The sequence below is a fragment of the Paroedura picta genome, chromosome 10 (assembly GCF_049243985.1).
Source record: "Paroedura picta isolate Pp20150507F chromosome 10, Ppicta_v3.0, whole genome shotgun sequence".
Lineage (NCBI taxonomy): Eukaryota > Metazoa > Chordata > Lepidosauria > Squamata > Gekkonidae > Paroedura > Paroedura picta.
Genome location: NC_135378.1, coordinates 62,683,867 through 62,755,955, shown reverse-complemented (window position 1 = coordinate 62,755,955; position 72,089 = coordinate 62,683,867). Strand labels below are relative to the sequence as shown.

Genomic DNA, 72,089 nt, shown 5'->3' with positions numbered 1-72,089 from the left:
TGCTGAGATAAATGACTCATTTGAGCTGATTCAAAATTAGAGAAAGTATTTTGTAGAATATTTCTGTATAAAGTGCATGTTTATACGCAGATATACATTCCACAGTGAATATGGCAAATAGGCAGTTATTTATAGATGCATTTGAGAAGGGGAAGCTTATGAACTGAAACTGGTATTCTCCCATGAAGAAGCAGCACTACAGAATACTTTATTGCTGGCATCTCACTCTTTACAGCCTAGACCAAATTACAGAACTGAGTAGGTAAAATGTTGGCTGTATATTCAACCAAAATTCAAGTTTAGAAGTCTATGGTGGACGTGAACCTAACCCCTCTAGCTGCAAGGTTTTTGGGGGAAGGAGCACTTTACTTAATCAAATCAATATAAGTGTAATAAAATGATAGGTGGATATAACAATTGTTAGAAATTTCCACAGTTTGCACACAATGGCTCAAGAATTTTATCTTTAACAAGTTTCTAATGGGCACTCTTCTGTGTTCCATATATCAACAAGAGTTGTAGAACAGTAAAGTTATCGGAACTATTGGAACTGGGCAGGCAGAAGTCAATAGCAAAATGTTGTATTAAATCAGATGCCAGGTCCTGATTTTTGTCAACAGCATTGCTACATTGACTTAAATAAATGTGAATGTTGTGCTATAATTTGATTCCTCCGATTTCAGCATTTTTAGACTGTTATATAAACTATATTGTGTTCTTCCTGTGCTTACAGTACTTTTTTATATGTATATTTTGCTCTTCAAAAGATTTTATTAAAAAAATAATTGTTTTAAAGCCAACATGGAGTGGATTGTTTCTAGAATTTACCAAAGGTAAGCACTCTCTTCAAAATAGTTGTACCACCCATGTTGATAAGTGCTGTGCCTCCTCAGGTAAACTGTTTATATTAGCTTGTGATACATTAACATATTTGTACAGTTACATAGGCTACAAATGTACCCTTAAAGAGGTTTCAGAGAAAGAATGCCGGGAGACAAATTTTATATTGTCAAGGGACCTAGAAAGATATATGGTAGCCATGGTGTGTCAGCATCTGTGGAAAAAACTGACTGACAGGCCTAAAAGTCATTCAGCCCTAAACCTTGTTTTCTTTGCCACACTTGAAGGTTTTATTAGTTTTCTGTCAGACCTGGCAGGTTTAGGACTGAGTGCTTTGGCCTCCCTGCAAATTATACTTTTCCCCCTCACACCCATTAAGCAAGTGCTCTGACTTCTGTCAGCTTTCATAATTAAGGTGTTTTTAACTTCTTTACATCTGCGATGCATAAAGGGAGAAAAAACATTCAAGGAAAGAGAATGACCTCTGGAAACATTCACCAAACCCAAGAGCCGTACAAAATAGAGATTAAAGGATCAAGGAAGGTTGAAAATGTCACCTTGCAATTGTGACAAAGTATTTATTTTTTTCAGATCCTAAACTTTAAGATAAGTGGTGCCGCCTGCAGAACACTGACATCATAATCAAGTGATCAAAACTGTTGTTCAGTTTCACACTATTACATTTTTAAAAATCTGTGAAAACAAGTTCTTTGAGACCCTATTCATTTCAGCTGTTGGTTCAGAGCACATCATCATTTAAAACAACACCTCCATCTAGTGGATTTACTTAAAAAAGAAATGAAAAGCCCTAAACCCGTATTATTTTAACTGGCTGCAATGAGTATTTTCATACATGAGCCTGAGGACCAAGCAATACCTGACTGTTACGTTAAACTTCAGTGTCTACTCTATATACATGTAAAGTGACCAGATATATAAAATCCATAAAATATCTATCTATTCTATATTTATTTATCTATAAAAATGTAGAGAACAGATGAAGGGACCTAAAACCTTTCCTCTCCCCCAGTTACCTCACAGTGCAGCATAGATAGATCTCCTCAGCTCACTTCTAAAAAAAACTTCTAATAAAGAGAGCGCAACAATGTGAATTTGTGCTGAGGAAAATCGTTCGTAACACAAATGAACATTTTGGATACCTGACATTTGCATTATAAATCTGTTTGTAACAAGACCTGCTTTAATTTTCATCTGTGAGAGTGACCATAGAAACAAATATTTGTACTATTGTACTAGTATATCACAAAGATTATTAATCCCTGTCAGGAAAACATTTATTGTGTAAAATTGCACAATACTTAACTCTTGTGAAGATTATTACTGCTCTGTTCTTTCTGTCATAGCCGGCGTTGCGTGGCAAATATGATCACCAAATCAAAAAAGTGACTACATTTCTAATTATTTGCAATAGTAGTGAAATATAGTGCTTCTTCTATAGCAGAGCCAGCACAGAAGGGGAAAGGAACAGACCCCCTCCCTCTCAAATCCTAGTGTACTTCTCCAGCCTTGAGTTTTGCATCCACTTTACTGGAATCAGAACTGAAATTGGTATATGGTTCAAAATGTAGTCTCACCCCCCAAAACCAACAACACCCTGTTATCAGTCAAGGTGCTATTTGGCTGTACAATAAATAGTACCTTGACTGATAACAGGATTTGTGTGTGACTACATTGACTGTATAATAAAGCAATTCCAGGTTTCCCCATCCTATGGATTGATCATAATCCTTAAGTAGCTCATGAATCTTTAGAATAGCATATAAAAGAACATGAATCCTAGGGCATCCCCCTAGGCATCCCCCACATTTTTATCACAATTTATGACAATTTTACTGAGACCCGGGGGGGTAGTCTTTTGCCGAAGGATGTTGCCGCCTGAACCCCTACTCCACTTGCTTTCCTGTCGACGCCCCTGACTTCCTGCCACCCACTGGGGGGCACTGCCAGCAGCAGCTGCGCAGTGCCATGCTGAGGGGGAGCCCCAGCCATGGCAGCCATCGGAGAACACCAAAGGTGAGCCGGCAGCAGAGTGGCAGGGCAGCCCCCAAGGCAGCAGCCAGGGAGGAGGAACCGCGGCCCGGTATCGACTGATCTGCACACTGGTACCGGTCTATGGACCGGGGGTTGGGGACAGCTGATCTAAGGAATCAGTATTTTATCTCCAGTCAAATTGATTATATACAAGTCTGTAGTGAGGGGCAGGATATAAACTGCATGCGTGAGTGAGTGGGTGGGTGGGTGAGTGGGTCGGTGGGTAGGTGTCCTCATGTTAAATTATTTCTAATGCATAGAATACATATGAAATTAGGAGATACAAAAAATCTGGTTAAAATATCTTAGCAGAACACCCTCATTAGGGCCACAGCACACATTTTTTCTATACAGAGAAACCCCCTATAAAATGTTCATTTGTGATACCAGTACAACATAGTGGTCTCAAAACATAATTTTGGGTAGCAGTAGAGCACAGTGGTCTCAAAACACCTGTTCAAGGAGCTCATTTCTCATCACACAATTGACTAGTGAAGCAACATGACTAGTGAAGCAGCCCTCGGTGGCTCAACATAGTTGTAAACGTTGTGGCTTAATGAAGACATCATAGCGAAGCCATAGTTTGGGTCCTTTCCCTCTTCACTTTGTGTGCTCTGATTCCTGTTTGCACTTCATATCATAATTTGCTTGACTTCCAAATGCAGCAATCTACAGTAACCACTAGCCATAGCTTGCCTCTAGACTAGAATTGGAAATTATTAGAAACCTGGTATGTGCTTTCAGTGACTGAAAACCTCACCTCATGGTCCAATAGACAGCTTTTATCAATAAAAGGTGCTTTATCACATACCATACCTGCCCACTTCCTTAACCAAGAGCCAATACAAAATCAACAAGATCAACTTTCTCTCTATCCTTTTAGTCCTAATCTTCCCACCAGCTCAGATCACAGTATGTAAACATTGTGAACTTTTAGCTTACACATGTAGCCCATAAACAAGAAGCACCTGTGTGTTGCTCATTTATGGAGCAGGTGGACATGACCCAGGGGCTATGGATGTTATGAACTGAAACACAGTTAAACTAGCAAGCCATTGGTCCATGCTGACAAAGTGTTTCATTAATTAAGAAAAAAATTACTTTGCCCCAGTGGTCTTAAAGGTCTTGCAAATTTGCATCTTCAAAGTCCAACAGAGAAAATTCATACATGAGGCAAGAATAGTGATGACCTACTTAAGAGATTTGAGGAAAATAATCTATATTTCACCACAATGAAAGAAACATACATAAGAATACAATGTTTATATCCAATTTCTGTTATCTGGGATTTTATTATGTTTTGTGACTCTCTATGAGCTGTCTGGGAGAGGCAGGATATGAATGAATGAATGAATGAATGAATGAATGAATGAATGAATGAATGAATGAATGAATGATATTTAAAAACTTTTAGTAGACATAGTCCAGTATCTAATCTTAAACACGACCAATTCATTATGGATCACTGAATTTTCATGATCCTTAGTAATTGAGAGTCTAAAAAAGATTTGTATATTGCTGTTGTTAGGTGCAAAGTAGTTTCTGTCCCATCGCAACCCCATGGACAATGATCCTCCAGGCCTTCCTGTCCTCTACCATTCCCTGAAGTCCATTTAAGTTTACACCAACTGCTTCAGTAACTCCATCCAGCCACCTCATTCTCTGTCATCCCCTTCTTCTTCTTCTTCTGCCCTCAATTGCTCCCAGCATTTGGCTCTTCTCCAGGGAGCCCTTCCTTCTCATGAGGTGGCCAAAGTATTTGAGTTTCATCTTCAGGATCTGGCCTTCTAAGGAGCAGTCAAGGCTGATCTCCTCTAGGACTGACCGGTTTGTTCGCCTTGCAGTCCAAAGGACTCTCCTAGAGTCTTCTCCAGCACCAGAGTTCAAAAGCCTCAATTCTTTGACGCTTGGCCTTCCTTATGGTCCAACTTTCACAGCCATACATTGCAACTGGGAAGACCATTGCCTTGACTAGATGCACTTTAGTTGGCACGGTGATATTTCTGCTTTTTAGAATGCTATCTAGATTTGCCATAGCTTTCCTCCCCAGGAGCAAGCGTCTTTTAATTTCTTTGCTACAGTTCCCATCTGCAGTGATCTTGGAGCCCAGGAAAATAAAATCTATCACTACCTCCATTTCTTCCCCATCTATTTACCAGAAATTGAGAGGGCCGGATTTTTAAATTACTTAAGGACAATTCACACATGCATATTCATGCCTTCTTGACTGAAGCATCAAGTGATGAATTGCACACATCAGCCCTAGGGATTGGCCTGGACTGCCTTTTTGCATTTCGGTTCATGGCTGAACTGTTTGAAAACCAAACCAGTTCATATCCATTTGTGAACCATTTAAAGTTTAAACCCTGCTTTCTGCTCCCTGCAAAAATTAGCAGGGAACAGACAGTAGGGGTTTCAATGACCCCAAACCATTTAAATCCCGTACTTTCTGTTCATTGTGGCTTTTGTCAGTGTGCAAAAGCAGGGGGTGAAATGGCTAGGAGGCATTTAACCCCCCCCCCCCCACACACACTTTCTGCTCTCTGTGGGTTTTTTTTCACCTTTTGATGGTTGGGTCTGATTAAGAGGGGTATGCTTCTCACAAATAAAAAATACATATGTTTGAGTGAAGAAGAGAGAAAGGGAGAGAGATGTGTTCAGGAAATATATGTTCCACCATTTGAGGCTATAAGCCACCTACTTAAAATATTACTTAAACAACCTCCAAAATTGCATTGCAATGGTTAGCCAACTCCTTCATAGATTAGAAACGAGCTATAGTAAATTTCAATGTATTCATTGTATAAAATTCTTTTGCATAAAAAAATTTAACAAAATGTATGCTCTTGATTCTTTAGCTGTGGTCACATAAATGTAGTTGAAGACCTCGACCCAGCATTGCTGGATGCAGTGCCAGAATGAAGAACACGAGGAACAAAGATAGTTTCCCTCCCATTCTCGCCAGTTTCTCACCATTTGTTTCAGTGGGACTTAGGCCACTAAAGATTTGCTGGGTCAAACCTTTGGCAGCAAAACATTAAAAGGCAGGTGTTGATGCTAAGAAAAGCAAAGCACATTAAGACTGCAGAAATGCCTGCAATTCAATCCCCCCCAACCATTTCCTTTTACTCTCAGCAGCTAGCCCACATTCATCTCTGGTTTCCATGAACCCTAATGATAATGAGTTAAGCTTCACAAGTGGAAGACACAACCTTCATAATTAGTTGAGCCAAAGTGTCGAAGGGAATGAAATGAGGTTTGTTGGCTGTCACACTAGATACACAGAAGCCTGTCTGTCTGGAGCGTTTGCTACAATTCCAATACTGGGGTGCTCTTCCCACCCACACTAGTCACCTGCTGAGAGTTTGAATTGAATTAGGTTACATTCTAATTGGATTTTCCGAAGGCATTGCATTAGCATTTTCCATGATCTCACCCTTATTAGCCAAATCACTAATCAGGAGTAGCATGGTTACACTGTCTGCTACTTAAATTATCTGCTGCTATAAAGGCTGCCTAAGCCAACCTCCTACCCCTGCATAGAGAGACTGCACCCATCTTCCTTCAAAGGACCCCTGCATTATTCCCGCATGACTAAGGTTTGCAGACTCGTTTAGCTTGAAAACGTTTATTTTAAAAACAGATACCCCCCTGGAGAATTATAAACAGTAAGGCCTGTGTGCAAGTTCCTTTTCACTGTACGATACACATGACTCCCCAGCAAAGTGAATGTGGAATAAAGCTGTTGAGGGAATCAGTTTAATTGCAAAGTAATCCCTGACTAGGAATTGCATTCCACTGTGCCTCTCTCTCAAATGCTTAACACACCTAATCCTTTAAGGTCATTATTTGAATGCTACCATCTCTGTCCATTAACATGAATCCAAATGAGGGTTTATTGTTTTGTTTTTCATAAATATGGGATCCATGAGTGATATAATTGTGGTGTATGCAAATGGTGTCTTTCAAAATTGTCTGACAGGGTTATCTGATTGGGTGGGGGTATCTAGAAAGGTATTGATGCGTAGCAGAGACTAAGGTGTGCAGGAGACACAAGGCTTGATGAGAGTATCGGATGGAAGTCTGACCTGTCCTCCAGGGTTGTGTCTGAGACCTCCTTTGCAAGGCTAAGCATCCTGGAAGGACTATCCTAGTAAGAGAGGAATATGCAACGCTGTAAGAAGATTAAATCATGCTGTATTTCCCCAAACATCTGTCATGTTGATGTCTTTTCTTTGACATTATAAAAAAAACAATTACATTTAGGTGCATTAGATTTGTTCTTAAACTGGAAGCCAGGGGTAAATCTAGTTTTATTTTGATATCACTGAATTAATATCAGTGAATTAATAAAGATACTTCTGTCATCATAACCCAGTGCAGGACTCTTGGGCATGCAATAAACTCCACTTAAATCAACAGGGCTTGATTTAAATCCTTATGATGGCCTGGAATCTTAATCTTCAGCTCTCTTTATATTATAATAATTCTTGCATCATTACATATATATGTACATATCAAAGACATCATATTACAATTCTATCCATTTAATAATTTTAAATTTCCTTCATCAGACATTGATCTAAATAAGAGTTTGATCAGAATGCTATGTAATATTTTACCTGAATTAGAAATTCTGGATAATTGAAAACATTTTTTAAACCTAGTTTGGAACCTGGAATTAGGTACTTTGCAGTCAGCTTTCCTGGTGCAGGTAAACCTGTTCTGATAAATCAGTTTAAGGACTGTAGACAGAGACAGCTTCACAGCCCATGACCCATGGCCCAAACCAAAGACATCAGCCATTTGTGGCAGTCCATGAGGAGTCTTAAAAACTCTCTTGCTTAGAACGGCAATACGGTTGTTGTTGTTAGGTGCGAAGTCGTGTCCGACCCAATAACAGCAAAATAAAATGGCAGATCTGGGCACAAACTGTGCAGGCTGATTCAAAGCAAGAAGCATAAAAGGATCAACTTCAGAATACAAAATGACAACACCAAATGATTTTTTAAAATATAGGGAAGTCCAGTATTATTTATCGAATGTATTTATATACTACTTCTTAACAAGTTCCCAAGTGCTGAACAACTTAAATAAAACAAGATACAATAAAATTTAACAGGATTATGGCACCACAAAATTGAAAACCACAGTAAAAGTATAGAGATTCAAATACCAGCAATGCATTAACTAATACAGCATAAATGGTGAACACAAAAGCAGCACGAAAAACGACAAGTGAAATCATCTGATAAAAGTACATGAAAAAACACTAATCAGATCTCAGTGTAATTACAATTTCCAGAGTCATTACAATTTAAAAATACTCTGTCTCAGAATCTATTAAAGACCATAGTGAAAATATTCATTTAAATTTGATCTGAAAGGTCTTCCAGTTAAGCAAAACACAGATGTTTATGTGCGGCAAAGACTCACTGCAGCCACCGGTTGACGCTGCGGAGGCTGGCCAGAGGTGGATGTGACCGCCCCAATGGCCCATACGAGCTATGCGCATGCAGCACACACAACGTTGAACAGTCCTGCTTAGGATTTACCTCTTCCCAAGGTGAAGTAGATGAATCAGAATATCTATGATAGGATCCCAGTGCATCTTCATAAACAAGTGCCTTGTATGACCTGCAGTTCAGAATGGAGCTAGAGCGCATGGAGAGTTTAATGGTTTGCCTCTGTGCCAGTTTCAGTAGCCTAACCCCATAAGCAATTTTAACATCAAGGTTAAATATACTGCAGAACTGTTTATGGATCTTCAAGTATCTTATTTGGTTTGATCAGATGTTGAAAGAGAGAAAGAAAGAATCTGAGTTTAATTTGCAACAGAAGCATTTAATTTGCGCTATGATACATTATGTTTATCTAATTTTCAGCTTTCTATTTTTCTCTGAGGAGTTGAAGGCAGAATATTCATCTCTGCCTTCCTGCTTCCATCACCCACAACAATAGGCGGCGAAGACTCACCCGAACCGCCATTTGGCAGGTGGAGGGCAACGGGAAGAGACGTGGCTCTGTTGGCCCAGCGGCAGGATGCTCAGCCACTCTGTGAGCAGTGTGCACTCGGAGTGAGGAGGCGGGGCCAGGAGCGTCCATTTAGGAAGCTGCCTGGTGTTCTCCCACCTCTTTGATGGGCCACCGGGCAAGGTTAGCTTGAGACACTTAACCAATAGCCTTTATAGAACAGTGAGTATTTTGCACCTCGACCTCTCTAGTCCCTGACCAACATTTGTGTATTATAAACTGCTTTAAGTACTAGTAAGAAAAGTAGGATATTTTTTCTAAAAGAAATACACTGAAAATACTGTTCTTTATTTGGTAATTGGGGAATGGGTCAACTTGAATAATTCATTTGAGAGAGTGAATGAATGTCAGAGGAAACAAAAAAAATTATATTTTTTGCTACTGGTTGGTACACTGCAGAATTCTTGGCTACTTTCCCAAGTTTCAGATTGCAGTACAGCAATGTGAAAGAAGGAGAACTGCATTTTCAAAATTTAACAGCATCTACAGGCAATACATTTTTATATTAATGGTGAGATGCTGTGATTCATGAAGTTAAGCTTTTAAGTTTCTTTGGTCAGATGTGTTAGTGTAACAGGAAATATTTTTGGAGCCTCATATGCTAGCCCTGGCTAACACCCTGTTTTTACTCCTGAGTCTTCTCTATCAAGGATTAGCAACTGTAAAAATATTATGGTTAAATTCTATGGGGAGAAACCTGCTACAAGAACTTCTAGGTCTTGTCTCCTATTACTAGGACACAGAAATGGAACTACAGACAGATTAGAATAAGAAAAAGATATTATTGAGCTAAACATGTATCTTAAGAAATGGGAATATAGTAGTGTTACTAATTTCCAAGTAGGACCTAGAGATTTTCCAAAATAACAACTGATCTCTAGACTATCGCAATCAACAGAGAAAATGAGTGCTTTGGAAAAGTGGGCTTTGTGGCATTACACACTATGGAGGTCTGTCCCCTTCTGAAATCCATATGAAAGAAGTTGGAGAGGGATGCGACCAGGGGCAGGACATCCCTCCTGATTGGCCGTTCATTGGATGGATGGCCAATCAGGGATGGGATGGCCAGGACAGCCTCCCTGATTGGTGGATAGACGATGAGTCCCAGCTCCTCTCAGCATCCTCTTGCCCTTTTATCAAAAGGAACAGATAAAGGTAAAGGATAATTCTGTCAGCACATGCTGCTCATACATCTTTTTCCTTTGCTTGATAAAAAGAGTTCTAAATTCCACAACTGCCTGGTTTTTCAGTCAGAATAAATTTTGCACATGAATGTCTGCTCACATGTGCTTACAGGTATTTTATATTCCAGCCACATAATTATTTGGCAAGATAACAGCTATATTGAAAGATAATGCCATACAAGTTAAATACTATTTTTGCACTATTTCTCTTCTGATTCCCCACCCCCGCCCCAATTTGTGACCCAAACTTCCCTTGGAGTATAAAGGCAGAATAAGCCAGTGATGCTTTTGGGGGTCGGGTTTACAAAAGAAGAGGTCAACGGTACCCTGCAATTTGTTGATAGGTCTGCTATATACTTCCTTTAACTAAAACATGTCAGTCAAGTCTTTAGAAATAATAATTAAAAGAAAGTATTTTTGTGGGATAATTGTGGTTCCTAAATACAAGTGCTGCAAGACAACCACTTCTTCATGCCTGCTCCTCCACTAAATGCACCTTTGGAAGTAAAACCAGTATTGTCTGCCAGGTTCACAAGTATGGAAAGAAAGCTCTGAACAATAAAATCTCTTTCCCAGGCACATTTTTTATTAAAAGTGGGTTCATGGAAACACTCCAAGCCAGTTTTTAAGCTGTCTCTTCAATTTTGCACAGTTGGAAAAGGAAGGAAGTCAACTGGTCTACCTGCCAAAATAAGCTGACATTCTTAGCACTTGTTGGAATTTTCTATCCTTTGTTCCTGAACCCTCAACTCTCCTCCCCCCACACAGTCAATGTCAAAGTAAGATGGTCATTAGCCAAACTGAAAAGTCATCACCTGACAAAAGATTAATTCAGGAAGAATAATAATAATGGCAGAGAAATCAATGATGTAAGTAGGAGTGACTTGATAGGAACAATTGTGGAAATACCCCCCTTTGTTCTTTGTCTGTGCCTATGTCTCTCACCCACTAATAGATTTCATTGGTCAATGTTTACATTTCTCTGTTCTCCTCACACACAACTCTGAAGCAATTTTGCAGAAGGGAAAAAAGACAAGAAATTAAAGAGATGAGATCATTTCCCCCCATTTCTGCTGTACTCTCCAGTCAACTTGTTCAGTCCTGTCTTAACTTGTTCTACCTACATATATGCTCAAGAAAATTTTCATTGAAGGGATTTAATGAGATGAGAGGTATGCTTTTATGGACAAAAGTAGAAATCAAACCTTACAAACGTCTTAGGGCCAAAAAGGCAAGGGATGCTGGAGTTCTGTGAGTGGGATTCCAGATGTGTTACTTGACCTTTAACAGCAGGTCCTGGGGAAATTATGGATCAGGGTTAACCTCAACATTTCACCAATTCAAAATGGCCCCTACTTTAAGGCCCAAAAGGGGAGGAAAACAAGCAAAATACAGGTGCATGTCTATTATCCTACTTGGGCTTTAAAAAGGTGGAGAATTAACCTTCTCCTTGCTTAGTACCACAGGCTTAGTCCACATTTGCACCTTTTCTCTGCAAGCTGTTTTTAGTGCCAGTTAATACATTCATGGGGCTCCAGTGAAGAATAATCATTGCCATTCATATTTCCTGCTTTCAGTTTAGATCCCAGTAGTAAGTGGACCATCATTGTGTACTTGGCCAGTGGACAACTGAGTTATCAGAAATGGTCGCAGAACAATTTTTCCTCAGAGCCTCTTGGGGTCACGCCAGAAAGACAGCCAGTTTCTGCCAATTGTTTGGTCAGACTATCTCACTAAGACAAGAATTCCAGCCACCAGGATATGTCTGATGTTGCCATTTTACAAGGTAGAAAGACAAGCAGAAGATAAAGGGAATGGACAAACTGATAATTTATGTCAATCAGTGCACATAATGTATTTCATTTTATAAGCCTCTTAAGTATTACACATGGTACCGCCTGGCATTCATTCATATGCCACCAAGATGTGCAGAACCTCCTTTAAGTTAATATCCTGCATATGTGAAGACAAGGAACACATTTAATGCATCATTAAAGAAGAAAAAAATCATGGTTCCCCCCCCCCCAATTAACTTTTAAGTGGTAGTTAAATTGCCTTCATGGCCCAAAGCTGGAGACAGCCAATGTCATCTCCCCACTCCTACACATTTTGCTGGGAGGATTTGTATTTAATTTCTGGATCTTATTAAAGTAGTTGTTGTGAGTGGGTCACAAGTTGATGTACAGCTATTAGATAATAAGCTAAGCTAAACCTTCTTTTGACCTCTTTTGCCTCTAGCTACCACCCAACTCTGAAGTGTGCCGGTTGTCTCCCTCTGCTAGCAAAACTGCTAATAGGATTGGGTGTTGGCTTTACTTGTAGCAGATAAATCACAGCTAAAGTCTGCCATCAGCATTAAATATATCAGTAGGATCCAGCAGTCTGATCAAAACAAGACAGAAAAAAGCAGGATAGCACCAAGGTGGTAGACCTCGAAAATGTTTGGGGAGAAAATATATTGAGATGAAGGTGCATTCATCAGCTCTGTAGATAAATTTATGTCCCCAGGTTTTGCCCACTATGTGACACAGAGTGTTAGACTGAATAGGCAATTGAATGGATCCAACACAACTTCTCTTATGTTCTTAATATTATAAGCAATGGCCCTGGAGGAACCTTATTGATACTTGATACATGCTTGGCTAATACACGTGTGTTTTCAAAAAGTATATTGCTTCATGACAAATTTTGGTGTTTTTTTGGGGGGGAGGGGGGTTGCTTCTGTTAAGAAAAATAAATATCAACCAGAACCTATTTTCAGATGCCTCATTGAAGTCAAACATGTTTAGAACCTCTGAGAAGAAATGAAATGATCGTTTATTATTTACTCACAGAACTTTTACTTTCAATATGTTGCATATGGGAGCTACAAAGTGTTTTTCCCTGACCTTGATGGCCCAAGCCAGCCTGATCTCACCAGATCGCAGAAGTTAGGTGGGATCAGCCCTGGTTAGTATTTCAATGGGAGCACAGACCTGAGACTCAGAGGCCAGCAGTGGCAAGCCACTTCTGTTCATTTCTTGCCTGGAAAACCACATGGGGTTCCCCTCAGTCAGCTGTAACATTTTCCACCACCACCGTAAATAGTTTAATTTTGGAAGGCTCTTTTGAGAATCATAGAGCCTCTTGTGGCACAGAGTGGTAAGGCAGCAGAAATGCAGTCTGAAGCTCTGCCCATGAGGCTGGGAGTTCAATCCCAGCAGCCGGCTCAAGGTTGACTCAGCCTTCCATCCCTTTGAGGTAGGTAAAATGAGTACCCAGCTTGCTGGGGGGTAAACGGTAATGACTGGGGACGGCACTGGCAAACCACCCTGTATTGAGTCTGCCATGAAAATTCTAGAGGGCGTCACCCCAAGGGTTAGACATGGCTCGGTGCTTGCACAGGAGATACCTTTTACCTTTGAGAATCCTGCTAACTCAGGTTGAATTCATATGGAACATATAGGATTTGCAAATTACTTGTAAATGTATGTTCTTCCTCTTGACACGGTGAGATTCTAATCTAGTGTAAATAATGGATGATGGAATTTTTAGTATCGTTTTACAGGACAACACCAGTCTTTTTTTTAGGGATTGGGGAAATCTAGGATATTTTTTCTGAATCAAAAATTTACATCTATCTGATTGCTTCTGTCACAAATCCCCCCCCCCCACTCCCAATCTTCGGTTATTTATAGCTCACATGATATGGCAGTTGTAATTGGCTCGTCTCCATATACCTGAGCTAAGAACTCTATTATTCTCTGTTTATTTATAGGGGTTCTTTTTACCACTTGACCATGCAAACAGATCAAAGGTTGAAGGAAGTTTCCTGCCCTTTCCAAATATCCTTTTCTAGCATTAAAGATTGGTGTTTCCCAACTAAGTCTTCTGCCTCCTTGGGGACAGCTGGCTCCAAAAGTCACAACAACTGTATAAAATGAAGCTTTTAAGTACTTAATGGCTTCCATACATGCACTCAGACAACTTGATCTTCTTAGGTTAGCTGGCTCAGTAAGGACAAGCTGTACACATTTTAGTTATTACGTACTTACCAGGGCCACAAAAAGCTTACCAGACTCTTACAGCTAACCAATTCATAAATTACAAAGGGATTTAGTTATAAGAACCACAGGCACCTTTCTAAGAATCTAAAGCTCAGTATGGCAGTGATCTGCTAGGAAAAAGAGACTGGGCACCAAATTCTGATTGAGCAGAATTACAGAAGAGTCCAGATCTAGGTTAAATGCAGTTTCTATCCCTGTTGCACATCAAATGTTGTACTGACGACTTGACTGTAGCAGTCTCCATTACAACTACTGTAATTTCTGCTGTAAGAGTCTTTATGGAGAGATATCACTCTGGAACTCACTGGAACCCCTGCAGTGCACTCTTGTATCTCTGATAATAGCTCTTACTTCTTCTTTGCAAAAAAACCCTGAATCTCTCCAATTCCTTCACATATCTGCCTTAATTAACACAACATGCATGCATTTTGCCTCCTTTAGTGTAGCCCCAGGTTTCTGGATTCACCCATTCTTGCAAGGCCTGGGCCTATGTAGCTCAGACACTTTCCTCCAGCAACTTATCCAAACCAACCGAACAAGTGCTCCAAAATCTCAATCCCAACTTCTCCTATTCAAGGGTGGGAATTGGCGCATAGCCCACTATACTTCCGTATCTCCCTTTTGTGATAGAATGTGGAGAAATATCTTGGGGCTTTCCGCACTCCTTCAAAATCGCACAATGGTTGCCAATTGAAAACGCTACTGATTTGCCGTTATGCACAACGTCGTTGACAATCTGCCACACACCTGAAACCCATCCGCAAAAAGCGCTTCCTTGTAGCGCTTTCAGGGAAATCCCCAAAACTGGATTAACCCTCCGGAAAGCGCTACACTCCTGCAACCAATCTGCAACACTAGCGGGAAAGTTCTGTGCGTTACCATTGTTGTGGTTTCTACAAAGTCCCTCCCCCTGGGTCTCTCCTCTGATCTTCCGGCGAAGCGATCGCCATTTTTTTTTCTCCGAGCGAGTGGAGATCAACGCACCGGCGAGCCTCCGTTTAGCCAGTCAGGCTTTCCCGGCTGCAGTCCCTCCCCAGAGCTGTTTACAGTCACTAAGCACAAACAACAGAGAAGCCCGTTTGCTGATTTATTTTGCCTTTATTTTTCACACTGTTTTCGGCCGAAAATCGCGCCCGTGAGGGGGGGTTTCACTCGGGGGGAGCGTGGCAACGATGAAACGGCAGCTCAAACACACCTGCCAGCTGGATGGGTCTCTCCGTTGCAACGAAGCAACGCATATTCGTTGGAACGGGTGTGTTAAAAAAAAAACCTTTCTTAAAGGGAAAGGGGCTGTTTGGGAGCATGCTAACGGCCGCCCATTGGCTGCTTGACGGCCAGGGGCGGGACGAGCTCAGCAATAGCGCTTCCTTTCTTGCGATTTTTGCTGAGACCGGAAGCCTGTGGGAAACGATATAAACGCAACTGGATTCCACTACAAAGGCAGGTATGCATAACGACGAATTCCACTATTTTAAATGGCGATTTTTCATTCAGCAAACAATTTGCTACAAGGATCCCGGTGCGGAAATCCCCCTTGTTGTTCCACACAGCAAAGTAAGCGGTCCTTGGACTTTTGTCAGACTTTTAAATCTGCATGTTCTATATCTACAAAACAAGAATGTACCAATATTTGCTAAGAACAAAGTGTTGGAATAATTTCTGTTACTAGTATAAGCTCTTTCTTAATAACATAAGATCAAGGCCCAGCAAAACTAGTATTAATTAATTAATTAATCAATCTATTTATTTATGTATTCATTTACTTTGCACAACCCCTTGCAACCTCAGGAAAGGATTCCTTTGGTGGACCACAGCCATTTGCCCACCCTTGCAACTGGTCTCATGGACCACTGGAATAAATATATGCTGTTTATACAATTATTAGACAATATTCAATATTTCCCATTTTTCGCATGCATTCTGGTCTAAATGCAGATGTCCATGATCATTACACATTCACATTTTCCATTGCCTCTGATCTTTTAAAAGTGCAAACTGACAATGGGGGCACAGTTGGGACAAAGGACCCTTTTAGGCCCTCAGCAAACACCCAGACCCAGCCTCATTGCCATGTAAAGCTGGCTAATCAGTGCCCCCTATAGACTTAGATTAGAAACACCATTTCCTCTGTAGCCAGCCAAAACACAGGTATACTCTCCAAACGACACAGTTCTGAGATTATTCATTTTTCCTGGGTGTGAAACAAAGAATTCATATCATTCTGTAACGCATGTTTTTAAATAGCTTTGTAACACTGAGACCTGTATCCCACATGCAGAATATGAGAATCTGGAGTCTTAGCCACATGTATATACTGAGTTTTACAAAATAGAGCTGTATACAAATCACACACTTGGTGCTTATGAAAGTTTACTAGCTATCACAAAAAAGACCCCGTTAAAAAGAAAACTCTTAAAAAGTATGCTCCGTACAGCTGTTGCCTTATCATTTGCCTTGTGCTGCACATCTGGCGGAAACCGGTCAGGAACATACCATTGACAGTCTGGCTGCACAGAACAATAAAACATTATTACAGCAATATGGACTTCATAGACACTTCAAACAAAAGAATAGCTGCATGGTAAATATAATTATGCTGTCAGGCTTTTCATTAGTCATACCAAAGTAATTTACCCCCCAAATCTTCCTCTTCTTTGGATCAAGTAGTTCTAGTGATTAGGTTTTTCAGCTTTTTGTTTTATTGCTGTCTTTTTGGATGGTTGGGTACATTGGGGGTGGGGGTGGGGGTGGGGGGGATAATGTTGTGTGAAACTTCCTAGATTCCTCAAACCAAATGAAACTTTATTAACATAAAAAAACAGATTCAGAGAACCTCCTGAACCTTGAGAAGGAACAGGGAGAAGACAGAGTGAGATGGAATGCACCTGATGCTGTCGTAAACAGTTAGGCCTCTAACCACAGCCAGTGTCAGCTGTTAAGAAGATGTTAATAGAAACCTGGTGTGCATCAACATGACAGGTGAAGGTGTTCCAAGGGGAACTTGTTTATATTTTTCTAGAATTCTTTTAAAGCTCCAGTGACCTCAGAGAACAGAGTTCTAATCTTCCACCCTTATGGCAGCAGGACAACACTGAGCTTACAAATGATTTTGTTGAAAATATATTATAAAAAATTATTTTATAAAAAAGCATGCAAGATTTGATTGAAATATTTCTTTCCTTATTCATTTTAGCTTCTTATTTTTTAAAGTATGTACTTGCTAGAAAGCCATGTTTCAAAATTTTAAAAGATAATAAAATGAAGTGTTTTTAGCTGAACTCCCATACATTTAAGTATTCCAATAAGACAATCTGGGTTAGGTAAAATAACATGGGGAACTGATACCATTTGAATATGTTGTTAATGTTCTCCTCTAAAACGAAAAAACGATTCCAGTGTTAGGTAAACTTGTGCACTGTGGCAAATTTCCATTTAGTATGTATGCTATAGCTGCCCTGTTCCTTGAAATTGCTCCCTACTGTTTTGCAGTTGGATCCATTTTCCCCTTACCAGAACAAATTTTCTTTCTTGAATGCAAAAAACTGGAGTCAGATCCATGGTGAGCTGTGCATGCAGCAGTTTACCATGTGATAACAGATGTACCATACTGTGCTTTAAAATAGCCATCCTATGACATCCGTAGTATGTAGATAAACTCAGTTAGTGAGGCAGTTTCCCTACTGCTGTACCATGTTCTGCTCTCTTCAGGTCCAAGAAAAAATGTTGTTGTTCATAGAAAGGCTGCTTCAAAGACAAGGAGAACCCTGGCCAAATCCCAAACATCAGCAATGTTGATACAGTGTAGGAACTAGTCAACTTTTTTACTCACTCTCACCCAATACCCATCCCACATGCAGGTCTATGCAGGTCCCGTGATCCCCAGTACTGACTTTTTGGATTGTCAAAAGAGACCACTCTTCCCCTTTTCATTAACAGAAAAGCTGGTTGAATTCAACCTGTAGCATTTAATGAGGTAGTTTTAGCAGGAAGAAAAATGGTCTCTAATCTTACTTTAACCGTGTGCTTAAATGTCTACCACTAAAACAAGAAGAACTTCAAAATGGTTAACTGGGGCTGGATTGTGTTCCTAGTGCTTGTACAAGGTCCAAGGTCCAATCCATAGTACTTCTGTATCTCAGGTAAAAGGCTAGGAAAAGCCTCTGCCAAAGACTATGGCAAGTGAATGAAAGCCAGGCTAGATTGTATCAAGCTGAATGGAACAAACGGTACAAAGCAGCTTTTTAACGTTGGATCTGTAGCTTTTCATCTTAGGTGCCCCCAGAACATCACAATTTGCACAGATATATATCTGTTTAAGTAGATAATTTGTCCCAAATGAAATGTTATGCCATATTAAACAGAAGACCCCTGAACGTTCATATTATCCCAAACAATAATTTTGTGAGCATCTTAACTACAAACAGTAACATCATTTTCATAATTACAATCTTGAAAGTATTCCAAAGAAAAGAGACATGATTCACAATCAGACTAAACAAACTTTTCTTGTATAGTTGAAAAGTAAACAGTAAATGTGAAATATGAGGGAGGGGGAGGAATATAGGTGGGTCAACAAAGAGTGAAGTAAGTGTTCTATATTACATATGCTACGCCTACAGACTCCATTCTAACACCTTTCCCATTTCATGACAAATTCCTTGGGGAATTATAAAGAAATGCATGTTAAAGAATCTATACTTGTGTAAGAAAACAAATCAACACATTCCAGAAAAGATTTGAAAACCACCAATCAGCAATGGACTGCAATTTTCTAGCACTCTTCTAAAGGACTCAACTTTTATAAACTTCCAGGAAGCACTGTACATTTAGACACACAGATAGTGAAAAGTAAGAAAGGTCAAAATTACTGATACTCATTTTAAACTTTCATAAGAAGTTCCCCCCCCCATGCTTAAAGAGAAAGATAATTACATAAACAAAAGAGCTGCTAGTCTGTGATTGTCATTTCCTTGTTATTTGTATGCATAAATATCAGAACTCTTCTGTAGCTTCAGTTCATTTTAGTGGAGGCTTGCTCAAGAGAGTGAGTGAGAAGGGGGGGTGATAACAAATTGAAGATTTTCATAGATGTAGGAAATACAAAGAAATGTTCCTGGCAAAAGTCTGGTTTTATTAGAACAAATTGTAGTGTAGGTAATTATGGAGCCAGCCATCTTTCAGGGCTATTAGACCCAGTCCAGATTATGGAAAGAAACAGAGATTCTGCTATATTATAGAAAACATTGAATAGACCATTGAATATAATACCCCTCAATTCCTCCAGCAAAATCCATCTTACTTTATCTTTCTTTAACATAACAATCTACTAAAGCCAGCTTGGTGTAGTGGTTAGGAGCACGGACTTCTAATCTGGCAATCCGAGTTTGATTCTGTGCTCTCCGACATGCAACCAGCTGGGTGACCTTGGGCTCGCCACAGCACTGATAAAACTATTCTCACTGAGCAGGAATTTCAAGGCTCTCTCAGCCTCACCTACCTCACAGGGTGTCTGATGTGGGGAGAGGAAAGGGAAGGAGACTGTAAGCTGCTTTAAGACTCCTTTGGGTAGAGAAAAGTGGCATATGAGAACCAACTTTTCTTCTTCTACTTCTTCTACAAATGTGAACTGAAGAGCTGCCATGCACTTGCTTGAATTTTAAGGCAGTTCATGAAGAGCAGAAAGCAGGGATTCAGATGGGCATGAGCCACTTAACCCCCTGATTTCTGCTCCCTCCAATCTTTGGGGGGGAAAACCCTGCTTTCTGGTCCCTGCAAAAACTAGTGGGGAATGGAAAGCAAAGGTTTAAATGGATTGAAGCCATATAACCATCTGTTTTCCACTCCCTGTGAAAAGTAGCTGGGAGCGGAAAGCAGGAGTCACTGACCAATACAAAATAGTTTAATTCTTTTTCTGAGGCATGCCAAACCTGTTTGCTGTTGTTGTTTTTTTAAAATCTATTCTATGTTCAGTGTGACTCCAGAATTCATCCTCACTATATGATTCTCACAGACTAAGAAATTTCAGAGATGTGGTTAAAATAGGTTTCTTCTTTTTTAGAAGAAACTAATTCCTATCTTAATCTTTTGCGGCTGTCTTTTGTAGAAATGACAAAAAGAGAAAATACCCAAACAATGTACAAAACCTGAGAACTTCCAGAAAATATGGAGTGAACTTCTAAACATTACATAAACTTACAAACACAGACTCGTATATAACAGGAGAAAACAGATGTTACAAAAGATGGTGTTAGATGGCCTCTAGGAAAATAAATGTGGAATTGAGAAACAAGAAACAAGAAAGTTATTTAGGTTGCACAATTTTTACACTATTCCAGTTGATTTATTTTTCCTCACAGTGTACTTGCAGAATTATAGCATTCCTGGTTGTGAAATGCTGATTTTTATTTTTACTGTTTCAGCTTTCTGAAGTAGAAGTAATGACCGGAAGTATTGCTGGGGACAGTACAGTTCTATTAATGCCACATGCGGCCACTGTGATCCGGGGTTCAGGGTAAGGGTGAAATAGCCCACAGTTCTTGCAGCTGAGACAAGGAGGGACAAACATATGATGTGGAAAACCTTGTTGCTCTGGCAGTGCTTCAACATCTCTAGCCTGCAACAAAAAAATTAAAAAATTAAAAGCACATCCTAATGTAATGGTATTATTTTATAACTAATCCAGATGACAGATTTCTGTGCTGATTTATTCTGTGGAGCCACAACCAGGTATGTCCTAGGAAAAAGTGATCAGGGTATTGTACACCCTAGTGAATATGGCAAGTCTACAATGCAGACTCCACAACTTTACAATTCTCAACAGCAGAAACTGCGCTGTTTGAAATGCTAAACTAATATGCCTAATGTCCAAAGGAATAATGGTCTGGGTGAATGAACGTTAAGTAGCTTTAAATGTTAATAAACAAAAGCCTTTTATTACTTTGAATTAATTTGGTTGATTACAACAACCTTGAATTTATAACCACAAGACAGCTCCTGCTGATCAGTGTGTAATCAGGGTTGTGTAGACGCTCATCTTGCCATAAGAAATAGGCACTTTTCAATTTTAAAAAGTGAAAGACAATATTTTGGCATGCTGTGTTTGGCACTCACTATCATATTCTGCACTGTTGGTGTAATTGCATGGAATCACATCACAAGCAAAGCATTCCCTGCAGTCTTTACAGCAAGAGTAAAATGAGTTTAATCAGCTTAGAACCAACAAAGACTGAATTAAACCCAAGCTGGATCTGTAGTTCTTATTCATACCTGTGTAAGAGAGGACCCCCCCCCTTTCACTACTCAAAGGAATCTCAAAGTGGCTTATTATCACCTACCTTTCCTCTCCACTCATTCACCACTACACCAGACTGGTGTAATAACCTAAAGTGAGGCACATATCTACCTTGACACACACCTATTGCTTTACTTGCTTCTGAAGTGATTCTATTTCTTCCTGGAAGCCTTTAATCTGTGGGAACAGAATTCATTCTAATGAAGCAAGCATATAGTTTGCATGTCTTACGTTTTTCAAGAAACAAACAGTACATGCCACATGCTGCAGCTTGAAAAATGGCAGCCATGGAATCACTTCTCTGTTGATTATACAGATGGAGACACACATGCTTGCATTTGCAATACTTGCCAGATGTATATTCCAAGGGTAGAGTTATGCCGTTGTTGGTACAGGTCAGAATGACGAGGAGGCACAGATTTAGTTCCTGAATGCAACTACTCTTTGTACCATGGACAGTTTCATTCCACGCTTCAGCCAAGGAGTCCAGGATGGTATATACAAGCCTGTTGCTCCTATTTTATCTTCACAACAATGCAGTAAGGCATGCTAGCTGAGAGTATATGACTGGCTCCAATGAGATTTATGGCAGAGAAGGAATTTGAATCCAAATCTTCATGGGCTGAATCTGCATGGAGCTTTTATTCGAATCCCAGGTCGATTCAATCCCTGCCGTCTACACTGAATGCTATTTTCATTTTGATTTTGGGCGATTTAAATTCCCCCCCCCCCCCACACACAACAAGCATGATTGATCCAGAGTGATCCTACCTTTCTCCCACAGTATCTTGGAGTGGATATAACACTCGATATTTGAAAAATCAGCATGAGTAAGCATGCAGCTGTCTGCTTTCCTTGAAATAACTTGCTGCCGAGCCTCCAATGCTGTATAAAAGCCCTGATTGGCCAGGATGTCAGTTTTTGGTTCCCAGGTTGCAAGGGAAAGCCCTAACCCCTTAAAGGGAAAGCCCTAACTTCTCTCAGCAGAAGCTCCAGAAGCCCTAACCTCTCTTGGCAGAGATTTTCCTCTTGGATTTATTCCCCCTCCTCTGCTGTCTCCAATCCTCTCCCCACCCCCCACACCACCATTCAAGAATAGAAAGAATGAGGGTCCTTCTGCACTTGACTCTCCCTCTTCTGAGCTTCCCTAATCAAGTGCAGAACACTTTCTGTGTCAATAGGGGGGGCGGGATAGAGGAAGACTCAAATTCAAATTTATCTGAATTCAGCAGTATCCACAACAGAATAAACAAAGCAAGTACAGAATCAGCCATGGTCACATTCCAGCTTTTTAACTACTACAACACCCTGGCTTTCCCACAATTATTACTCTCACACAGTGATATGTGTATATTCACATGCTATGATATGTGTATATAGCTTGATATATGCTGTACATAAACCCAAGCAAACTCAATAGGCACAATTCCAGAATTATCGAATTCAAGAACTCTCATGCCCTCTAGTGGTAACATGACTGGAAATTAAATAATTAATTGGAAATCTCAATGTGTCTTACAGTACTTCAAACAGCACAATAATTTCAATGAGGGGAATAGTTTGGATTGTGTGAACAGAACATCTCTTCCTTGTTAAATTTTGAAACGTTCATTTATGAAAAGGGACTGAATGTTATAAAGTTATGCCAATTGGTTGTGCCCTGTGGTTGTTCAGATATGACTCCTCATTTATCAGCAATTTTCAGAAATTTTCTATTACATGTGTAATAGAACTAGGGATATTTTCAGTTTATGTTTCAGATATCATCATTAACTAGATTAGATGATCAACTGAATTAGATGATCAAAACCCTATTTTCATTCCTTGTCCTACTGTCATTCTTTCTTTTTGAAATCCAGAATAAAATCAATCCTGCTCTTATTGGCATAGGTGTAAACCCTAATCATTCATACATGATGAGAGAGACCGGCTTATTAAGAGACTGAGAGAACATTCCTCTTTTCAAAAGCTAAGTCAGGTTATTCAATGAGGCATACCCCCAAAAAGTGTCCATAAGATTGCCCTGTTACAGGCCAGGGCTGTCCTAAAAAGCTCATTGACCTCAGTTGATTTAGAAGTATATAGGTCTTCTTGGGATTGTACTGTTCTTCTCACATGAGGCTCACAAATCAAGTCCAAAGGAAGAGATGGCAAAGGAGCTTTTATGCTCTTGCTTGCCCACTGATTGCTCCATTCATGTCATCTGGGGAGGAATTCAAATTATTCAAAATTTCTCCAAAAGAATTACATCAGAATGATTTCATCTCAGGTGGTGATCTCAAATTAAACTCAGTGTCCATGAACAGAAGCCAGGAAGTCTTGGGCGGCTTGGAATGTGGGGAAAATGGACTTTGTTGGCAAAGCATACCTGAGAGTTTAGTTTCTTCAACTGAGACTGTGCTCTCTTGTTAGTTCTCTGCAGTGCTTCTTTCTCTTCGTTAAGTCTTTCTCTATCAGATCTTTCCTTTTTAAAATCTTCTTCGTATATTTGAACCTACAATTGGGATTCAATTGATTAATTCAGTGGCAGCATCCAAATGTCCCAAAATGTCATTAACACAGATGTACAGTGGAATTCTGTAAAAATATCATTTGTGTAAATCTTCAGTTCAAAGCCACCAGCATGAAGTTCACTGAGAATGGCTATCTAAAGCAGCCATTCTCAATGGGGGCCATATTGGCCCCCTGAGGGGCCCTGATATATTGAAGGGGGCCACAGACTGAAAAATGTAAGAAGGGGTGCCTGAGGGGTTTATGGAGGCCCTGGTACCTGACCTGATAAAATACCCTTTTTGTCACATACGACATCCTTCATTGCTAGAAAGTTCAGCCTTCATTGGGGAAAGAAAAATCAATCATGTAATCCATTCCTTTGTGTGTGCCTGAATTAATGAATTCAGGGGAAAATGTACAAACTTCTCTTGGTGGAACATTCTAGATAAAGGCACATCAAGTATCATTGATTCATTGATTCTTACCTTAAGCGTTTTTTTAGCCTACATTGCATACACAGCCACTCTACCTGGAACCTGAGAAGAGCCCCTAAAAGGGCCAGGTTAAAAAAAAAAAGTTGAGAATACAAGGAGGCCTTTTGGAAGAATGGGTCCAGCATAACTGGCTGACAGAGGAGGGAGGACTTCACTGATCTACTAACTGGAACTACAAAAATTGTCATCACTTTGGCCCATTATGCACGGCCGCCGAAACGGCGATTTCGGGTCACATGGAAAACGCGGAGGGGGAAGATGTGACGCACACCGGTTATTCACGGGGCGGGGCGCGGTGGCGGAAAAACCCAGAGTAACTGATTATGCACGTGGCGATCCCGGCGCCGCTTCTGGTTGTGCCCCGGTCACCCGGAAGCTGCGCTTTCTTCCGTGTTTCACTGACGCGGCTTTTTCGGCGGCATGCACCGAAGCTGCGGCCGGTTGCAGTCGGCTCCGTGCGTTATCGGTGATTTTAGTCGCCGCCATTCCACCCCAAATGTGCGTTATTTCCCCCGCGCATAATGGGTCTTTATGGGCATCTATCCATCATGAGGTCAAGGGCAAAGTCATGTTGTTATGACTGAATTATTTTGGTTCTGTGTGGAAAAGAAGACATTTATACTTATGGCTAGTTTTCTACCAGTTTCTGGGTCTTGAAGAAATTCTCCTGCAGGCTATATTCTTTGACCACCCACCTCCAAATACAGACCATAAATAAAAGGGGAGGACAGGAAGAATGCCAGTATTTTTCTCTTTTATAGTATCCAACGAACCCTTAAGACTGTTGTAACTTATGATGATGGCTCAGAAAATTAAAGAAGTCCTAACATGGAACTGGAATCTTGTGTTCTGCAGTATGCACCGTGAACTCCACAGTGCACATAAAACTAGAAAAAACATATTTTAAAAGGAAAAGATTTAAGTGGCCTCAGAAGAATTTGTGAAAGGGGTGGGAATGATATACTTTATTTTATTATGTGTACAATCCATTACTGTACGATCGAACTTAAGGTTTTACCCTTCCGCATGTGGCATGCATTATGCAATAGAGAAAAATCTGGCCCAGTCCTTCAAACGTGACAGAAACAAGTATTTTAGTTCATATGTCTCCCTATCATACACACTTGTGTTTCAACAGCTGATTCTAACAGTGTCCAGAATGACAGATTTTACAATTCAGGTTAAAAGTACTAGACTTTTAAACTGATGGAGTTCTACTATAAAAGGAAACTCATGGGGTACATCTTTTTCTTGACATTTAGATAGATTAAATCAATCTTCTGCTCCACAGATATTGGAGCCACTATAAGTAACCTGAGGACACTTCATCTTCTTTATTGTTGCTCTCCATGTTCTTCCCTACTCATAGGATGTTGAACTATTTCTTACAAGAACAAGATTCTCTGTAGTGAAAAGGTTAGAGTGTCAGAATACTATCTGGGAGACCCAGGCCTGAATCCAAATTGTGCCAAAGAAGCTTACTGGGAAACCTTGGGCCAGTCACATTCTCTTAGATTATCCTACCTCCCACAATTGTTGTAAAGAGAAAATTGAAGTAAGGGATATAAGCCATTTTTGATCCTATTGGGGAGAAGGGTGGGATATAAATTGTTTGTTTGTTTGTTTATTGGACTTGTATCCTGCCACTCGCAGCAACGTGGGAGATAAGTTTCACAAGGAAATTTGTCATTAAAAATGGAGAAGAAACTCGTGGTTTATTGTTAGCTAATTTCCATGTGTAGTTTTTGATAGGTGAGCATGGTCCTGTTATATATACATAAGGTACATAAGGTATGTTTTGATTGAGCAGTTGGGGAAACAATGACTGGTTGGAAAAAAAATGGGTAGAAAAACTGCGTTGAAGTAATTCTTTACATTTGCAGCTTTATGTAAGAAACAATATCCAAATATTCCAAAGCATATTCTCTACTGAGAGTGTCAGCCTTAAGCCAGCTTTGAAACTTATGGAGGTTAAGTGCCTAGGATGGAATCTGAGCAATAAATAAAAACTTCTACAATAACATGTTCCCTTTCAAAGCTTTTTTATAACCACAAATTTTACTCATGGGATTGAATAAGTTACTACATCATTGCTTAGGTTAATACTCAATTCGTTCATACCTGTTGTCTGAGAACTTCCATTTGCATCTGCATCTCATCCGGTATACAATTCCTGTCTAATTCATCCACGTTAGGGACATGTGCGGATACTTTGCGGTTGTTCAAGGCATTCAGAAGGGCCTATATCAATAAAATAGAAACATCATACTTAATATTCATCACATAAAATGCATTCCTTAAGTACCATTATCTTAGTTAAGTGCTGTAAATTTAAAATAGTATAACATTAGTCATGCTGTTATAGCAATCTTGAAAACTAGTATGACCCTCTTGCAAGTCAATGATACCTGAAGGGGGATATGGAGTTCCAATGGAAGGATACCAAGGCACAGGAAACTCCCCCACAGCAGCTAAGTTCCCAGTTGACCAAATGTCTCAGGTAAGACTGAGCCACACTAGAGTTCCATTTTCATTCTCATCCATACCACATAGCACTTGAATCAACTGGTATGCTAACTGCACGCTTTTTAGCCAAAAACACGATATCTATGATCTCATAATATTTAGTGAGATTCTTCAGTGCACTTTATGTGGAGCTACCCTTGACTTTAAAATGTTATTGTGTCCAGTATACAGTAGCCAAATTGCTGGCTAGCAATAGAATACTGCAAACATATTTCTTTATGCAAAGAAAATATTAGGGGTGGGAATAAACCGCATTCTTACTGAACGATGAACTGAACCACAAGCCTACATGGACTGATATGCCAGTACACAAAATGAACTGGTTTGTATAGGTTCCTGAGCCATTTACAGTTTATACCCCAGCTTTCTGCTTCCTGTGGTGCACAGCAGAAAGCAGGGGTTTAAATAACTCAAAACCATTTAAACAGTCTGTTTCTGCTCCCCACTACTTTAAAGATATAGGGAGCAAAACCCAAGGGTTAAATGCCACCATTTAACCCTCTGGTTCTCTTCCTCTCTGAAGTAGTAGGGAGCAGATCGGGAGGGTTTAAATGGCTCCCAGCTATATGTTAAAGCCCCTCTCAGCTTTGTACCTCACTTGCCTTGCCCTTGTTATAGCTCTCACTTGCCTTGCTCTTGTTATAGCTCTCACTTGCCTTGCCCTTGTTATAGCTCTGGCTCTTACTATGTTTTCTAATTACATGGTTTAAATGTATTGTTGTTGCAAGAAGCATGTTTGTGTGTGTGTGTGTGTTTTAAAAAACTGGAACTGGATACAAATAATTTAAAAAATATAATTAAAATTTTCCCAGTCTGATTTAGGAACACAGGCACTGAGCAAGAGATGGCTCCTTTGTTCTGATAATAGTACCTAGTTGAGCCTTAGGAGGAAGACTAAGATGTCCTGTTCTGTTCCTCTTTTAATGACATTCTTAGATTTGTAGCACCTCAGTCCATAGGTCCCCATAAACAACAGTAATATACACAGAACTTCATACTAGGTTTATAGCTGGGAGAGAGGGACATAGCAGAAGCCTAATTTCAAAAAGGCTTTGAAATTTATTTTGAAGCTTTAATTATCCTAACTTCATTCTCAAGTTTTATTCGGCATCCACATCTGAAATAGTGTAAGCAATATATGTACTTCCTATAGCTACACAATCACACTCAAATCACCAGATTTAAAGCTCTATGAGGCCAAGAGCAGTGATGCTCTAGTTGCATAAATATTGCCTTACTGTTGTAGACATAAACACATGTGGCTGAAATCTAAGAGCTGAAATCCTGCAAAGCAAATGAAACACAACTGCCTAGATGACCCAGGACTGTTCTCCATTTGTAGTATGGATATACAGAGAGAGACAGAGAGGGAGATGTACCACTTCATTGTTTGTCTGCTCAGTTTTCACTCATAAATATCACTCGAGCACACAAGTCAGAAATGCGGAATGTCTAAACATGTGTTTCATGTTCCTTAATCCAGGAACATCAAAACAGAAACAAATTTATAAACATCTAGATCCGATCACTTACCACAGTTGCCATATGTTTTCCCTGCATAAATAATCTGATTCTAAGTGGTTTAGAACATTCTAAAGTGGTAAGATGAGCAATCTTAGATTTCACTTGTTTAAAACAAATATCTAAATTCTCTTGGTGGGTAAAAGGGTGGGGAGCGAATAAGGGAGCAGTACTACTTAAAACTCAATAGGCAATTAAGAAAGCACAGAGAATCCAGTTTGTATCGACTTTAAATTCATAGAACTCACCTTAGAGGTCATATTTAATTTATATCCTATACCTAATTTTTTGATAATGCCCAAAGGCCCTGATCAATGACAAATCAGCACTGTGACATAAATGTATCACTAACCTCTTACCTATGAGTGGTTCTTAAAAAAAAAATTATTGTGGACTGAACAAATTCAGAGTCTAGTGGCACCTTTAAGACCAACAAAGTTTTATTCAAGGTATGAGCTTTTGTGTGCACGCACACTTCCTCAGATACAATATAATGGACTGAACTCTATTACATTGCCATCTTCATCCACCAAATGGCCTTGATCAATCTCAAGCTCTTTGTACACATTCTGTTGTAGTGAGGATAAAGCTTTCAGAAACTATAAGAGGTTTAGACTGTGTGGTTTTAAAAAGGTTTGTGTGAAATAGTGTTCAAAAGGAGGAAGCAATGCAACATTTATCCACATTCGTCCCATGTTCTTTGTCATAACTTTTAGAGTTGGGTAAAAGAGGCCTCTTCTTCCCGCTTTTGCCAGTGGCAAAGCTGGTAGGATACAGTCCAATGACTGTATAAATTCTAATAAACTCAAGACACTCTTATGTTTAAATGTTTCCAAATTCTTTCCAAATCAGAGCCTGACTTCAATATGTTTTGTTAACCAAAGATGCTTGCAACGAATGTGCATACAATCTAGTTTGGCTTTCCCTATTAGCATGTGGCTTACACCTGCGGGAGATGACAAGATACTTGTGTGCTGTGTGAGGAGCTTTGATATCCAAAGCCTTTTGTGTCACAATCAGAATCCCTTTTTTCCTTTCAGCTTCTTCTATTCATTTAAAATAGATTTGTATATCCTTCATTACCTTATTTTCTCTACCCACTGCAAGTTCTTGAAGATACTAGGATTCCACATAAATCACGGATACTGAAAATTTTAATGGCAACCACAGCCGTGAGTCAAACTTGCCCAGACTGAACTCCACATTTACATATAAGTTGAGCACCTTTGCTGAATCACTGCAGTGTTGCTGGAAAGCAGCATGTGATAGAGCATGAAGGATTTTCAAATTCTTGTTCTACAGTTTTACAAAGGGTTTGAGTTAGTATTCTCCAACCAGCAGAGTTAAATGTAATACCTCCCTTCCATTTAGGCAGCCTATCAACTGCCCCCGGGTAGCAGATTCCCTTCCCGACTGCCAAATTCCCCGCCTAAAGAATTGAGAAGAGGGGGGAAATGGTCTCTGTGACTGCCTAGAGCAGGGCTTCTCAACCTAGGGGTTGTGACCCCTTTGGGGGTCGAATGACCCTTTCACAGGGATCGTGGCAGGGCAAGCAGCTTGGCCAGGGAGCACCATCCACACAACAGCCTTGTGGGGTAGATCGAGATACAGCATTCGTGCTGGGAACTGTGCTTCCACTAACTAAGCTGTCTCCACCAAAGAAATGCTTCTCCCACCTGAGCAAGGCTTCTCTTCACTTTGTAGAAAGGAAGCACATTGCATCAAAAGAATCATGCAAAGTTTTAATATGCAAATTAAAAAGACTCAATTACTAATAAAAAACAATCGTTGTATGCTACAATAAGGTTCCCCCTCCCCCATATATCAAGTGTTACACTTATTTGGCTTGTATAAAAATGATAGTATGCATCTGTAAAAACAAAACCCCTCATTAAACTGAGTTATAACTATTATTCCATATAGCACAAATCTCATCAAATAAGGCAAAGGGATTTTGTATCATTTTTATTTAGCATGCATAGCTGGCAGCTCTGCTATCCTTAGATTTTTAAGAATGTTTTTATGCATGCCTGAAAAATGTTGAATGGTGAGTAAAAGTGCTTTCTTTTCAAATGCTAGCCTATGAAATTTCATGTTCTTTCTTCATCTGTAGTGCACTGTAAGATTCTATTCTATTCTATCTCTAGTACAGAACTACCTAGAGCCACTTTTCAGACTGAGAACGTGAGCTATCTTTTCCGGTTTCCTGAGGAAGTGCTTGTGGTTAACCAGGACATTTTTTTAAGCCATTGCATTATGTTCTTGCTTTTACCAAAAACTATGTTCATCCATTTCACTATTTGGCTTTATTTCCCCCCCCCCTTTTTTTTTTTTTTACAATTTTTAAAAAACATGCAACATTTCTGTAGTATGCAGTATGGGGTCCATATGTGGACAGGAAGAGTTGCTACACAGACAACCCTTCCCTGACCCTGCAACCAAAGTTGTGTATACACAAAGCCCGGAGATTTTATACTCTAAATCAGTGGTTCCCAAACTGGGGGCCAGGAACCACAGGAGGCTGTAGTGTAATTGCAGGGGATCCATAAATCTGTATGTACACCTCACAGTTTGGTCTTTTAGTCATTATGTATTTTTTCAATCAACAGGTACTAGTAGTACCACTATTACTATTATATCATCCTACTATTATATAGGTATACTACTATTACATAGCAGACCCATGATTATTTTTATATTAAAAAGGCATTTTCATAACTAAACAGTTGGGAACTACTGATCCCAGAGATTCCTATCAGCTGTTTGTGGCATGAAGAAGAAGGGGATTTAGTCACCCCTCCCCTTCACAACCATGGTTGTTTGCATATTTCTGGCCACAGGGTGATCAAGGCTATTTTTTTTCTAATACAATGATTTTTTTATCTATGATTTCTCTCAACACACACAACCCTATTAGAAATTCAGTTTAAATGCTTTACTATAGCATAGGACTACCTTGTATCGGAAAGTTGTATTTCAGAGTAGCGGCACTCCTTTTTCCCTTTCCTCTTCCACTTTCTTCAAGGTTGGGAAGTCTTCCTCCTTAGAGAAGCACCCACAAGACAGCCCAGTTGCCTCCCAATCTACATGCAGGTCCTCTTCCTCTCTCCCCTGCTGGCCCCATCCCTTTGCCAGCAAACTGCAGCTCTACACACTCACTGTCATCAATCCCCCTCACAGTCACCATTTGAAAAAAATGCAAAGTCAGTTGGTGGTGGCAGTGCTGATTGCTTGGATCTGTACCCACCCCCACCCCCCAATGTAGTGGTTTTGCTAATCTCCACTGAACTGCGCTCAGAGGAGGTGGGAGGGGAAAAAACAGCATGCGTACTCTTTCTTCACCTTCGCTGCCATTCCCCTCACACTATTTTACATCAGCCTTAGCCCCACCCCCAAATCATTTCCTCTCATGTTGATTTCCTACATGTGTCCACTTGTGTCTCACTCTCCCCCCACCCCACCCCAGCCTCCTGCCTTTCCTCTCTCTTACCAGTTGCTTGCAGGCTGCATAAGAGTCCTGGGCGGACTTGTATGTTTGACCTGTATAATGCTCTTTGGCATTATACTACCCTACAAAGCAACCTTTTACTTCAGGGAAACCAATGGAGATCAGCTGTAAATACAGGAGCTCTTCAGACCACACTAAGGAGCAATCCAAAGTGGGAAGTCATCCTACAGCTTATGTCCACAATACCAGATCAGGTAGTTGGGGGGGGGGGAACAAATCTTTACAGTTCACTATTTAAGTACTGAATAAGTAAGGATTTGATTTCCAATCAAAAATAACATGAATTCTGAAACAAGAATTATTCATACCTTATTGAGGCGATTAATTTCACATTTATAATGCATTTTCTTTGCATTTGCTAAGGCAGTTTCTTCTTTCAGAAGCCTGTTCTCTTCCTTTAGGGCATCTTTGTCTTTCTGGAATGTAAAAACCAATACAGAATTGAGTGGTGTTATAATTTTCCTTGCAGCCTAATATCACATTAGCCTTCTTAGTTGTCACATTGCACTGCTGGCTCATATTCAACTTATTGTCCACCAGATCTCCTTTTCACATGTAATACTATCAAGCCTGTCCTGCTTTTTTAGAACAGATTTAATTGATTTTTAATTATTTGAAGGAAGTGTTTGTTTGACTTTGGAAATGTCCTTCTAGGCACAGGAGCTTTCTGACATGAGAATGACAGACTTATCAGGTCTCCCCCTTTTTTTGGAACAAGGATATCCAGCCAGTGACAAAATCCAAGTACTCCTGATCCAAAGGGGGTTGGGGGAAGAGATGCATGAACTTTGCTGGGTACAACTGCCAAATTTTTCAGGTTACTGCTGCCAGTAGGTAGTAACAGGAATTCTGTCTTCTATAACAGGAAACTCGGAGTTTGTTGAGTCAATGGGATAACATTTTGGAAGCCTCCCATAAAATAATTCTATTTATGTTTCTATATGGTCCTGGACCATATAATCCTATTTATGCCTCTATGTGGCCCTGCAGAACAGCCTGCCATAGGATAGTCTTCATATGACTAATTTCCCTTTTATCACTTAAGTTCCTAGCAGTAGCAGAAGACAACAAAATGGTAGCTCTGGAAAGCACAGGAAAAATGTGTGCTTTCTTTCAATACTATTATATTTGTAAAAAAAGAAAAAGCTGATAAGTGGGAAAGCATTGAAAGCCAATGTAGCACCAAGAAGTGAAGGACTCTATTACTGGCCTTTATCCAGGATAGAAGAATCTGAGCATAATTGCTCAGAAGAAAAAGCAAAGCTTCTTCTTACAGCCGAAATCTCAGAAGCTCCTGCACAATAACTCAGGGGTAAGAGGAATGCAAGAAAAAGTGATAAAATTGATTAAACTACAGAAGACCTAATTTAAAAAGATGAAGAGGCAAGGCTGACGACAGATAACAACATATAGACGTCAGCCACACGAACCAGTCCAATGCACTGCATACTGGAATCAAGGCATGTAATGATTCTCACAAAGGATAAAACAATACAGCCTTCCTACCGTTTCCTGTAAGTACTCATCCCTTGTTAGGGCTTCTTGTCTCTGACATGTTTTCTGCATTTGGTGCCTTTCCCTTTCCAGATCCTTGACACTCTTTTGCATTATTTCCAGTTTTGCTTTCAGTTCTGTGACCTGCGTGATCACAAAGCCACAGTTAACACAGTTAATATAGATACACCAATTGCTCTCAAAACAATTCCACCAGGAAACAATCAATAACTAGTTGGATAATATGATGACACTTCAGAGTTTTAATGACCGTTTCATAGAGCATAGGGACCAAATGGGAATGCACCATAGTTTTTGAAATGCAATGTAGTTATAAAAACACCAATATTTATTAATAATACAATTTAAATTTATAACACCCAAAGGCGTTATGCATAGCTAAGGTGACCAGATTGGAGGGACATCTTTTGGAGGGACATCTGGGGGTACCTGGCGAATTGTACTTATGTTGAAATTAAATAATATATATTACAATACAATTTTTGCATTCTATGCATTCTATGAAACTTTTTGTTGCTCCATATAGACCAAATTTTAAATCAAGAACTCCCCCGGTCAATGGTGTCCCACTTTACCAATGTTAAAATCTGGTCACCTTATACATAGCCTAAAATAAAATCCAATTCTATGACCATACTAATATATCAGCACTACTGACCAACTGCATTTTGGTGTTTTTATCAGCAGTCTGGTGTACATATAAGTACAGCATACAAGAAATGTACAATGAATTTTGTAATGTATTAGCTCCTTTGCATAGACAGAACCTTAACAGACATATACAGTGGACACTCTGTGGATTGTTAGTCACATATATGAACCAGCAGGTCAAATAAATAAATGGAGGCCTCTATATTCTCAAAAACAGGTCCTGGTCAAGGCAAGCATTAATCATCCTAAAATCCACCCACCCCCATTCTCCTGCTGGGTGCCAGCCATCATCTGGGTGACCTTGGGCCTGTCACACACTCTCAGCTGAGCCCACCTTGCAGAGATCACTTCTGTATTTATTTAAAACATCTTTATGACACCTTTTACCCAACTCAGACTCTCCAGGGCAGCAAGCATTAAAGCAGGGGTAGTCAGCCTGTGGTCCTCCAGATGTTCATGGACTACAATTCCCATGAGCCCCTACCAGCATTTGCTGGCAGGAGCTCATGGGAATTGTAGTCCATGAACATCTGGAGGACCACAGGTTGACTACCCCTACATTAAAGCATTTCAAATATTAAACATAGCATCTATAATACAAGTATATATAAAATATTTCCAAAAACTAAATGTTGTTAAGATAAAAATGAAATTAAATGTAAACCACTTTGGTTCCAAGTTGTGGCTAATTTTTATAAATGAAATAAAATTTGAAAATCCTACTTATTCTAGCTAGTTTGGGTTATAACCTCAATGTGCATGGACACTGATATTCATTTTAACCCAAGCTTCTTCTTTTAATACAGTTAAAGAACTACTGGATTGTGTTTTTCAACTAGTACCAAACAAACAAAGCAACTATCTCAATCAGAGCAAGGATCTAATTTAACTCAAGCGATATAGCCTTTTTACCTTTTGTTCATAGTACCGCTTCATCTGCCTGAACTGTTGATCCCATTGATTGTTCACCAACAAAAGCTGAAATTATTAATCAGTAATATTCTTAAAAAATGTAACAGTGGTCTTGTCTTTTAACATATTGTTTGATATATTATGTTAGTGATTTAATTTTCTCTACCTTCAATGCTCAGGAGAATGAGAAACATTTTAAAATAACACAACTTTTATATTAAGTTCAAATGTATAACAAAAAATGTGTCTAAGGATGGGCATGAACTGCATTTTTGAGGTTCAGTTTGTGATTCGTGGTTGAATCACCAACCGAACCACAAGCTGATACACCAGCTCAAAAACCAAACCTGTTTGTATTGTTTTGTGAGCTATTTAAAGTTTTCTGCTCTCTGCAGCTTTTTACAGGGAGCATAAAGCAGGGTTTGAATGGTTCATTCAACTGTTTTTCACAAACTGCATCAAAATTCATGGAAGTTTGTGATGGTTCTTCCATTCCCAAACATCAGTTCACAAACCATGACCCAATCAAAATACATGATAAACTTTAGTTTATCAGCTGGTTCATGCCCATCCCTAGGTCTGCCTATCAAACTGTTTCTAAAGAGAATCAGGGCAGGACTTTTAGGAACCGGAGAAGAGTCCCACAGCTGACAGGGGAGCAGTTTCTAACAATTCCTCACTATATAACATTGTGTTTCCTAAGCTCTGTATGGGACATGACATGCGGCTGCCAACTCTTGAGGAAATTCCAGGATATTTGGGGATGGAGCATGAGGAGGGTGGGGTTGGGGGAGTGTAAGGACCTCAGGAGGTATAGTGCCATATGGCTCACCCTCCAAGGCAGTTATTTTCTCCAGGGACACTGATCTCTGTCATCTGGAGATCAATTGGAATTCCAGGAGATGTCCAAGCTCCACATGGATAATAGCAACCCTAAACATGAGTAATCTGCAGGCTATGAAGTATGAAGTTAAATGGCTATTTAACACATTGTGGGCTGCATTTCCTACCAATCTCTTGATAGCACTAGTTATGACAGTTTTGCATTGCTGTAGAGCTAACTGTATAGAAAATTTTAACAGTTATCACTTTGTAGTGCAAGTTATAAAGCAAAGGGAAGGAAAGGACTGAGGCTTCCTAACACAAGCCAACTAGCAAACAAGGGAGTGCCAAGTGACTCACCGTAAATGTTGTGGCAATGTAAATATTAAAGACAAAACTCCCAATAGGAACATTTAAAACATGCCTAATTCCTTGACTGCTTTGAAAGTTCACTTGGTTCATAAGAAGGGTGGCAATTTCTGTCAAGTCCCTTTTCTTGATGCAGACCCTTCTCTTGTACTGCATTTTGTTCAATTCCCATAAAGGTAAAGGTAAAGGTATCCCCTGTGCAAGCACCGAGTCATGTCTGACCCTTGGGGTGACGCCCTCCAGCGTTTTCATGGCAGACTCAATACGGGGTGGTTTGCCAGTGCCTTCCCCAGTCATTACCATTTACCCCCCAGCAAGCTGGGTACTCATTTTACCGACCTCGGAAGGATGGAAGGCTGAGTCAACCTTGAGCCGGCTGCTGGGATTGAACTCCCAGCCTCATGGGCAAAGCTTTCAGACGGCTGCCTTACCACTCTGCGCCACAAGAGGGTCTTTTCAATTCCCATAGGTCCCCACAATTCTCAGATGCTACCTAATCCACAAACACATTCTATTCAGTTCACAGGATCCAACCCATAGTTTCTGCATTGGAGAAAGGCATTTAGAAGTTTATAATCAACTGCTGTGTCTTATCAGTTCGAGAGTCCCAAAAGGAATGCTTAAAGTTACCTCTTGCCGCTGTTTTTCCAGGGATATAATCTGCACCTCCAGCACATGCGTGGATACATTCTTTTTTTTCATCAAGTGCTTTGGAAATAAAAATTAAATTAGTGAAATGCAATCTACCTAATCCATTTAAGCTGATGGCAGATGGGCCATTTATTAATTTCTAATTTTTGAAACTAAACAATGTGCTTAAAATGAAAGGATTGCTTTATGTATGTGTCCCCCACTGTATGTCAGGAAATCACAGCTACCATATTTGCTAGTGTATAAGACGACTGGGCGTATAAGATGACCCCCCAACATTTCCACTCAAAATATTGAGTTTGTTATATACGCGGCCTGCCCCTGCAGCTCCCTTTGACCAGCAGTAGTGCGCAAGTGCGCATGTGCAAGCTCTGCGTAGACAAGGGGTGGGCCGGAGCGGCACTGCTTCCCGCCGAGCAGAACGGGCCGGTCACGCTGAAAAGGTTGGCACCCCTGTCTCGCTGATGATGATCGCCGTAGCCACGCTGATGACCCGCTGCGGCCGCGCTGGATACCGCGTGACACTGGATGGTATGTAGAATGAGGAGGCGGGCATCGGGAGGCCACTATGGGCAGCTATGTCTATCCCAACTGAAGTGCACCCGGCGTATAGTACGGCCCCCCACTTGGAGGCATGTTTTTCAGGGGGGGGGGAAATAGTCTTGCATGCCACCAAATACAGTAAGTTTGGAAAGCATATAACAGCAATTACATGGAAAATAAAAGAAAACACTGTTCAGTCTTTCCACTTACCACGCCATTTATCTGTAAATGTTAGTTTAGCATTGCCATCCTAAAGAAGTGACACTCTTCTAAGTCTATTGGGCTTAGCAGGTGCAACTCTACTTAAGATGGCATTGGAAACAGAACATTAAAGAACTAGCACAGTCAATTTAACGATGGTGATATATTCTCAAGTGGTGGTCATTATACAAAATCCCTGTTCAGTTCTTCCTTTAGCACCTTATTAAGCCATTAATAATCTTAGGAATAATATTGAATCTGACATTAAAAAATGATCATCGCCTAAATTATTATGATTTATTTTCATGAAATTTGTGACCTATGCCACCCCAAAAGCCGAGGGCAACAAACGTTCAATGCAAATGCACGTAAACAGATGAACAATCCACATTTCTACATCAGACATATATAGTTACCCAAATGTTATTTTTAAGTTCTTCACATATTTGTGGGGCTGAAGTACTACTCTGTCAAACTCATAACTGAAATACTATATGGCCTCACATGTTGAAATACTTGAACACTGGGGGACAAATAGAAACCATGATTCTGTTCATATCTGTGAGACGTTCTGAAGATTTCTCCAACTGAGAAATTTCAAATTTAAGCAAAATTGAATCAGAAAACAACAGTTACTATAGATGGTTTGGGGTTTTAAAATATAATTTTACATTTATTTAGGGTGACTTCCCCCCCACACAGAATCCTGATTTAAAACAAAATATGACAAAACTAATTCCCTCAGTACCTTTAATGTAGTAATCAATACATAAGTACTTATTAGCATTCAGTCGCAATCTATAAACTGATAATACATCATCCAATCATGTAATGAAAGGATACTCATACCACATTTAGATGCCACCAGTCAGTACAGGGGTAGTCAAACTGCAGCCCTCCAGATGTCCATGGAATACAATTCCCAGGAGCCCCCTGCCAGCATTCGCTGGCAGGGGGCTCCTGGGAATTGTAGTCCATGGACATCTGGAGGGCCGCAGTTTGACTACCCCTGAGTCGGTACATTCACTTACCTCTGTCACGCCACCTGATGTTTCGGTTTCACCCATCCTTGCCTGCTTCTGTGCAGAATTCACTTGGGTATCACTTTTACCAAAAGCCTTTAAACAGATGAAGCAAAGAAAGAGACGATTGGTTCAGGAAAGGAAACAGTAGCTACTAACTTAGGAGTTACTAAGACTTAGGTCTCACAAACTTTACAGAGAGGCCTTCCAGCTCTTTCTGTATGTGGATTACAGGAGGCAATCAAACTTGTATTTTAACCATTTCCCCCTTCCCAAGAGGGGCTTCCCAGAATGTCTTAAGTGTGTAGCCTGTGACTAATATGAAAAGACAGCAATGTCCTTAGCGTGATATGTAAACTGCAAGTTCCCTATTGTCGCCTGATATTCTTCTGGGAGGGGAAGCTGCTCAGATAAGAAAAGGAAGAGTACATATTACAGTAAGTGTCATTGGAGGCATTAGTCCCCCCCCCTCCAGCCACTGATAACCATTTCCTATTGGAACTCTGCCCTGCTATTTCATTCCAGATATATTCTGATGAGACATTAAGACATACTGTATATTTGAACACGACAGAGAAACAAGTGACTCATGTTTGATGTAGAATGGGAGTAATACTTGTGAAAACATCAGGGTAGGGAAATACCCAGCATGAGGAACACTGTGTACTGTGAAGCATAAACCCTGGATTATTTGATGCTTTATAAATTGGGTGTAGGGTTTTTTGACCCATAAAAGTGAAGTATCTGCAGGTATTATGATATTGTTATGTAAAAAAGGAAATGGATGAATTACAAGAAAAGGAAACCTAAAGCCCATGATCAGAGAGTTGGACTGGGTTCAAACTCCCACTCTGTCATGGAACTTAATTTAGTGACTTTGGGCCAGGCCAATTGCACATGGGCAGAAAAGGCCGGGAGGGCAGTCATATGGAAGCAGGGCAAGTCCAAGCATCCACATGATGCAGCCACTGGGCAGGCCCCCTCCCAGTCCTGCCACAGATCAGGCCCTCAGGTACCTGTGCTAAAGGAACACAAGAGAATCCACGTTTCCTTAGCCACTGCAGGGGCCAACAGGCCCATGTGGACAGCAGGCCAATGTGGGCCCAGCTCCTCCCTGCCTTACAGTGGCCATAGGGGGCAAAGTCCAGGGCATTCATTTTCATTTTGCATTCATTCAGTTTTCCTACCTGCAAAATAACCCCCCCCCCCATGGTCCCCCTTCACAGTGTAACTAATCTGCAGCTGCTTTGTTTCCCATGGGGCACATTTCAACTCCAAAGAAAATCTGGCACTGAACTGCATGTCGCTCCACGGCGACACACCACCAGTAGCCCAGCACAGCTGCTGCCAGGCAGAATGGGCCTCACTAACCAACTTGTAGGGTTGTAAGGATAAAGAGGAGAGGAGAATTGTGCAAACGTCTTTGGGCCACCATTGGGCAGAAAGGAAAGGTATAAATGAATTTCAAAAATGAATAAAATCTATGTGTTTCCCAGTATGATTTGCAATTTGTAACTATTATATTTTATTTACATTAATTGTTATTCATAGGTAGCTGGATAGTTGGATGTTGCAAATGATCTTTTTCATTCTGGTGTTCTTTTTGGGAGAAATGAAAAGCAATTAAATGCAACCAAGCAAATTAGTTGAAAAGGTGGTTCTAACAAAAAAGAGTCTAAGCTGATATAATTTACCAGTATACATTGTTTTGTAGTCTAGGATAGTATTTTTCCCTTAATGTCTGTTGTTTCTAATTCATTTTCCTTATTTTACCTTATTTTAAATTCTTATACATAACATATCAAAATTCAAAGCATGCTTTGTGAAATCCTATATTCACACAGATACACACCTACACCCGCACACAACCCATTTGATTACTTCTTTTAATAAAAGATTGTATTTTTGATAATTAAATCCACGAAATCTACTTGAAACTCAAATGAATTGATTCTTTAAATACTGTAGAACCCCACATTTAGGGGGTGACACAGACTTTCCCACAAACAGTTACAGCAGTTCACGGCTGATAAGAATTAAATGTTTAGATATTCTGGACCAAATTCTGAACATAATTCCACAATTTTTTCTCAGCCTATATGCAGTCCTAAACATGATTTCAGATGTGAATTATTAACCTTTGTCCATGCAGCCAAGCTAGGTTACCAAGGTACATAAGAATTTAACTGACACTGAGGAATTTGAGAGCCAAACTTGACAGTAGAAGAAGAAGAAGAGTTGGTTCTTATATGCCGCTTTTCCCTACCCGAAGGAGGCTCAAAGCTTACAGTCACCTTCCTATTCTTCTCCCCACAACAGACACCCTGTGGGGTGGGTGAGGCTGAGAGAGCCCTGATATCACTGCTTGGTCAGAACAGTTTTATCAGTGCTGTGGCGAGCCCAAGGCCATCCAGCTGGTTGCATGTGGGGGAGTGCAGAATCGAACCTGGCATGCCAGATTAGAAGTCCGCACTCCTAACCACTACACCAAACTGACTCTATAAAATGCAGGGGCCCCCAACATGCTTCCTGTGGGCACCATGGGGCATGGCAATTTTTTTTTAGGAAGTGGGCAGTGCCAAGTAGGTCTTTTGTCCAGGACTACTGGACTGGTTGTACATATTTTTTTAATGCTACTTTGGAAGCAGTTGCCACTACAGCACAAGGACCTACATTGCATTACTGAAGTTAAGCTATGGCAGTAATTTTGTGACTGGCTCTGGCCATTTTGTGACAGAATTCTGTGTCAAAATTCCAAATGTGCCCCCAGCTTCAGAAATGTTGGGGACTTCTGCATTTTAGTATCCATGGGCCTGATCCTGATCAAGGCTGCAGTATGGCGGGATGAGGCAACCTTCTTGTCATCTCCTGCTCCTTTTCAAGTACCAAAACCGCTCTAATGGCATTTTAAAATGCCTAAATTCAGGTCTAAACTGGCATATGTGTTTCCACAGGGCAGACTCATAGATGCTGTAATGTCTAATTTGGCCATAAGAAACAACTCAAGTTCACAAAAACTGTTCCTATATGAAAGAATGGGCTTAGTCCATATTTAATGGCTCATGCGTTGCAGTTAACATTGCTTTGCACAGGAAAGTAGGCTTGGATACAACATGGACTTCCCTCATCACATATATGGGAGGTACAGCTATTAGACATTTCACAGCAGAAATTTTAAAATAGCTTGACTGTTTAGCTAAAGTCTGCACTGAAGAGCAAATTTTATCACAAACATAAACATTCTAAAAATTCTTCTGTCTCCTTCAGTGGGCTTTTGGTGTTTTCATAGTGATACAGACACATCCTTATAAGAGTATTATGGCATGTCGAAAGATTTCACAGCTATCCAGAGCTTAGAATATTGAATCAGCCAAGTAAACTACTGACATACTTTACTATCTTTCCACCATTCTCGGCTAAACATATTAGCCCAAAGTGTAGTTGCATCACAGAAATACAGTATGGCGTTATTGTTCACATTTAAATTTTTACACATTTCTGGAAATTGATACATTTACAAAAGGACACTTTGCATTTTCCTCCACTTTCATGCTAACCATCTGCCCACTTTTTCCCTTGGTCAAACTCCTCTGAGGTTGCCTGACCTCCAGAGGAGATATAAAATACAGTGGAACAATTGTGACTCCCACTTAAGTCATCTCCATATTCCACACTGCAAACAAGGTTTCAGCAGAAGCACCAGCTTTGTTAAGCAGAAATCCTTCAACAGTCAACAGGAAACCATCCTGATTCATCAGTTTGCTGGAGTGGACCATCACAATCAGTCCCAACATGAACACTGTTCTTCTTCCATCTCTAAAAAGCTCAGTCCTGCTTTTCATTAACCTCTTTACATGAATCTCTTCCACCTATTTGTAGTATTTCTTCAACTTCACTCTTTTGGGTCCACTCCCCTCCCCCCTAGTACTCCATGTCTCTTCCTTAAAGAAATGATTAAACTTTAAAAAAAGTTTATTTGGACAACCAATTGCAGAACTAGGGAAATGCTGCCTAACTTCCTTCATCATTTCAAATAAGCATTGCTGGGAAAGTGACACAAGAATTGCTTTGTGAAGTCACAACTATAGGATAGAGAACAGGAACAGTCAATTGTCATTTCTCAAAGGGAAGGACCAATAGATCCAAATTAAAATATTCTAAGAATAACAGAGGTTTGATCTGCAGAAATTGACAGCTTCAGTTTTTCACGACATGATAAATAGCATCCCATTATGAAGGCAGTCGGCAATACTAGAAGGGCATCTGACAAGTCATATGCAACATGCTTTTGAAGGGCTTGTTACTTGCTTAGATGCAGATTCAGGTATTTTGGAGACACTTGTATCATGCTGGTCCATGCAGGAAGGCAAGAAAACACTGAATGTGGACCCTGAATATTAATGATGGATCCAGTCTTCAGTACTGGCTTGGATTCCAAATTTATATTTGGTTTTAGACTGTATTTTAGTATTGTGTGTAATTTTAAATATAATCTACCCTGAGTCACCCCAAGACAGGGTGGAATAGAAATCTCATTTGGAAAAAATAAATAGATATCCCTGCTTGTTGGTTATTCAGGCAAACGTGTGTTCTTCCATTCAGACCTCCTACAGGTTGCTTGTGATCTTCTTAAAGCGAAGACTTCTAAAACTCAGTTGCAATTTTTCCTCAGAATCACATTGAAGCCGTGTGACAAAGCTGTTCTATAGGTCACACAAGGAGATTCAAATAAAGATAAATGGGACTCCTGAAAAGACTATGATGTTGCAATATTCTAAAGGGGAGGGAGGAGTTTCAGATGCAGTTACTGATGCATGAAGCAGATGTTTGCCATCCTTTTTGGTTCTCACAGCAGCTTTTGCTCATGTGGTATCTTTTAAGTCTCATTTTATTTTTCCTGTGTAGATCTCCTGGTTTATATAAAAAGGGGGAAGGAAGCAGCATGAATCTGTTTACACATCAACCCTGAAAATAATCTTGCATGAGCCTTTGGGTTATGAGATGTCAGTTTACAAGATGTCATCTGAATTCTCTGCTTCAGAAACTGTAAACACTACAAAGGAGGCACGCAGACACATTGTGCTCTCAAATGAAAAAAAAAGAGACAAAATCCAGACAATAAGCCTCATATTCCATACTCAAACATGCAATAAATAGCATTCACTCGGCTTCTTAAAGGAGGCTGAGGGTAGCTGGGGTGATTCTGTGAATTGTCTTTACTACAGACTTCTGTTTCAAAGCATAAAGGTACCTCAACCTTCTATTTTTCAAGATTTCTTTTTACTTTTTAAGAAGGTGAGATTGAGGAAGAGTTCATGCACTTGAAAGCTCATGCCTTGAATAAAAAAAATGTTGGTCTTAAAGGTGCTATTGGACTCTATTTTTGTTGTGCTACTTCAGACCAACACACTTGGATCTGCTCTAAATCCTGTCCTTGAGGAGGAGCAGAAAAATGGCCTCCACAAAGTGACTCTCTAGGAATTCCCTCCTCCAGTACCCTAGAGCAGCTGTCCCCAACCCCAGTCCCAGTCCCGGGACTGGTCCGTGGATCAGTCGGTACCGGGCCGTAGCTCCTCCTCCTCCTCCTCCTCAGCTGCTGCCTCGGGTGCTGCTCTGCCACTCTGCTACTGGCTCACCTTTGGTGCTCTCCAGCCATGGCTGGGGCTCCCCCTCGGTGTGGCTGCTGGCAGAGCCCCCCACCAGGTGGCAGGAAGACAGAGGCGCCGGCAGGAAAGCAAGTGGAACAGGGGCTCAGGCGACGTCCCTCAGCAAAACACTACCCCCCGGGGGTAAAATTGTCAAGTGTTGACCAGTCCCCGGTGAAAAAAAGGTTGGGGACCACTGCCCTAGAGCAGTGGTCCCCAACCCCCGGTCCAGGGACCGGTACCGGTCCATGGACCATTTGGTACCGGGCCGCGGCTCCTCCTCATCCTCCTCCCCAGCTGCTGCCTCGGGGGCTGCCCTGCCACTCTGCCGCCGACTCACCTTTGGTGCTCTCCACTGGCTGCCATGGCTGGGGCTCCCCCTCGGTGTGGCACTGCGCAGCTGCTGCTGGCAGCGCCCCCAGCAGGCAGTGGAAAGTCAGGGGAGCTGGTGGGAAAGCAAGCGGAGCAGGGGCTCAGGCAGCAGCGACGTCCCTCAGCAAAAGACTACCCCCCCACCGGGCCTCAGTAAAATTGTCAAGCGTTGACCGGTCCTCAGTGATAAAAAGGTTGGGGACCATTGCCCTAGAGGACCTGAAAGCGACATCAGATCCTACCTAAAAGCTTCCTCAGGCACCTCCCCCCTAAATGTCCCAACATTTTCAGAGGCAGTGTTGGGAACCGTAAACGAGGATTAAGATGGCTGAATATGTCTGTGGATTATTTTTGACACAGACAGCTGTTTTAAATAATAAACTCAAAGGTTTTGTTGACTTTGTTTTTGAAGAGGGTGCTCCAAATTCTATCCAGGCACACATAAAAGCACCATAAAAAATAGTTCTAGCAAGTCATCATCATAATATTATTTCCAGACAGCAACCTTTATCAATCTAAGGGCAGAACAAAGGGGGGGGGAGCAGATAAAGCTCCAATTTTAAAAGTCTCATATATGGAAACTAGCTTCTATTTATACAGGTATTACTTCCTGGAGTGGAAACCAAAGGTAAATCAAATGTGGAGTCCAATGAGTACCACATGTGGTCTATCTACATGACACTGCTTCCAAAGGGCATCCATTATACAGATGATATATACAGATGGAGATGTGTATTTGAATAAACACACCTTTGAAAGCAATGCAGTATGGACAGAATTTGTTTACTGAAGGTAATTTGAAGAAGCGTTTCACTTATTTCCTGATCTGGTGATTCATACACACACTGGAGGCTACTTCTCTTCTGTGGATTAGGATGCCAGGCTGCATAGAGTTGATTTTGAGAATGGCTATCCACAGATACCCCTCTAGCATGATTTAGCAAAGTTACTGGCAACTACCTAGACTGGAATCTCAATTTCTCCCTCTTGTGATGCTATGACTTGAGCATAATGCTTTGAGAAATCCCTCACAGCCCAGAATTTAAAATATGATTCTGCAAAGATATAGTCAGTTTTTAGAGTGTTAGAACTGATTGTAGTGTAAAATGCACAATGAAAAACACTTGGTTTCATGTCTCTACTTTACCTAAGGTGTCCCACTTTTGGGGGGACATCTGGGGGTACCTGGCAAATTGTACTTATGTTGAAATTTTTGCGTTCTATGCATTCTATGAAACTTTTTGTTTCTCCATATAGACCAAATTTTTAATCAAGACCCCCCCCCCCCGGTCAATGGTGTCCCATTTTACCAATGTTAAAATCTGGTCACCTTAACTTTACCATCTATAATGGACAACATTTTTTTAACAGCTTAGAAGTGCTGTACAAAGAGAGAAAATGATTGTTAAGGGTTAATTCTGAAAAGAAACAGAGCTTTGAGAGACAGGCTGCTTCCAGCAATCAGATTGGTTAGTTTCAGCTGAGCAGAGAATGACTTGGGAGCAGCATGCTGAGGAAAGAGTCAGTCAGATTTCTGTCTTGCTTGTAGAGAGGATTTCAGCATTTAGTTTAACTGAGTTTAACTCAGAGAGACAACTGAGGGAAAGTTGGCAAGGAAGTTTGGGAAGCAAACAGACAATCCCATTCAGGTCAAAGAAAGGTGATAGATCTTCTAGAGAGAGAAGAATATTCCCCACCAAGTCAAACAGAGAGATAGCTCAGAGATCCCTAGTCTGGTCTGGTTAGAAACTGCCTTTAGAGACCTAAAAACTCAAAACAAGTACTGGTGTTTCAAGAAAAGGGGTTTGCATACTGGGCAGAGTGTACCAGCCTTCTGGAAACCAAGAGTTAGAGAATACTCAAAGAAAGTATACTGAAGTGTTTGGGGGGAAAGTCACAATGAAAAGATTTAGGACAAAAGTCGGTGCATTTTCTGGTTTTAACTCAGAATTCTCACCCCCCCTAATTTCTTCTGACCTTTCCCCTCTATGATTAATAAAATATTTTGTTATTGAATTTCAAAATGCCTTGAGTGCCATTTAGGTTGTCTAAGTTAAAGCAGGCTCCTGACTCTTATCTCAGGTTCCTGGGCTGAACCAATAGCCAAAATATCATAATGTGACAAGGTGGGACAGCCAGAGTTCTTCAGGATTGAAGAAAAGGCTTTATTTGGGGTGGTTCAGTTAGACAAAGAGAGAAAAACTGATGTACAGCTGCTTATAAAAAAGCACAATCGCAGTCATGCCTTCTGCAAGCAGGGACGGAATGGCACTCTGTTTTGGTTGTACATTTAGTTGTTTTCCTGTCATCAGGCCTCAGGGCTGGGCAGGCAGATGCACAAGCTGAAGGGCAAGAGATACAGATCTCTTGGCCCTTCAGCTTTTAACCTGGGCCTTTCAGCAAATCAATCATTCTGTCTAGGACATTGTTCCATGGTCAGACCACCACACCCTGAAGACCCAGTTAAGGATACCACCCCCTCCCTGGTTGGGTGACGGACGCATTTTAGTCCACCTGTGGAGACTTATGGATTCCCAGATATTCCTGAATGCTCTGCGGGACCTGATGCCCTCCAGCACCTCGCTGGTAGCCTTGGTGGAGGACTAGCAGTCCCGCCTGTTGGCTGCCATTGACAACATTGCTCCTAGATGCCCTCTCCTCCCTTACCTCAAACAGGATCTATGGTATACCCAGGAGCTTCGGGAGAGGAAGAAGGAAATGAGACGGCTAGAGCGAGTGTGGCGGAAAACTCGTGACGAGGTGGCTAGGACTTCTCATCGCATGCTTATGAGGGCATATGAGAATGTGGTGAAAGCGGCAAAACAAGACTTCTATGCCGCAGAAATCACATCTGCAAGCTCTCGCCGGCACAATTATTTAGAGTGATTAGGTGTCTTACTGCCCTCGAGGAGGGGTATCAAAGATAAGGGAATTGGATTTGAGCTGTGTGGCTTTCTCGAGCTATTTTGTGGACAAATTTCTATCACTCCGCCATGACCTTCCTGCCACAATTGATATAGTTTGCGAACTGGAAGCTCCGGGGCTGTCACAGGAGTTGGTGTTTGATGGCTTCAGGAAGCTCTCTTTAACCGAAGTGGACAAGTTGCTAGGGTCAGTGAGGGCAACCACCTGTCCCTTAGATCCCTGCCCGCCTTGGCTGCTCAGATTGGGCGACAAGCAGATAGGAGGCCCCTTGAGAGATATTGTAAATCTCTCCCTAACATCGGGAGATTTCCCCGAGGGGCTCAAGGAGGCAGTGGTGCACCCTCTACTGAAAAAAAAATCGCTGGACACACGCGCTCCCGCCAACTACCTTCCAGTCTCGCATCTTGCGTTTCTGGGCAAGGTGGTGGAGCGGGCTGCGACAGATCAGCTCCTAGCATTCTTGGAAGGAACTTTGGCCCTGGACCCATACCAGTCTGGCTTCTGACCTGGCCATGGGGTGGAGACTGCACTGGTCGCCTTGACGGATGATATCCGGTGCCAGCTGGATCAAGGTGCTTCAGCCATTCTCGTGCTTTTAGATCTGTTGGCCGCATTTGATGTGGTCAACCACAAGATTTTGACCCACTTCCTTGCCGGGGACGGGATTAGGGAGACAGCACTAAAGTGGCAAGTCTCTTTTCTCCAGAACCGAACACTGAGGGTTGCAGTGGAGGAAGAGTTGTCGGCCCCTTTCTGGCTCCCATGTGGAGTACCTCAGGAGGCGATACTCTCCCCTACACTTTTCAACATCTATATGCGCTCTCTAGCCCAGCTGGTCCGGGGCTACGGGCTCGGTTCCCATCAATATGCAGATGACACCCAGCTCTACTTTCTAATGGACGGACGGATGGACTCCCCCCCAGATCCATTTGCCAGATGTTTAGAAGCAGTGGCTGGATGGCTCAGGCAGAGTCACCTGAAACTCAACCCCTCCAAGACAGAAGTCCTGTGGCTGGGTAGAAGGGGGCAGGATCTAGAAGCATGTCTCCCATGCCTGGGTGAGGTGCAATTAATACCAGCACCAGAAGCCAGGAACTTGGGTGTGACCTTTGATCCCTTTCCATGGTGGCTCAGGTCATGAAAGTAGCTCGAACTGCATTTTTTCATCTTCACCAAGCGCAGCTACTAGCACCCTACCTGCCTTCCGAACACTTGGCGACAGTGATCCATGCGACGGTCACTTCCAGACTAGACTACTGTAACTCGCTCTATGCATGCCTACCCTTGGCTTTGCCGCTGGTACAGAATGCAGCTGCAAGGGTCCTCACTGGACCATCCTGGAGGGCCCATATTCAGCCGGTGCTACGCCATCTGCAATGGTTACCAGTCTGCTTCTGGATCAAGTTTAAGGTTCTGGTTTTAACCTTTAAGGCTATACGCGGCCTGGGTCCGGCTTATCGGTGGGGCCATTTATCTGCTTATGCTCTTTGCTCTGCAGGTATGAATTTACTGGTGTTCCCGAGCCCCTGGGACATACGCCTGGCCTCGACCACGGTCAGGGCTTTTTCAGCCGGGTGGAATGAGCTCCCAGAAGAGCTACAGGCTCTGCAGGATTTGTCAGCTTTCTGCAGGGCCTGCAAGATGGAGCTCTTCCGTCAGGCTTATGGCTGAGGCCAAGGCAGCTCCCAGCGTGTCAGCTGTGGGTCTCTAGCTGAAACCAACTAAGTCCCTCACTCCCAGATAGAGAGTAATAGACCTTCACTGGACGGGGGGGAGGGGAGTTATATATTTATTATCCGCCACCGTGATATTGTGTTTTAATTAAGTTTTTAGTGGATTTTATGGGATTTTATTGCTTTTATGAATTCTGTAAACCGCCGCGAGACATTTGAGAGCGGCAGCATATAAATAAATAAATAAACAAACAACAAATAAATAGGACTCCATTTTAAGACTAGGATATAATTTGTTGATTTTCATTAGTATATTTATATTGAATAGAAGAGAAGTTGTTATATTGTTGTAAGCTGTCAATGGGATCGTGATGGGTTGGACACGACTTCGCACCTAACAACAACACAGAATATATCCTGCTGATTTTAGAATGCTTGTCAGGAATGATGAAGCAAAAATGAAAACTGCTTACATTCAACACACATGAAGTGAACTCCAACTTCTCCGAAGCACTGCTCTTTTCTATTAAAGTCCTTATTTCATTATCAAGTTCTATGCTGTCACACCTGGATAGAAAGAGGAAAAATGGAATAATTTCTCATCTACAATTCCAGATATATGTAGATCAATGAAATGGCAGCCAGGTGCTCAGTTTGGGCTGCCAACTCCAGCTTCTGAAATTCATAGAAATGTGCAGGTGGCCTGGGAAGGGCAAAATTTTGGAAGTGGAGGAAGGCTAGCAGAAATCTGATGCCATGTGGTCTGCCCTCCAAAGGTACTATTTTCTCCGAGGGAATGGATCTTCATAGTCGGAAGATAGGATATAATTCCAGGAGAACTACAGGCCCACCTTGACCGTTTCCACCCTAGGAATTTGCCCCGCCTTACCGCTTGTGCAGTGACAGGGCATATTCTCAGTTCTGCATGACATAGACAGTGAGTTGGGGCCATCCCAGGCATGGCCTGATTCAGGCCCTTCATTGCCCCACAGCAAGTGAACATGAGTATATCTGTGTTCCCTTTGTTGCCCCAGGCAGCAATAGGGCCCAGGTTGGGGCAGGCCTGTGAGTCAAGAGAAGAGTTAGGCCATCCTGGCCTGGCTCTTCTCCCAACTATGGCATCCTGGAAGGGACAAAAAATGCCCCAGGCAGCTTCATAGCACTGCGTAGCACTGGAGAGTCACCTAGGGATTTTTTTTTTCTTTTTTAAGAATGCAGTATTGCACTGGATTGCAATACCACATTTTTAAAATGAAAAAAAAACACAGCTACATTCTGCCCCACGGTATGGTGGAACCTGTCTACCCCAGCTCCCATGCAGGGGCACAAATCAGGGGTGGACGAGGTGCACCAGCCCAAATGCTCCCCTGTGTGGGACCAGGAAGAGGTGGGGCAACTTGCCTTAACCTGCTGGCTGCAGCCTGGAGCAATGGCATCAGTGTGGTAGACCTCCTGGAGACTGGTAAACATATTTTCAGGTAAGCAACAAAATAGCTAGGTAATTGGTCAAGCACCAAAACTTATAAACACAGTTTCTGTGAGCAAAGCAAAAGAATGGGATGGTGGATGATTTGCTACATGGAGAATAATTCTCATGGCAAGTATACAAGTAAAACAGATACAGTCCATCACAATATGCAGTGACAAACAGTACAAACAGTTTTCTACAACACCAAAGCAGGGTGGCTCACAGATAATATAAAAGCTTACAGATCACTGACAACCCTCCTAATTAATCTGCCATCATCTTCTTCTAAAACATTGTACATTGTATAAAAGGTTTTCATTAGTTATCTCATCATCTCATCTTAACTAATAAAACAGATTAGGGCAGGTCATGTGACTTGCCTAGCATTACAGAGCAAAACTCATAAATGGATGAAGCTTTCTAAGGTTTTTTATTTGTTACAACATTTTGTGCATTGCAGCACGTTCACAGTAGTGATCCTGTAAACAGTTCTCAGCCGGGACAATTCCCAACTATACAATGAGCCATAAAAAATACATTCCTCATTTTTATCTCAACTAATAAAACTTTAAGCCTGGGGACATGGTAAAACAAATTACAAGCTGAACTTCAGAGCCATATGTTTTCAGGTCTTAGAGATTTTTGTTTTGTGGCTTCACTGTTAAATAGGTAATTAGAATTTGTCATGACTAATACTAAGGAGTTCAGTTATTATGTGTTCCTTCTCATTAGAAGTGTCCTGCTGGATCAGACCACTGGTCCATTTAGTCTAGAATAATAATGCACACAGCAGACAACCAGCTGCCCTGGAGGGCCAAACAGATAAGGCATAGTGGCCTCTGATCACTCCCTCCCAGCTCTGGTATTCAAAGATTTGCTGCCTCTTTAGGTGGAGGCTCCATTTAGATGAAGGCTCCATGGCTACCACCCATTGCTTTATGAAACTTTTCTTCTAAAACTTTTTAATGCTTGTGGCCATCTCTACCACTTCTGGCAATGAATTCCACAGTTTGATTTCTCATTATGTATGGAAGTATTTCCTTTTGTCTGTCCAAAAAATTTCATCTGGTGCCCCCAAGTTCTAGTATTATGGTGAAGGAAATATCCTTATATCTATTTTATCCATCCCATAAAGGGTAAAGGTAAGCACTGGGTCATGTCTGACCCTTTGGGTGACGCCCTCCAGCGTTTTCTTGGCAGACTCAATACGGGGTGGTTTGCCAGTGCCTTCCCCAGTCATTACCGTTTACCCACCAGCAACCTGGGTACTCATTTTACCGACCTCGGAAGGATGGAAGGCTGAGTCAACCCTGAGCCGGCTGCTGGGATCGAACTCCCAGCCTCATGGACAGACAGCTTCAGACAGCATTTCTGCTGCCTTACCGCTCTGTGCCACAAGAGGCTCTATCCATCCCATACATAATTTTATAAACCAATTTCATGTTTTATAATCTTTAGTAATCTTTTTTCTAGACTGAAAGGCTAGACTCTCCATCCTTTCTTCACTGGAAAGGTGTTTCAGCCATCTACTCATCTTGGTTGCCCTTCTTTGTACTTTTTCCAATTTTGCAATATCTTTTATGAGATACAGTTACCAGAACTGCACACAGTATTCCAAATGATGTCACACCAGAGCTTTATATTTTCTTACAATATTGTCCATATTATTTTCACTTTCTTTCCTGATAATCCCTGGTATGTACTTTGCCTTTTTCGGTGCTACTGCACACTGGGCAAATGCTTTCAAAGACCTGTCCACTACAGCTTCAAAATCTCTTTCATTCTCAGCCTGGGACAATTGGGATACCATCTGTACATAATTAAAGTTAGGATTTTTGGTTGTTGTTTAAACACGTATCCTCTTACATTTACTTATACTGAATTTCATTTATCACATTGCTAACCAATCAATCAGTTTAGAAAGATACTTCTGTAACTCTTTACAACCGGTCTTGGTTTTCACCATCGTGAACAATTTGATACTGTCAAACTTGGCTACTACACTGCTCAGTCTCAATCCGAAATCATTTATGAACAAATTAAGAAGCACTGATCTAAAGAATGGGCTTTCATCAAAAGTATGGGGTTCTATTTCACACAGTGTGTCAGCATACACAACATATATTTGTGTGAAACAATATAATTTGTGGTACTGAAATAAATGGGTCTGATGGCATTTGGAAACATCCAAAAGTGAAAACATGAAAAATGTCATTCACCTGAGGACAAAATTACACATTATCTTTTCACCAGAACAAACTCTGCAACTACACAGCAGCTGTAGGGAACATCATTTTTAAAGCCAATTTGGCTTAGGACCATACTATGAAGGGAGGAGCGCCTCTGCAATTTCTTCTCCATTATTCAGAGCTCTACAACTGCACTCTTCCTTGCCGGGCCAAAAGCTTGGAGTACAGATGTCTCATAAATATAACGTAACTACAAGGAGGTGTTTACCAACTGCTCAAGAGAACAATCCAATTCATGCCCATTCAATATGCCTACTCCCAGAAAAGTGTTTTTAGGACTGACTTTCATCCACAGAATGAAGCAATTTTTCTCAGGTCTGCCAAAAAGAGGGCAAGACCTAGAAATTACAAAATACTGTAGCCTGGAGGACAGGTCATAGGTCAATGAGGAAGGTGGGCATTTAGAGGTACACTGATTGCAAGAAATGGCACCTGGGAAGTGAGAACTGAGAATCCTTTAATTTGATCTGAAAGATTGTCATAAATATTTAAAACATCCTAAACAAAGAGAGGAGGGATGCCAGTTCCCAGTCTCCTGGCTTTAGAGTTCATTTCTGGACGACAGAGATCAGAGAGTTCTTCTGGAGAAAATGGTTGGTTTGGAGGGTAGGCTCCATAGCATTATACTCCACTGAGGTCCCTCTCTGACCCAAATCCTGCCCATTCCTGGCTCCACCCCCAAAGTCTCCAGGTATTTCCCATCCCAGAGCTGGCCACCCTAAATGAGAACTTGAATCCAGCTTACAAAATCACAAGGAGATGCCTTTCTTTTTTTGTCTGTCTGATGACAGGAAACTCCAACCCTGCTTTGTGCAGCTTGTGAAATCACACCTCTAATCATATAACATCTTCTCAACCAGGAAATGTTACTTTCCTTCTCCAAGTCATTTTAAAGGACATTGTTTTATCAAATATGAATACACCATGTGACTACTCTCATCTTTCAGCAAGTCTATCTAAAAGGTTTGGGGATGTTCTAAAGTAGAACTAAATTTTAAAAATATTTTACTTATTGGCATTTCAGGAGCCAGCCATTAATACTACTAGATACATAATTTCCTAGTTTATTGGGGAAAGAAATTCACAGAAAACTTTTTAAAGAAGCCTTTAAACACATACGGAATTCAGCCTCATTTGTCAAAGATGCAAGCCCACTTCTGAAACAGTAGCTAATTTTGAAAGATCATCACAACTGCACTACTTCATTGTTTTACATAAACAATATATTCTCACACGCTGCTTTCTTCTCAAAAGAGAGCTGAAGACATATTACAACAGTACCAATGCCCACCCCCTAATAAAACAGCACCAGACAATTTGTCCAAAGGTAACAGCAAGGATCAGGTTGCCACCCCCTCCCCCGCCCCTCCAGTCATGGGCTGGGAAGGGTAGTAGGGTTGCTAGGCCTCCCTTGGCCATCGGGGGGGATAGGATGGCCAGATCAAGGTTGGGAAACCCTTGGAGATTTGAAGATGAAGCCTGAGGAAGACAGGAGGTACAATGCCATAGAGTTCGCCTTCCAAAACATCAATTTTCTCCAGTGGAACAGATCTCTATAGTCTGGAGATGAGTTGCCAGATTCAGGTCAGGAAATTCCTATGGATTTGGGGATGGAGCCTGGGGAGAGCAGGGACCTTGGTGGAGTACAATGCCACAGAGTCCACCTTTCAAAGCATCCCATTTCTCTAGGGGAACGGATCTCTGTATTCTGGAGATGAGCTGTAATTCCAGGGGATCCCTAGGTTCCACCTGAAGGCTGACACCCCTACTCAAGGAACATTGGAACTTGTGAAATCTCTGTCTGGTTTCTACCATGTGCAGCATGTCAGTCTCCAATTTGGAAGAGGAGAAAGAAGAGGAAGAGGAGGAAGAAGAACTGTTTTTGTACCCTGCTTTGTACTACCTGAAAGAGTATCAAAGTAGCTTACAATTGCCTACCCTTTCTCTCCCAAACTGGCACCCTGTGAGGTAGGTGAGGCTGAGAGAACTGTGAATGGCCTCAGGTCTCCCAGCTGGCTGCACATAGAGTAGTGGGGAATCAAACCTGGTTCTCCAAATTATAGGCCACCACTTGTAACCACCACACCAAGCCAGCGTAGCTCTTTGGAAATTTCTGTAGGGAATCAAATCTCAATGACTGCAGCTTTCCTGCAGCCTCCTCTTTTCTATGAGGATTGAGTCAGTGACCTGACATGAAAAACATGTGCTCTAAGCAAATTCTGTGCAAAAGCTGTCTAATGAAATCATAGTTGCCTAACTAGACACTTTTGTGCTGCAATTACCAATCAGAACTGCTTTACATATTGCCCCTTTCCTGAAGGGAAAGAACTTCCTTTTATGCAACAACACAAAATCCTCATTAGAAATCCTCATTAGAAATATGTGAAACAAAGCTTAATCTCTAACTTTCTACATTTAATAGAATTTATACCTTAAATGAATACTGCAGTTCTCCTTATTTAAGGCTAGAGGGCACTCCAAATTTATTTGGAGAGAGAATAAAGCATTTCACTTTATCCTAAAAGCCATTCAGGATAATTTAATGTAATTTAATTAAAAATCAAATTAAAGTCTTCACCTTCCATCATGCTGCGAGGGTTCTTTTAATTTAGGATTAAATCTCTTCTTGATTACATGGCTAAATGCATGTCTATAAATATGTATGAATAAAGAAAAATGATTTTTACTAGAGCTCAGAGAAACAGGATCTTAGTAGAGCAGACACTGAACATGAGTCAGCAGTGAGACTTAGTAGCTAAAAAGGCAAATGGAATTTGGATTCAGATCACATGAGGTGATGTTAGACTGCGTTCACTTTTCGACGCCAAAACTGAAGAATGATGTAGACAAACTGGAACAAATCCAGAGGAGGGCTACAAAGATGGTGAGGGGTTTGGAGACCAAGTTGTATGAAGAAAGGTTGAGGAAGCTTGGTCTGTTTAGCCTGGAGAGAAGACAACTAAGAGGTGATATGATAACCATCTTCAAATACTTCAAGGGCTGTCATATAGAAGCTAGAGCATAGTTGTTTTCTGTTGCACCAGAGGGTTGGACCAGAACCAATGGGTTAAAATTAGTTCAAAAGAATTTTCAACTAAAAATCCAGAAGAAGTTTCTGGCAGTTAGAGCGGTTCCTCAATGGAACAACCTTCCTTGGGAGGTGGTGAGTTCTCCTTCTTTGGAAGTTTTTAAGCAGAGGCTAGATAGTCATCTGACAGAAATGCTGATTTTATGAACTTAGGCAGATTGTAAGTGGATGGGCAGGTAGTTGTGAGTACCTGCATTGTGCAGAGGGTTGGACTAGATGACCCTATAGATCCCTTCCCTTATGATTCTACTAGCTTCAAAGTCCATTTAAAATAAATGGGCTTTGAAAGGGCATGGGGGAAGGAGGGGGGCAAGGCGAAGGGTTTTGGCGGCAGAGGGCGACCAGCAGGGGCCGGCATTGGAAAAGTTCCTGGTGGACGTGGGGGGGGGGAGAAGCGGCATCATAGTTGGGGCTGGGGGTGGGGGAAAGGCACGCGCTGCAGGGGGAGGGCAAGGCAAGGCGAGGTGGGAGGAGGGAGGGGTGGCTGGCAGTCAGGTCAGCCCAAGGAAAGAGAAAAAGGAGCGGGGTTAGTGATGACACTTCAATGTAGTTCTGTACAGGGCCTAAGCTTTGTGTCCGTGGCAGCCAAAAGGCCACTGAAGAAACTCCGTGACATCCTTCTTTGGAAGTTTTTAAGCAGAGGCTAGATAGTCATCTGACAGGAATGCTGATTTTATGAACTTAGATTGAGAGTGGGTGGGCAGATAGTTGTGAGTTCCTGCATTGTGCAGAGGTTTGGACTAGATGACCCTGGAGATCCCTTCCAACTCTGGCAGGGGCTCATGGGAAATGTAGTCCATGAACATCTGGAGGACCACAGGTTGACTACCCCTGCTTTAGAGCACTTCCTCATGACTAAATGTAAACGGTTATTTGACGCAAGTTCCTATTGTTAAAAATGTTATCTATCCAATTCAAGATGCCTATTTCATTGTACAGTTTCTATGAAAGTTCTCAGTGTAAACCACTGGGAGCCACAAGGGAGGGTGGTCTATAAATATAATAAAATAAATAAATCATCCACAGTATCAGAATCTAATTAGCCGTAGTTACTGGAAATTTGGGTATGAGGATGGGGACACAATGGGGCATCGCTGCAGCCGAAAGTTGCTATGTGGCAAGGAAAAGCATCTGCCTTCAAGGTTCCTTTTAACAGCAAGAAATCACACCGAACGTTATATCTAGTATGTTTTTTTAGGATATTTGATGTTGCTGCTTCAGAGTCCTGATTGAAGCAGCTTACAGTTAAGACCACAATGTAAAGCAAGCCATTAAAAATGGGCCATTGGGCATAAACAGGATAGAAACTGTTCATAGAACAGAAGCTGTTAAAGTTGGTAAAATAACTGTGTAATATTATATATTTGGGCCTGGTACCTAAAAGAAAGGAAAGTAGGTATCAGGTAAGCCTCAAGGAGGAGGGCATTCCAGAGACCAGGGACTACCACAGGAGTCCTCCCCCCCCAATTACATCTCACTTCTGCCAGTGAGGGCACAGAGAGCAAGCTTCAGAGACACCAGGGCAGAGTCTGCACTTACTTTTTTTATTCCATTGTCAATCCTGTTGAATTCAGATCGCTTTGAACTCGATTCTTCCTCCCCCCCCCCCATTGAAACAGGAAAGTCTTCTGCACATGGTTAGGGTAGTTCAGAAGGGGGGAGGAAGCCAAGCCTCTTTCTTTCTTTTCTTGAAGGGGGGGGGGGAAGGAGCCAAGCAGGGAGCCTCTTTCTTTTCTTGGAGGGAAGGGGGAGACGATCGAAAAAGGCAGAGGAGGGAGGAAAAATCCAGGACCGACAGAAATTGAGAGAAATTAGGGGCTTCTCCTTTAAGGCAAGCGTGTCACATGACCAGGTGTAGCCTATCAGAGGTTCTCTACCATGGAGCTTTCTTTCCCAAATGGATGTTCAGGATTAAAAGCAGTCTGAGATATCGCACAATAAAGGTAGGGTCACACCGGATCAATCCTTCTTGCTGCAGAAGGAAATTTTAAATCGGCCCAAATCCAAATGGAAATCACATTCTGTGTAGAGGGCAGGGACTGAATCGATGTGAGGTTGAAATAAAAGCTCCGTGCAGTTTACACCCAGCAGGAGGTGATTCTTCAGGTAACCTAGTTCCAAGTCATTTAGGCCTTAAAATTAAGAATTGGTACTGAGGATTGTGCCTGGAAACTGATCAGTAACCAATGCAGGTCCCTGTAATGAACCCCTGATAATAACCTGGCTGCCACTTTTTGAAGTTCCCAGACTGCTTTCAAAGAAAGCTCTACGTACAGCATATTACAGCAGCTCAGATATAATCTCTGATGGGTCGCTGTGACCAGATCACACTTATCAAAGAACAGTCATAGGTGACAAAACAAACAAAGCTGTTAAAAAATTATGACATTCCATCGAAGAGACCTGAGCTACTAACCACAGACCAGGATCTAATAACATGCCCAATCTACCAACCTGCTTCTTCCGTAGGAATGCAGGACATGCTGACTCTTCAGTCCTCAAGCAGTGTTGTCATTGAACAACAGAACCTTAATCTCATTTCGCATAAGCTTCAGTTTATGGACCCTCATCCATCCCATTACCTTCCCCAGGCACTTATTCAGGTATTTTCCTCAGACCCACCTGACTTAGCTGTTATGGAGAAACAGAGCTGGATGGCACGTGGATATTGGTCCCAGCATGCTATTGGCACATGTAAATTCAATGTGACTCCACCATCCAACTTCAATCCTGGTAGGTCTTTGACAATGGCATCTGGAAAATGCAGTCTTATTTTTCTCACTCTAAATAATCCTATTCACCATCCAGACCATCAAAAAGACTGAAGGAAAAAGTACTGACTGTGTTCTATTCAGATTACTGTGAAATGTCTCATCTCAATAATGGAAAGCACTTATCCTAAAAGTAATTGAAGAATGAGAAGTGGCTACCATATGGTTTGAATGTCCTTGAATGAATCTGCCTGTGTAAAAAGAATGGTGAATGTGATGTCTGTTCTTGAAAATGTGAATTATGCCTCTGAAATAATTGGAGCACATGCGCAAACAAAATCCATGCTGTCTGCAAATGAAGCTCAATTTTCAGATCCTCAGCCACAGATATTTTGGAGAGAGGACCTAAACATGCTGATGATCACTACATGTCAGCCATAAATAGTTACCACAAAACGTTAACAGTATTAATAAAAGTTTGGTTTTATTAATTATCTCAATACCTTTGTACTAACTGGCCAGAATACTGGAAGATTATGAAAATTCAAGAAGAGACATGGTATCCTCATGGCCAAGCTGGATGGGGACTGAACTTCCTTCAGACATGAGGTCACCCTTCCTGTCACCTGCAGTTTTTATTTTTATTTATTTATTATTAAATTTATATCCCACCCCTCACTTAAATCTAAGGTGGCTAACAACATTGTTAAAAATACAATACAGTACAAATAACGATAAAACAATACAAACTATTACCATAAAATAACAACATTCAGCAAACTAGATAAAAATTAACAGCTTTCCAACTTAATTGGTCCCAAGTGAAGATGTATCCAGCTGACCCAGGAGCAACTGATGGTGTTACGATAGAAGGTGTGAGTGTGTTGGGGGGGGGGGTCTAGTATTGAAAATTTCCCTGGTAAAATTTCTGGTGCAACATGAAAGCTTGAGAAACCTTTTCAAACAAACCCAACCTAGGATAAAGACAGCACCTCTTTAGGGTACCTATGACTATGGAAGTGTTCAAGTGCCCAGACAGGGAGCCCAAACCACGTTGGTGGCATTTATAGAGAGTACGCAGGGTTGTCAAGGATGGGAGGGGAAAATGCAACTGCTGTTATCTCAGCCTGGAATTAGGTTGCTTTAGGCACTATGGATAACAGTAGGTTAAAGCATACATGCAATATAATCTATACAACAAAGAAAAGGATCAGTTCCACTTTCATTCAATAATGATCCAACCCAAACATCTGCTTATCACCCCATAAACGTCTCTGTGCTCCTGTTCCCCTCATGAAAAAGAAATGACGTTTTTAAAGGACAGCTAATAGCCAGCAGCTGTTTGGCTGTCAGATTCCACATCTGGAGTAGTACAATGCTGTTAATGTGGGTTGGAACAATGGTTTCCTAATAGGTTCTGCTTAATTTTTAGGAACAGTAGAAATAACCAAAAAAACAAAAACAAATAAGGAAATGCATGCTGTTTGAGCAAACATCTGGTTTTCAAGGGGGGAAATATCAAAATGCTCCCATAATTAAATAAAGCTGCTCCTACTATGTGTTACATTATAGCAAAAAGCAAATAACAATATTTAAAATAAGGATCGTATTTGATTGTTCCCAATTAAGTCTTTAAATATTTGCATATTGTAACTGTTGGAATACACATCAAGTGTAAAAAAAGAAGCTGCTCCAGCAGAGGGGAATAATTACCAAAAATAATTACCAAAACATTTTCTCAAATCACATGGGGGTTACTTTTGGATGAGGCAGAAGGATTTTAAATTTGACATGTAAACAAGATTGTTTTTGGCTAACTGGAAAATGAAGTCGATTTACAGGCGATAGTAAACTGGGAGGGGTAGTAAACACAACAGAAGACAGAATCAGCATACAGGATGATCTTGATAGGCTCAAGAGGTGGGCTAAACTGAATAGAAATTCAATAGGGACTAAAGTTCTGCATTTAGGTAGAAAAAAACCATATACGCCAATAAGCTAGAGCTTCTTCACATAGCCACACAAGTGAAAGAAATCAAGGAAGAAAAATTGTATTGACTGAAAGCCAATAAGGACAAAAAAGGAAATCTAAGGACTAGAGCTTTTCTGCAAAAAATCATTTGATGTCACATGGTACTTGGAAGGAGGACTTCACTGTGAAAACAAATGTCATACTAAATATCATTAAGTATGGATGGTTCCTGTGTTGTTGATGTTGAATAGAATGAGCAAATAGTAGGCTGCAGTCCTGTATGTCTCAGTGATTTCAGGGGGACTTACATCCAAAAAACCCCAAGCATCGCATTACAGCACTTCAAAATTTATGTGAACACACTGGATTAAGAACAGTTATACTGACATACATACTAAGCGTATGTTACAACCATCCAGACTGCACTCCTAAACACAATTTTCTGGGAGTAAACCATATTGAATTAAAAGGGGCTTACTTCTCAGAAGACTTGCTTAGGACTGTTCCTATTAACTGGGAAAGAAGAAGAAGAAGAGTTGGTTCTTATATACCACTTTTCCCTACCCGAAGGAGGCTCAAAGCGGCTTACAGTTGCCTTCCCATTCCTCTCCCCACAACAGACACCGTGTGGGGTGGGTGAGGCTGAGAGAGCCCTGATATCACTGCCCGGTCAGAACAGTTTTATCAGTGCCATGGCGAGCCCAAGGTCACCCAGCTGGTTGCATGTGGGGGAGCGCAGAATCGAATCTGGCATGCCAGATTAGAAGTCCGCACTCCTAACCACTACACCAAACATTACTTTCTATTATGCATTCAGAAAGAAATTTGTCCCTAGATGAATATTTGCTGGCACAAATCATATTGAAATGAATAGGATTTGTATTCATGGAGCAGTTTCAAGGAAAAATTAAAGGGAAAATTCTGCGTTGAACTGTGAATACCTTTCTGAATCAGTTTCTTGGCTAATACTCATATCTAGAAGCTTCTGAGAACCTTCGTTGCTGATTTTAAGTTGCCGATAGTTGTTCTGGTGGAAAAAAACAAAGGGGAATCCCTTGTAAAATGTATGCCTTATCATTGCTACATAACCAGTAGGTCTATTTTTAATTAACAGTACAATTGATTATTTATATATTTATTGCACAGCAGAGTTCCATGCAGAAAGCATGTGTGTGTGTGTGTATAAAATACATAACCAAGTTGATACAACGGTATGCTGATCAATTGGTCAATCTCCCTAAATATAATATTTAAATTCCCAATGTACTCAATTGCAACTGGGGAGAATTAAAAGAGCTCTACCACATCTTCCTGTAAAGTGTGATGCTCACATTCCTATTATAGATGAAAATAGCTTGGCAGGCTGCACCACAATTATATTCAGATCCTGGTATATGAATTATTATAACAAAATGACAAGGGGTTGTATCCAGCTAACTTTTCCACTCAATTTTGACCAAATATTCTCCTTATTGTAGCCCTCATCTCACATGGCTTTTGTCCATTCAGATCTCATGATCCCTAGCATAGATTTGTGTGTGTGTGTGTGTGCCCCTTCCTTTATTGTCAGCAGAAAAAAGGATACAGTGCAATAAAATTTAAAATATATATCTTGACACATTATTTCTATTGTCCCAATAATCCTTATTCTCTTTATCAAAGACATATGCTCATAACTGTGCAAACTAACATAACACAACAAAAGCAAACTAAAGTGAAATAAGTGCTTGTAGGTAATGCATTTTATTTGTGTTCTCTAATTTAAAACATACCACTAGCACTCAAATGTCTTTTAATATTGCGCTAAACTCCATGCTTATTTTTTTCTTTCCTTTATTGATTCTCTTTATGTGCCTGCCCTGCTGAGATTCAAGGGGAATTACACAGTGCAAAACAATGTAATCATATAGCATATAATCATATAAACTGATATCAAAGGGAAATAATTTGTTCCTGCTTCAATTCAGGTTTATCAGGCCAAAGTTACAGTTTGCAGTGTAGCTATTGAGCTTGATGGTTGCAATATTATTGTTGTCGTTGCTGTTGTTACTTAGACTTTTATTCTGCCCTGTCTTGGCCAACTCACTGCCTGGGAGATCTAGACAAAAAGAAGATACTGACTAATTTTCTCAGACCTATTCTGACGCTCCTGAGGCTATGTTCATTAGCAGTTATTGCAAGAGCAACAGCCATAAACTTTGGCTATTTGTGATAGGGACAATATCCAGTGATTATGATTCTTTAGTATTGGGTTGTTCATTTAAACAAACAGAAGAAAAAAAATAATACAAGAAATTCACTGTGCTGGATTTTCTATTCAGACACTGTTGTTTTAGCGTTTGGATATAACTTGGGAATTAATCAAACAAAAGAATTGTGTACATTTCTGCATTTCTACCTCCTTGGCAGCCATGTGGTGGTTGCACTCACTACCCTGTGTCAGAATTCCAGAGACGCACACAGGCCTGACGCGGTGAGAGGCGTGGTGAGAGGTGCGGTGAGAGGCGCGACTGCCGGGGGCTCCCTTGGGCAGCGGCCTGACGCAGCGAGAGGCGCGAAGCGGCCTGATGCGGTGAGAGGCACAAAGCGCCTCTCGCCATGTCAGGCCACCAGGCAGGGAGCCCCCGGCAGCTGCGCTCCACGCGGCTGCCAGGGGCTCCCTTGCCGGCAGCCTGATGCGTTGGAAGCGCTCGCAGTTGCTTCCTTACCGGCGGCCTGATGCGTCGGGAGGCACTTCGCGCCTCCAATGTGTCAGGTCACCGGGCAAGGAGCCCTCGGCAGCCTCCCGACGCAGCAGGGCAGGAATCGGCTGGGCCAATCGGCAGGCACTTCGCGCCTGACGATTGGCCCAGCCGATGGTCTGTCCGGAGGAAGGGGCCAATCGACACCCTTCCTCATCCCGGACAGAGCCCGCCCTAACTCCTCCCCCTAAGCGTTTACGGCTTTATTCAGTCCGCGGCGCCGCGGGCTGTGTAAAGATATTATTAATATTATTATGTTGTATAATAGTTCTAAACATCGTGTGTGTGTGTGTGTGTGTGTGTGTGTGTGTGTGTGTGTGTGTGTGTGTGTGTGTGTGTGAGAGAGAGAGAGAGAGAGAGAGAGAGAGAGAGAGAGAGAGAGAGAGAGAGAGAGAGAGAGAGAGAGAGAGAGATGCTTTTTAATGTTTTAAATGTTTTAACGTACACTGCCTTGGGAATCTTGAATTGAGTGTAAAGGCGGCATTGATTAGTTTTAAATAAACAAAAAAGGGGCATTCTTGATTTATGCCTGCAAGCAAATCATTCCACCCAACAACCTAGAAATCCGTGCCCTAACACAAGGTAAATCGATAGAATCATAAAGTTGGAAGGGACCTCCTGGGTCATCTAGATGAGTGTTAATTAGGGACACCAATTCCAGGGAAACCATTCTGTGTAGCCTGGAGATCAGTTATAGTTTTGGGAGCTCTCCAGGCCCCACCTGGAAGTTGGCAAACCTATCTGTGTAACGGTAACAGCATGATGCATGCATGCAGCATATTTGCAGTTTCAAAATTCAGAGAAGGGCTTATTCTTGGTTCAGATCCTCCCACAGATCTTTTTTCTGCAGTGGGTGAGAGGAGTGGGTGGTTTAAGACTGCCACGATTCCATCTCTACTCAGCCTGTGGTCTTCTTCTTTGTTGCCTTTTCTGTAGTGAAAGGTTCTGGAGTTTATATCTGGTTATTATGCCTATTCAGGCCTTTAGCCCTCATCCTAGATACTGATGGAGGTAAGGACAATAATTTCACCGTGGTTACTCATTGATGGGTAAAAGCATTCTGATTGTTCAGAGCCTTCGGGGAAGGCGGTATATAAATCTAAATAAATAAAATAAATAAATATATATATATATTCTCCCCAATCTAGACAAAAACTATTGCACTAATATATGCACAATAAAAACGGCAAGAAGGTTTTTTTTTTTAAATCTGGAAATTCAGACTTGACGTATTTCCGAGGAGCATCAACTCCACATGGTGCCCTGTAGCCAAGAGCCTCCCATAACCTTTATATATTTTTTTTTCTTGTACCAAGCCTACATACACACAAGCTGCACCTGTGTATGGTCTTTTTCCATGTGATCTGTATTTACACAGAAGACATGATACTATTTCACTGCCCATCCACAGGCAATATCTACACAAATAGTAGTTATCTGCACAGGGCTACTACAGGGATACTGTGACAAGACCTGTTATTCAAGGGTGGGCTAGAGAGTTAAAATGGCCCCGAAGGCAGCCAGCATTGTCAGAGCTACTGGGGACTGGCTCTGCTTAGTTCTAGCTGGCAGTAGCCCACCGAGAACTTTCCCTGTAGGTTAAATGACGAGTCCACTTATCACTACATTTACTATAGTCTCTATTAACTAAGATGCAGCATGGTGAGCCAGTATTTGGCAACATAAATCAATCTTTAAAAAACAGAATTTGGAAGGAAATTTTATTCCCCTTATAAAATAGGGATGGGAAATAGAATTTTCTCATGTCCAGGTTTCATTCATCTCTAGAAATATTTTTGTTTATATCTTTTTTTAGAGACAATGGCTTTGGTGGGTATCTGCCATTTAGTCCATTACCCAATTGATGTGCGTGTATGTGCATGCACATGCATATGCACACATTCTGTAATGTACATTTCTTGAGGATAATTTCTGGCTTGAACATCTTGCGGTTAGTTACATCTGGTGTTCCTACTGGTGCATTTAATGATAATATTTTATCACTTCCTGTCTGCAAAACTGCCTCATAAAGTTAATGAGAAAATATTATTGCTGCTGACATACTTTCCAGTACAACCACTCTAATAATTTAGCCAAACAAGTAATGAGACAGAAGCTGCATCTGTAAAATGGAAGGAATTGTTACCAGGTTTGTTTCCCTCCTTTACTCTCCTGCAGCCCCCATTTTCCAATCTTCATGTTAAAACAGAATCTCTTATTCTGCCGTTGTGACAATCTTGGGGAACCTTTTAAATGTCTTCTAGGCTTCTTGCAAAATTATCATTGAGTCTGTGAATGGACAGTGGATATGTCTCAACCCAGATGCATATCTATTTAAAACTCTCCCATGAACACAATCTACCAGTGCAGTGCTAGATAATGAAAACTTGATCAACGTTGAGCAGCAACTCTTTTATAAGAGTGGTAAATAGCCTGCAAGGCTTAGGAAGAGGGTCTCTCAGGCACAGATCCATGGTTTAAGGTCATGGTTGTTACAGATGCAAAAGTCTGTCTCTGTGAAATAATTGAAGGCACACTGTATGAGAGGGGTTTTTTTTGTTCATTTCTCTAGGATTGGAATTTATCAATTTTCATTAAGAACATTTATACTTCTCAGTGCATATTTTTAGTTTTGAAAAGACTACTTCTGATAGTTAATGTAGTGTTGTGATTAAGAGACAAAACTGAGCACCAAAGTTCCCAGTTCAAATCTCACATTGCCTGATAGACAAGTCACTACCTCTCTGCAGGTATATGCACATGCACTCCCAAATTCTTCTATCCACCATATTAAAGAGGGAGAAAAATACCATCATGTCATTGCAGTCTTAAAGAGTTACACCTGTTTGAGTCCACTGTGAACTATGTTGTTGTTGAAGCTCATGTACAAAAATATTTTGAAGATTATGAAGTGCTGTAACTTGCAAGATAACATTATTTTCATGTACTTAATAAATATTAACAGCAGGAAAAATAATATCTAAAACCACCTGTCAGTAATCCAATGGAGTGCAGATTTTAGTTGTAAAGTTTTAAAAAATCTGACCATCAGTACAATTGCAGTTGTACAAATGATATCCATAGAAGGATCAATCAAAGTTTTAAAAGAAATATACCTATCTTTTGAGTAGCCTCTTCCTCAGTGCGGATTTTCTAATCTAAAACTCTTGACTAAGGCACTTTAAACACTTCGGAAATGCATAATTTTTTAAATAAAACTTAACAATTAAAGAATTTGAAAGGTGATCAACTGTGTAAGCAAAACAGAAGTAAATACGAGAACAAGGAGCAAACCTTGACATACTTACCATTGCCTGTACTAACTGTCTTTCAGGGCTACCAGATACAACCACAGCCTTAATCACAGATCTCGGTGCTTTGAAGATGTGTGTTTATTTATAATATATATATCTCAAATGGCATGTTCAGGGAAATCCCTTTCAAAAGTATATATAGATGAAATGTCGCTTAATCATAGCACACAGAAGTACAACCCACTTAGTTTAAATTGAAAGTACACATAACGAAAGAGAACAGAGGATTCCCTCACATTTTTTCATGCTCTACAGACAGAACGAAACATCGACTGGAGGGAACTCTGTGGGGGAAGAAAACGTCCTCTGGAGTGGAAAAAAGGTTACATCGAAAGGTTGCCTCCACCCTCCCAAAATGGCACAGCGCACAGAGGCATAATTTACAGTAAAGTTGATAAGTCAACACAAGACATTTCATGGAAACCTGCAAAGGTAGCTGGGCTCAGGTTTTATCTGATTAGTGGTTTATCTTATACATTTTTGTAATATTGGCATAATGACTAGCACCTCAAAACCAGCAAATAGTTCATTGGATCCTGAAAGGGAGAAAAAGAGATTGCTTTACAAGAAACCATGTAGCTCTTGCTAAAAGTCCACTCCTTGCCTGTTTCCAGTCATATTATATGTCCCTCCCTATGCCCCTCGCAGGGTGGTTCATTCTGCAAATACCAACAGGTTGGTGATCCCCAGCCCATGTGAAATCCGCCTGGCCTCGACCAGGCCATGGCTCCTGCCTGGGAGAATGAGCTGCCCAAAAAGCTATGGGACTAATGATGTTCTGCAGAGCCTGTAAGATGAAGCTCTCCAGCCAGGCTTTTGGTTGAGGCTGGGAGGAGAGAGGAGGAGGAGAGAGACATTGTGGGCCCCTACTTCTCAGCTGTTCCCCTGAACCCCCATCCGGGTAGCATTTCTTTTTCTTTGGATGTTGGCAGCTAGGGATGGGGGTTGTGGGTGGTTTTCATTGGTTTATTGTATTATGTTTGTTGTTTGATCTTTGCATTTGAATTTTTATGTTAACCATCATGAGCCAGCTAGCCAGGAGTGGCAGTCTACAAATCAATAATAATAATAATAATAATAATAATAATAATAATAATAAAGCACATATAAACTTGCCACCTGAGGAAACAAACCACTGGTCCATCTAGCACAATCTAATCTAAGGCATCAGTTGTCTAAGCATTTGTCTATGATTCTTTTTGCAGCACCAGTTGCCTGAGACCCTATATCTAGAAATGGTGATTATTTAACCTGTGACTACCTACATGCAACGTACTCATCCTTCACAAAATCATGGCCCCCTGTCTGTATATTTATTTATTTATTTATTATATTTATATGCCACCCTCCCCGAAGGCTCAGGGCAGTTCACATAAAACATAAACAATACAGATAACTTACCGTAATTTAACAATAATAAAGCTATAACAGCAACCCACTTATTAGAACCAAACACTTTTATTTCTTATAATTGGGTTGGATCAATATTATAAAGGCAATTTTTACCAGATCTCTCTTCCCTGGTGCACAGCCACCTCATGGAGCTCCTCAGGGTCTCCCACCCGCCAGGAGCAACATTTGGTCAATATCAGTGGGCAGCAGTAAGATGGGAATGGCCCAACCCACTATCTTCAGTATTTCAAATGGTGAAAATATTGCGTACATTTTATAAGTATCCCGTACGGTAAGCCAGTATTCTGGTTTCCATATTACAAAACAGGGCAGAGAACAGTGACTTGCTTAAAGCCATTAATGACCAACATGGCACGTTTAAGAGCCCTTCGTATACTGCATGGTAGTAAACCTAGGTTTGCCCTCAAGCATATGATTGAATAGAAACCAAAGTTTGAGTGAACCTCAATTGTGTCTGCCTCAATGATGTGCTTTTAAAAAGATATTTGTACCATTTACAGTTAATGTGTTTTAGCTATACATCTTCCAGAAGTATAACATGTAAAGGATTCCTTACGTTCTATGCAGTACCACAAAATAGCTCGAGGAGAGAAATTTGAAGGAAAGAAAATAACATGTAACAGACAGCAAATGGTTAATGTGTTAACCTGCTTGGCAGGAGGTTCAAATGGATTTCTCAGTTGAGAGAGATAGTTAAGAGTGGTAGTTGAGAGTGACAATTAGCACAGCTAAGTTCAGTTAAGCAGAGTAAGAATCACAGAGAGGATCTGAAGTCCTTCCCTGAGGGAAATAGCTCATAGTGTGATTTCTATCAAGTATTTAAGAAGGAAAACTGGAATGTGTGTGTTTTCCTGCTCTTACAAAGAAGCTAAGTGATGACTGCCAAAAGATCTCTCTCTGCATGTAACAAAACAATTACTTTATTGTGACAAGCTATCTGTTGTTTATAAATATACAATTTCATTCTAGTCTGTCACCTGCCAAGTACCAAACCCGATACCAATCTGACCATTTCTCCTATAACAATGAAATAAAGGAGGATTTGGTTCTTATTGTTTTTACAGTCAGACTCTCTTGTACCCGAATCTGACATATACAAAGTATTTTCCTCAGTTCCCTTTGACTGGGTCAGTATATATGTTTAAACAACTGGGTGGAACAGACAGAAAAATGAAGAAGAGGAAAAAGGACTGCTAAGCCGAGATTAAAAGAAAAAGGGAAGCTGGGGAAATGTTACATTCACAAGCATGCTTTTATTTTCAAAATCCCCTTTGAGTGTAATCCATAGTGCAGCAAAATTTATATATCAAGGAATTATATCTGGTGTTGATGATATATGTCTTCTCCTTTGCTATGGAAGAAATATGGGAGGAGCACCCAGAAATGCAGTGTACTGTTGCCACGCATATATTTAGACTGAAATTATCTCAAGGCCACCATTTCAAATTCTAGTAGGTGAAAGGCAAAGAGATTTCAGGTTGAGGATGTTTATTCAGCAAAGTTCTTAAATATATTAATGATTATTTCTTCTGCCAAAATTTACAAAATTTAAAAAACACCAGCCATCTTATATCTAATGTTGACCCTGCCCCCCAAACATATCAGTTGTCTCAGGGAAGGGGAAAAGCTTTCTACAGAGGTGGAAGACCAGACGTTCAGGATAATACAAAAGCTTTTTAAAAAAAGAAAAGGGGAATGTCCCCACAATAGGGTTGGTAGGGTGGTCCCCCTGGCCACTGGTATGAGATGGAAGGAGGAGCTGCCAGTGCCAGGTTGGGATACGGAGATCTGGACAGAGGAAGAAGAGTTAGTTTTACATGCTGCTTTTCGCTACCAGAAGGAGTCTCAAAGGGGCTTACAATCGCCTTCCCTTTCCTCTGCCCACAACAGACACCCTGTGAGGGAGGAGAGGCTGAGGGAGCCCTGATATTACAGCTCTGTCAGAACAGCTTTATCGGTGCTCTGGCAAGCCCAAGGTCACCCAGCTGGTTGCATGTGTGGGACATGGAATCAAACCAGACTTGCCAGATTAGATGTCAGTGCTCCTAACCAGTACACCAAGAACCTCAGTGGGGTATGATGCCATAGAATCTACCTTCAAAAGCATCTGTTTTCCCCAGGGGAACTAACTTCTGTAGTCTGGAGATGAGCTGTAATTCTGAGGGATACTCAGGCCTCAGTATCCTTACTTCACAAACACAGAAAAGTATATATGTAAATGTGCAGACAAAGCTCCTTCATCACTGGCCCAGCAACATCTATCCTCCATGACATGTGGGGGAGAAATCAGAGGAAGGGAAGCAGCCACTTGAGCCAGTTTGGGGGGCAGGATCAGTCACTGCCCTCCCCACAAACACACACACTCCCAGCTGGGTACTGGGGAGAAGGACAAATGGGGGGGGGGGAGAGCAGTGGAGGAAGAGAACAGAGGAAGGGGGGAACAGAGTGGAAGATGGATGGGGGGGAAATAAGAGTAGCCAGAGCAGGGGAGGGGCCAAGTGAAATCCCTCCTCCTTGAGCTTGCCTGGGCAAAAGGCTGTCCCAGTGCTATATCAGCCAGGCCTGTAGAATGACCAGCTATATGGTGGCACTGAAAGCAGGTAAGCAAATATATGAGCAGGCAGAGTTACAAAGAGTGTGCAAACAGAATATCAGCAGAATGCTGCTGCCAATGGTATTCTTTCTCTCTCAACCCCCCCCCCCCCATGAGTGTTGTGGGTCCCTGCTGATATTCTTATATCTTATAATATTATGTGATAAGGCAGTATCCTTTGTGGTTTCTTGGAGGAGGCAGGGTGGCAAAAGCAGGTCAAGAATGATATTTTAACGTGACTCGCAATAGAATTTTCATCTGTTTGCAATAGCCACTTTGAAGCAATACAATCCATCCCTCTTTTGCAAAGTACTTTATCAAAATAAGGAAATGGCATCATTCTGCCATTAAAGGTGATCCCCTTCCCCCAAGGGAAGAATTGCTCATCTAAAGAAAATTTCTTCCTACACTACCGCCCCCAGATTATATTTTTCTTTCAGGGCTGGTAGTATATTTACATATTTAGATTTTTATGTTCTGCTTTTCTCCCACTGGAGATTCGAAGCAGCTTACAGAGAAACAGAAAAATATAATTTAGAAGAAGAAAAAATACAAAGCAACTGCAACATCTGCGCTGGTCTATAGCCACAAGAGACTTTTGGTTCCTACACTCTGACCATAGCCAGGCTAAATTCCTACACAATAAGGTATCCCCTGTGCAAGCACCAGGTCATGTCTGACCCTTGGGGTGACGCCCTCTAGCGTTTTCATGGCAGACTCAATACAGGGTGGCCTTGCCAGTGCCTTCCCCAGTCATTACTGTTTACCCCCCAGCAAGCTGGGTACTCATTTTACCGACCTCAGAAGGATGGAAGGCTGAGTCAACCTTAAGCCGGCTGCTAGGATTGAACTCCCAACCTCATGGACATACAGCTTCAGACAGCATTTCTGCCGCTTACCACTCTGTGCTACAAGAGGCTCCTATATAATACCACCATGCTAAATCCTTGCAAGCAGAGGAGGAGCTGAAGCTCCACTCTGATCTCATTCAGCTGGCACAATGATGTCCCCAGCCTTCCTGCAGTACTCATAACCATGTAACACAAGAGATATAAAAGGCAACTGACCTTTGATCTCCTGCACTGCCTGACTGAAAAACCCTATTATTGTCTCTAGAACTCTAACTAGAAAATGGAAACATGCTTCTTTTAGGTTATTCAAAGAGTTTTCAGGGTCATAATGTTCCATAGCTCCTGTAAATGCTTATTCATTGTAATAGCAATGACCTTTTCCTCCCAACAAACAGACCAC

At 41.2% G+C, this 72,089-nt stretch overlaps 1 protein-coding gene across 1 annotated transcript; it reads right to left on the bottom strand.

The window, feature by feature from the left end:
• Positions 1-19,411: 19,411 nt before the first annotated feature.
• On the bottom strand, positions 19,412-52,723 carry TNIP3 (TNFAIP3 interacting protein 3). The gene is given in 11 exon segments (XM_077302400.1): positions 19,412-20,768; positions 21,570-21,623; positions 23,815-23,940; positions 26,555-26,674; positions 32,297-32,404; positions 33,495-33,626; positions 35,067-35,132; positions 36,888-36,965; positions 38,684-38,770; positions 49,763-49,856; positions 52,662-52,723. Coding segments are annotated over 11 exon segments (1,125 nt in total). The 3' UTR covers positions 19,412-20,570.
• Between the last annotated feature and the right edge of the window lie 19,366 nt (positions 52,724-72,089).